At 38.7% G+C, this 72,089-nt stretch overlaps 4 protein-coding genes across 4 annotated transcripts; 2 read left to right on the top strand and 2 right to left on the bottom strand.

Moving 5' to 3' along the window:
- Positions 1-18,788: 18,788 nt before the first annotated feature.
- On the bottom strand, positions 18,789-43,317 carry LOC139734774 (octopamine receptor beta-2R-like). The gene is made up of 3 exons (XM_071645568.1): positions 42,895-43,317; positions 19,631-20,303; positions 18,789-19,072 (listed from the first exon to the last, which is right to left on the bottom strand). Exons 1-3 carry the CDS (start codon positions 43,315-43,317, stop codon positions 18,789-18,791), a joined length of 1,380 nt encoding a protein of 459 aa, XP_071501669.1.
- A 7,931-nt stretch (positions 43,318-51,248) lies between these two features.
- On the bottom strand, positions 51,249-52,580 carry LOC139734775 (uncharacterized protein F54H12.2-like). Its single transcript, XM_071645569.1, has one exon. The coding sequence runs from the start codon at positions 52,578-52,580 to the stop codon at positions 51,249-51,251; it is 1,332 nt and encodes a 443-aa protein (XP_071501670.1).
- Positions 52,581-54,360: 1,780 nt separating this feature from the next.
- On the top strand, positions 54,361-55,692 carry LOC139734776 (uncharacterized protein F54H12.2-like). The gene has a single exon (XM_071645570.1). It carries the CDS (start codon positions 54,361-54,363, stop codon positions 55,690-55,692), a length of 1,332 nt encoding a protein of 443 aa, XP_071501671.1.
- Positions 55,693-64,825: 9,133 nt separating this feature from the next.
- LOC139734777 (protein Njmu-R1-like) lies at positions 64,826-71,100 on the top strand. The gene is made up of 4 exons (XM_071645571.1): positions 64,826-64,938; positions 68,526-68,627; positions 69,991-70,116; positions 70,914-71,100. The coding sequence occupies exons 1-4, from the start codon at positions 64,826-64,828 to the stop codon at positions 71,098-71,100; spliced, it is 528 nt and encodes a 175-aa protein (XP_071501672.1).
- Positions 71,101-72,089: the final 989 nt, after the last annotated feature.

Genomic DNA, 72,089 nt, shown 5'->3' on the forward strand with positions numbered 1-72,089 from the left:
TAAAAGTTTGGCAAAAGGCAACTGTCATGGTCTGTGAAGCGCAGTCACTATTGTGCAGAGCGAAAATAACAATTTACGATGCAACCTCGATTTCTACCGTACTCCACAGCATTGTCACAGCAAATGATGAGATACTTGTTAAATAAACAGCCAACAGCGTTATGTATGATTTGGGTCCTGCACTGTTTGCCTTACCAGACGTGCAGCGGACCACCCCATACCAGATTACTTTTAGACGATTAAACTTACTGATAAACAAAGGCAAAGTTCCAAGGTTCGATTCCAGGCTGTTTTATTTGTCAGCAATTACGTAATTGTAATCATTTTTTTTTCTGCTCTTTAATGTTTGTCAAGGTTATGCAAGGCCCTCTGTCTGACTCCGAATGTTTGTTAAAACAAAGTTGAAGCTTAATTCATTTGCCTAAATTCATGTTCAATGTAATAGGAACTTTACGTTTAACACAAGAACAATAACGTAGTATTCCGTCTTCTTTACAGATTAAAGATATTCATCTTTTATCTTATAACAAGGTGATGAGTATTTTACGGCCACGTTTAAGACAAAATGCTTTCAAGACCTGAAAGATGATATCAAAAATATTGTCTATTGCTGGTCTAAAATCTTTTGTAACCACACGCGCAAGTGTGATCATTAAGTGTCACTAAATGATTGATTAGAGTATTTCTTCTAATTATTTAATCCTGAGATGCTTATTTCTGATTATGCTAAAGCAATTCATATTCATACCCGATACCACAGCGATGGAGTGATTATTATAATTCTGTACCAGAAAAGCATAAGCCATTTTCAAAATCTCACGATGTTAAATCAAGCAATGCTTAAGCTGTTACAGCTTACAGTAGCCCTCCAGCGTTATTCATTGCATCACTGTTCTGTTGGACATTGTGCAGGCAATGAAGAAATGTATTGCTGTATATTCTAAAGGTAATGAAAAAACTCATTTTGTTAGCAACTAATGTTCATGTATATCCATTTATATGCATGGTACCATTAAGGTATATGATATATGTTTATGTATCTGCATGAGCAATGATATAATGCAGGAACCAATAAAAAAAAACCCAATAAAATCAAATTAAATCAAATTAAAGGGCAAGTTTCCCCTGGAAATTTCGCAAATTATTGTGTGAATATTCCTTTGACATTTTGTTAACACAGTGTAAGTAGGCCTACTATGACATCACAACTATTGGGGGCGGCGAAAGGAAGTAACCCATCTTTAAAGTTGTTCTATGTACCTCGGCCACAAAAATGGGTTGCTATCTTCGAGTACATGACGTATTGTGGTTATAATACGCGTCTGCGGTTACTATTCGGCTCCACAATAGTCCTAACTTCTCGTTAGGAATAGAGGGCGCTACTGCTCTAGGAAGCGCCCTTGCTCCTTATATACCTATAATACAATACAGGTCTATATTCCTGACGTGGATAGGATTCACATATCCAAACTAGTGCACTATTTATCTGTCTGTTTGTTTGTTTTTCAATGAGACGGTGTTGCACAGGACATGGTCGAGGCATCTTTCAACCAAGTCCAGTAAATCACACGTTTGTGGGTATAAAGTACTGTTACTTTACAGTGCATTTTACTATTCTTTGTTGGTTTGTTGGTTGAGTAAAGACAAATCCACCATATTTTTATGAGCCTTAAAGAATCAATACGATTATTTGTGTCAGCTGCAGTCTTATCACTGGCTTCTAAATCACTATACATATATCTTTTTCCTATATTTTGTGTGGGGTTTTTTTTCCGGTTTTTCTGCAGCAATAATCCCCCCCCCCCCCCCCGGATTTGTGCACAAGGGTAGCAGGCCTACTTGTATACGCTGAGGGTCACTGATGGGTGAAATGAATGGACAATCGTGAATCTTATTCCACATTCTTCCTTTTGAAAAAAAAAATATATGTATATACATGACTGAAGACTTGTACATGATGATAATCAGATTCCTAAGTTCAAGAGATGGTTACTATAATAATGAACAACGAACTGGACATCAACTAAAATAGGCACACGGGTTATACGGTCCACGAGCTAGACGCCGGGCAAATAGGGCCCATGAGATCGACACTAGGCAAATAAAGCACTCAATATCAATTTCAAAGTTTACAATGAAGCAGTTCCCCGCATTCGATTTATTTTTCAAACTTATGATTGAAATGGAAAATCCATTTGAATATAATACAGGTATAAAAAATAACAATCTGTTCATGTCTACATGAAAAGAGACAGGATAATATATAGTCAGAAACATTTTGTTATATTCTGCGAAAACATGTAAATCTATTCTTAAACGAATTCAATGAAGATGCACTTTTGATGTCTATTCCAAAGGGAGTTCCATTCATAGCAGTAAATGACCCATGGAGTGTGCAATTCGTTGTTGATGTTGTTTTTATCATTTTGTGTGTCGACACCAGGATGTTATTCGGCAGTAGGGGAATTCCACCCCTTTCTCTGCCACTTCTTCGGTGTGGCAGTTGAATCAGGCAGGTGGAACTGGTTGAATGTAAATGTTTGTTCGCAGAGTTGTACAATAGACGGTGGATTCTCAATTCAGTACTCTGCCTTTTATTACGTCACGGGAACCATAATTGTGTTTCAATAGAACCACACACCATTGAAGAGCAGTAAATATCAGTCTCACCTTATTCGTTTTGAAGCAGTGTACTCAGAATAGTGTTAAGTATTACATGCGTATTGTGGTCACCAGATTGCTTCTTCAAATACAAACTTAAAGGTGTGCACATCCCTTGTATAAGCCTGAAGGGTTTGGAGACACACACATTTATGGGCCCATAATGTAATAGTTTTATGTGAGGTAAACTACCAGGTGAACCAAGGCAGTGGAGAAAGTTATAGTAACAAGGCTGAAATTCGTTCCAGCTTTCACCACATTCTACATGTTCTATCCGCTTCTGTATGAAAAGAAACCAATTTGAGGTAAATCTTGCCTGGCTCTGATAACACGATTTAAAGAGGTGGTATATTATTGGTTGAGGTGACAATGGTTGAGGTGACAATCTAGCTTTGAACTTTTGCGATATACTGAGAAACCACTTAATGAAATGCTAAAAAGCATACAATTCTAAGAAGAATTCAAAATTTAATAGATGAAAATTGGTATTGAAATGGTTGAAATATATAAAAAAGTAAAACAAAGCGGTTCTAATAAAAGTGGGTCCCATTTTTTATTTTGACCGCTTCGTTTTGGATATCTCAGTCAAATTTTCATGAAATACACTTTGAATTCCTCTTAGATGATATAATTATGCTCTTTTACATTTCAGAAGTTTGTCATTCCTCAAAAAATAACATCATAAAAAAAACGTTGAAAACTTCAAACCTCATCTCAACGAAACTGTACCACCCTTTCAGCTCAATTTCGAATGGCGTTTACGAACGTGGTTTGACGGGTTCTCGGGGTGCCGCGTTTATCTAAACATCATGAGTATTGTATTCGCGATTCGAGTGCCGTTCGACCCGGAAAGTAGACCACGATCCCGTAGTTTCATAAAAACTTGTTATCAGTTTTATCTGCCACTTTTCAACGACAAATTTGCTCTCAGTCAATCAGGCGCATGGATTTCAGTACCTTATGACAACTATCATTACTTCTCATTGATAGCAAGTTTTATGAAACGGGGCCCAGGTCAACTGAGGCGCGCGCTTTTTTGTCCACGGCCTGATGCGTCGTATAGCCATTCTGTAAACAGGATTTTGCGTCGGGGTTTTCCCAGCCTATTGTCACCTTTATACCTCACCCTATTGGCCTCTTCAACCCACCCACCCCACCACTACCACCTTTAGCACGCTTCGGTAGTCCCATATCAATCCATTGCAAAATAGAGGACTCGACTGGTCTGTTCTAAAAGCAGCACTAAGCTCGCAGAAACCCTTGTCATGCAGCAGCTGCAGAGTCTTTCCATCTTCCTGGTATCACAGACTACCAAAGCTCCGGGACTCTCATCGAATCATTAAACTGAGGTTTGCAAATTTCGTTATTGTCCTAATATCGTGGGGAAGGCTTATTTTGGGTTTATCACAACATAAAGAGTAGTAGACCTCTGCTAGCGCTGCGCTCGCAAGATTCTGAAAACCAGGTCTGCCCCCATTCTACAGCGTTTGCAAAGCATGCACAATAGTTATTTGTGTCAATGGTGTTCAGATTTGTACCATTTGTGCACGTTCATATACTGGTTTCGCTTTTGGTGAGTTAAAGCGCATTCATATACAGGGATCATGGGGTACATTTATGATACGTAGACCTACAGTTGGTTAACTAGTTCACTATTTTGGAAAATGGAGGTAGATGACTTTCACCCACTCTGAGTGAGGTGCGCATCCGTCTTACGTTGCACATATCAAATCTGTTTAGAACGCTTTTGAAGACAAAATGTTAACAGGATTGATATCACAAATTTGGCTCACTGAAGATACCATTCCCTTTAGTCTCTGCATATAATTATTACCACACAGTGCTAGCGTATCCTACTTGATCTACAATCAGCGCTTTTGGTGTGGGGTGTGGGGTGTTTTTGGTCACCTGTCTGAGCAACAGCCAACGTGGGATTTAATCCATGTCCAGTTCAAACTAAGTTTGTGTACGCTAACTCCCAAGGATGATCCCATATTCTGAGCTTTATTAATCATGTCTTTTGAAAGAGAATATTGCTTTGAAATAATAACAACTTGTTGGGACCAAATCGAATAACTACTGCCACCGTCATGAGGAAAAACTATTTCTAAAAGTATTTGCATACAGTATATGCTATGATTTGACTGTACATTATCATCAGACCAGGAAAAGATAGTTTCAAGCACAATTGATTTAGTCCTCAGATCACCCATGCCATTAACGTGCTCGTGAGGACTGTCAGCGTTTTAAAAATCTCAACATTTTAAAGACAAGAAAGGAGTGTTAACTTTGACCATCACCGGGCCCCCAGTCCAACTTGGTTGCGTGTCGCGTACCGATGTAAACCTTCACTGCCTCTGTCATAAGCAATTTTTTATTTTCATTTATTCGGGTTTTTTTTTTATCTGTTTTTGTAAAGTGGGCATGTGTCTCTGATTCTCATGGTTCCCATTGGGGTGTGCTTGTAGAAAGTCGGAAGATCTGGTCTGAATTCATACATTTTTTTTTAAAGTTTGGTTCAATACATGTGCCGTAATTTCTGGATAGGAACACTAGCCTAACACTTTGTGATATCACAGTAGGACAACAATAGAAAGTAAAATATCAAGAGAACGCAACATGTTTAAGTTTTTTCAGAAGCATATTCAGAAGAGTACTTGACCTAGCTACTTCAGAAGGTATGATACTTATATTTTGTCAGTAACAGAGTCAAGGAACTGTGTACGTTTTATCAAAAGATGACTGTGTGGAATTCTCCCTGTATTATTTTTCTACGACAGTTTCCAGTTCTCACTAAGCAACTGAAAATGTATTTCAATAAACTTTATGAGAGCTCAATTTTCATTTCTTTAGTCAAACTCTTTTGACTTTTGTATTGACATGACCTACAATATCTGCCGTTATTTCAAGCCACATTTCGTGTATCACCATATCTGGGTTTTCAAGGTGCAGTTATCAACGTCATAATAACTATTATTTGGTCTTATTTACCCACAGTAGGGTCATCAGGGTTAACACTGATTTCCCAGTGATGTCATTCGCAAAAAAAAAAAGAAAAAAAAAGACGGCGAACGCGTGAAATTCTTAATGAACGTACGAGATTTACCTGCGTCTTTATTACATCTTATTATGTTCATCACATTGTTGTATCAATTTCGTGACATTATTTGTATGTGCGAACATTTATTTGTATTCCTAGTTTGTTGGAAATTAATAAATCAACTTGAACTTGGTTCCTGTATATTGATACGACTTGCAGAGATTGGAGAATATGCGCACTTCGTTCGATAAAATTAATGTCCCGGGCCCCGTTTTATCAAAAGATATAATCGATTATAAATTTCCTTACCACACAGGCTGCCAGAGACTTACCATAGATATCAAGTATAACTCCTCATAAAACAAGGCCATGGAGTACCAGTCCACTATAAGAGATTAATACGATTGGTATTATGGTTTGAGATTACTTATGACTGTCATAAAGCAAAAGATGATAACAAGAAACGCATCCTTTTTCGTTCTAGGGCATCTTTACCATGTCTGGATACACCACCTCACCACCCCCGAGGATCCCCCTACCGATGAGCCCGCTACCGAGGAGCCCGCCAACGAGGAGTCCCCCGCCAAGGAGCCCGTCAAATATCAGCTCACATGGCACCTGCAGAGAAGACGATGGGTAAGAGTGTCATAGCACAACTGCTTTTTAATATCACTTTGGTTTTTTTTTTTCTCTTTCCATTTATTCGTAATTTATATACTTTGTGCTGTTTTGATTATGTTGGAGATGGAGAAAAAAAACACACATAACTGATCTCGACTTTGTTGAACACATAAACTGTTCTCATTTCCTGGATCTTTATTGATTTTATTCTCAAATCATACATAGATATACAATCCGTTCTGGATTCAAAGTAAAACAAACTAAAAGTTGAAGACAAAATCGTCATCATTTTGCGATACATACAGGCATTATTTTCCTCAAACTTTCATTGATGTGTTCTACTAGTATTGCTGCATTCACTCAATCCACATGACTTATGAAGGTGAACTTGTCCATTCACTCAATCCATATGAATAAATATATGAAGTTGAACTTGTCTATTCACTCAATCCACATGAATGAATATATAAAGTTGAATCTGTCCATGCGACAATATCATTAGAACACATCAGAGAAATTTTGAAGAAAATCCGACAATCCGCTCCAGAGTTATGCATGTTTAAAGTTTCGGTGCCACCATCGCCGGATGACAAGACTATTGCTGTTTAAGATGTCATATGCGTATAAGAACAATACATTATAAAGAAATTATGAACATTTATTTAAAAAAAACCACACACACACACATCCACTCCCCCCCCCCCCATACACACACATTGTGGTGAAAATCACATTTTCAAACGATAGGATGAAGTTTAGTCATCTGTACTTGCCTGAATATGGCAATAGATATTTACTTGATAGTGACGTAGTGACACCATCGGAAGCAAAAGAGCTGACAAGATAAGGAGAGACCGGACAAGGAAGAAAGCGGTATAAATGGATAGAAAGTAGGAACTCACTCAACGAGCGTGTATGGTGTCTACAGAAGGTACAAATAAAATTTTGACCATGACATAATTTCTTTCGGGCTATCAAAGTAAAATCTCACACCGTTGCTATCAACAGAAAGGCCCACTGCTATCCCTCGAAGGCCGGCGGAATTCTGGGTTGTTGTCACGTCGTCTGCGCAGTGTTTTCGATAGCTCTCGGTGTGATCGATATCGTCTTCGAAGGCGGGGTTCCCAATGGGATCGGTCTGTACACGGGAATGGTAAGGACAAACGACTCGATGATGCTGCTCTCTCAAACAATATACCCGTAACACTAGATCTAAAAGAAATTAAATAAAGAATGTACAAAAGCAAATGGGACATTATGTGTAAACGATAAATGATATCGAGGGTATTTGTCTTCAGTCTTCTTTAGTGTTTCACCTTTGACATTTTTACCACTGACATTATTCCTCTGTAACCTTTACCCCTAGCTTTTGATCTGCAACCGACGGGGTCACATTAAAGTATCTCCGTTGATCAACTGTGCATGTCGTCTAATCTATTACAGAGAATTAGTAATTTGGCAAATTATGTTTGTTTGTTTTTTCTGTCATTTACTGGAAAGGAGCATCACACATTATTTCATGCGTGCTTTCTTGTTATGTGTTGACTTATTTGCCTTGTTCACAGCGAGCATTAGCATTTGAACCGTCGTCAATTTATTGTTGAATACCAAATTAACTAGAACCGTGCGTATGTTTAATCGAATGATAAAAAAACTTTGGATACTGTTTATGAAGATGTCGCGCTTGGATTTCTATCATATTTCAGATTTTTCTCTTGCCCGGGATATTTGCTGCTGCAGCCTACAAGAAGAACAGATTAATGGTGAGACAAATCTCTCCTGATGTGTTTCATACGAAAATCATTTGTTAGACAGTTCCGCATTTTATGATATGAAGTTTTATTTGGTAATTGTTGTGCACTGTAAGTTCCAGCCAATGTTGAAAATATAGAAAGTACGGACATTGGTTTGTTATCATTACTGCTTCTAGATTGAGGCAGTTCTTCAAGATATATTCATGGGAACAAATCAAGAAAAAAATCAAAAACAAAACTCTGAACAGTAAATTGATATCTCATGAAAGAATGTTTCATCCAAAATCTTTTGGTATCATTTTCGTGTGGTTTGTTTGACGCTTTCATGAAATATCAACATATCATGGTGGGTATAATGGAAGATATATATATATATATATATATATATATATATATATATATATATATATTTGTATATCATATGAAGATCGTATGTATATATATATATATATATATATATATATATATATATATACATATGAAGATATGTGAACTCGATTTTGTGCATACACGTGTTCCATTTGTTCGTTCTGAACAGCGAAATTCTTACCTTAGCATTGCCCGACATAGCAACAGGTATGTACGTAAACTGGATTCCGAGTGTTGAAATTTAGTATAATTTAGGAAATGCAAGTGTTGAAAGTGACTAACTCTTTGGTACTACTAGCTTCCATATAAATCAACTACATGTATCCATTAATCTGAGTATCATCACGTGAGCCACTCGTTATCAATTTACTTTTGACAGGTTTACGCTTACTATGGATTGTCGATCATTGCTCTGGTCTGCTCGGCCGTCATGATATCCTGTCTGGTGATGGCAAAGTTTTACGGACACTCCTGTAGTCCAGATTACAGTCCACATGACAGTCCAGACCACAGTCCAGACCACAGTCCAGACCAGGGTCCAGACCACGGTCCAGACAAATCCAGACCAGACGTGAGTCTCGCCTGATTTACCAATATGATAATATGGTTATGATATAATAAGATAATGATATGGTCTTCTTTATCCGTGGCAGCCCCATCAGTGTTGAAATTGTCCTGCCAAAGGGCCCCGTCATTGTTATAATGTGTTTCATTTAAACAAACAAAAAAATTGAATTAACAAACCCAAAACCAAAAGAAACGAAATATAAAAAGATTGCAAGGAAATGTTATTCATTTGCACCTTTGACTCATACCTAAGGTACTGAAAGGCTTCTTGTAATCATTTGATTTGTTGTCACAATTTTCATCACCATGATCATTATTCCATGAAAGGGTCAAGTCGGGGGGGGGGGGTTGTCTTGAAAGAGCTCTGGAGCCCCACGTCACGTTGCGTGTGCTTGAAATAGATAGAATGATAGAATGATAGAATGAAAATCAAATAAACCTATTAAGCATCATGTACAGAACAGCGAGTCTTTTTTTGTGTATGCTTTAATTTTATCCATTATCATCATTATAATTCCAAAACTATATTGTGAGATTTTCTTTTTTTACTTTCTTTTGGCGGTCTTTTTTGAGTGCAGGTGGTCATGACCACAGCTGGGATTTTTCTCGCCTTCATGGAGCTTTTGGTGGCAATTTTGTCTACAGTCGTCTGCGCACTCACCTTTTGTTCCGCCCCAGTTTTTGTTCCCACCGCATTGGTAAGTAGGCCAGCGTCTGTCACCTATAGTTAGGTGTTTACAAGCTAAATTCTAATACATGCTGAAGACAAACAACATTTAAGCAAAATTCTCTGTGTGCTTTCAAATAAAATTTTACAATTATTGATTTATGATCTTATGCGTGTCAACGATTACGAGCGGATGCATATAACTGTCGCACAAAAATAATTCACAACAACCGTGCAAGTCATAAACCCTGTCTCATTCACGGGTCATGAGCATGTCATCTATATATATATATATATATATATATATATATATATGTTATATATACATATATATATATACATAAGTTTATTCATTATATTTATCTTGTATAAAATGTGTGTGTGTGTTTGTGTTTGCATGTGATGATTATGTTTACCTATTCTATATGATATGTTTTGACCTTGATATATCGACGTAGGACATGATGTACTTGGACGCACTGTGTAACCGAAGTCGTGCACAGTTGGTTAACATTATTCTTTGTTTGTTTGTTTGCTTGTTCTCCCCAGCCAAACTACGAAGCAGAAGTCGGCGTTGTCAATGAGGCCTTCTCTCCCGACCCTTCAATTGGGGAGCACAGAACCGAGCAACAACCTGTGTTCAGTGTCGCAGCTAACACAAGACTAGCATATTCTACACAGCCTTTCAGCGTAATATAATGTTAGTTACGATTTCTCTATTTTGTAAATGGACAGAGCTATTGTGATGTTTGAAATTATGTACATATATTTTGTATAAATCAAATGAATGATACATATATACATATATATAGGCCTATAATGTACATACATATGTATATATATATATGTATATATATATACATATTGTAAACACATATATTATATAACACTTTGTTTTTTGTCACAATTTTTGTATTATGTAATATTGATATTTGTGATTGAAAGCCGAATGAATGAATAATAATAATGATGATAATAATGATAATAATGATAATAATAATAGTGATAATAGTAATAATAATAAAAAGAATAATAATATAATCATATATATACATTATATACATACATCGTGCGTATGTCTGTGTGTGTGTGTGTGTGTTGAAGGTTCCGTTATTCTGATGATATTGTATGTCCAAGTGAGTCTATTTCCTCTGATTTATTTTAAAATGAGGTTTGTTCTCTGTTGGTCAACCACGTTAGACAAGTAATGTATCAGATGCAAGCACGGAAATTCGCTCTTGTAGATGGAGACGACGGGAAATGAGTGCGGACAGCTCCATAAACACAGAGATTCAAGGATATTAGATTGAGAGAGAGAGAGAGAGAGAGTGAAATAAGCATGCATTAAGAAATAAGCATACTTTGTAGAATGAGTGAAAACTATGGAAACGAAGGCGTGGACGACTCTATAAACAGTAACTACTGAGATTTGATAAAATTTGGCTTGACTTTATGTCAAGAGCATTTTAGTTGGACGTGGACACTGGTGTTCAACGTTTTCGTGTTTGCTTATTTGTTTGTTTATTTTGTACTCTATATTTGTTTCGTTTGTCTTTTTTATTCGTTTCACGCTTTGTTTTGTACACATCAGTTGAAGACGTGAATGCTAGCCAGTTACGCACGGCATCAATTACAGTTCGATATGAAGGGAAAATCCCCTTCTCTTCAGACAGATGTCATGATAGGGTCCCTGGTTCTGTTTTTAATGTATTGTAATGTGCAGCCTTTCCAAAAGGTCGTAACCCGGATATGCATTTCTTACAAGGAGCAATGGAAAACATTTAACATCAGAGTGGATAATACAGGTGCGATAAATTCTTTCGCTTTATCCTACCTCATTATTCAACACAAGTAGAAGGCCTATCCCGGACGCCTATACACCTTTCCATTCTTTCTCTTCTTTTGCGGAAGTAAGGAACTTCGAACCGTGAAGTTTGCGGTTTGTTTGCTACAAGGTCTGAATGTTCATCGAGCTTTCCTTATTAAGTTGTAGCGCTCCAGTTTGTTTAATGTATCGCTTCAGCTTATCTCGCAATGTTATTATGCTCACAAGAATGGTATTCGTTGCGGTGAGACTAGTCTCGATGATTTGTGTTTGTATTCGACGTATGTATGTTTGTATTAATAAATCAAATTGCTGGCCAATTACCAAACATTGTAGCAGCAGTTTTATACCTACTATACCTCTGGTCAATATCGGTAGTCAGCAAACGGTATTTCAACCCGGTATGTCCATCCTGTCGTATACATGAATGAATGAGCCATACTTCTGATAAAAATGGGAATAGGAACAAGAATGATTATGTAAACAATTCCACATCTTGGTATCGTCATTGTTACCATCATCATATAAGTCTTTTAAATTGTAATAATAATATAAATAATATATATTCATTAATTAATATAAATTAAATTTATATATTAATATAAATCTTTTAAATTGTAATGACGCTTTATGCAGTCAAGATATTCTTAATTTCATGTTGTCAAAATCCTTCATTCCTCTTATCAGGAAACCTACTCGGATATCTGATGCTACTTCTACTCTCATTGATAATATATTCGTTAATAACGTTTTTACTGATGTTACTTCTGGTATTGTAGTTTCTGATATCACCGATCATTTCCCGATATATGCGCTTGTACCACAGTTTTCTATTAGGAAAATGTCAACCCTTAATTCAGGTTTTCGTGATAAATATGTCCGAATGTAATCTTGAGAGACTCAGAGAGGGATTGAGGTCAGTTGATTGGTCCTCTGTTTATAACCAAAGAAATGTAAATTCGTCCTTTGATGTTTTTAATGAACATCCTTATAAATATGTGTAATGTTTATATACCCTTATTAAGACAATCCAGATTGAATTATAAGAGAGTACCAAAACAGCCATGGATTTCAAAGTCCCTACTTAGGTCTATCAATACGAAGAATAAATTGTTTTGCAGATACCGAAAATCTCCAAATGATGTAACTAAATCCCGTTATATTCGTTACCGCAATGTATATACTTACTTCTTCGTTGCGCTTAGCCAAGCAACTGTATTTTGCAAATCAGTTTGAAAAATGCAAGTTTGACATTAAGAGTACGTGGAGGGTGATAAACACCGCTTTGAAATCCAGCACTGTTACAAACTCCCCTACTCATATTTTGAATGACGGTCATCAAGTTGATGATCCACAGGAAATGGCCGATGTATTTAATGATTACTTTATTAACTTAGGACCTGATCTTGCTAGCAAAATACCAAATACCCAGACAACTTTTCATTCTTTTTTAAAAGACAGGAATGTACAAACCATGTTTTTCATTCCAATTGTTGAAGAAGAAATCAAAGAAATTATTGATAACCTAAATATTAAGAAAAGTATAGGTAATGATGGTATTTCGGGTTTCTTTTGAAGAATATAATAAATGAAATAATTTCTCCACTCACTTATATTTTCAATCAATCTTTATCTAGTGGCAAAGTCCCAGATAATATGAAAATCGCTCGAGTTGCTCCCATATACAAAAAGGGTCCAAAAGAATTTGTGAGTAATTACCGCCCGATATCTCTCTTAACCTCAGTCTCAAAAATTCTCGAAAGGCTTGTTTATAAACGAACTCTTAGATTTCTTGTTAATTGCGATATTCTTTCCAATTTCCAATTTGGATTCAGAAAACAGCATAGCACAACTCACGCATTAGTAGCCTTCATTGATAAAGTAGCTCATGCTTTAGATGATGCTTCCCACACCATCGGTGTTTTTCTCGATTTTTCGAAGGCTTTTGATACCATTGACCATCATATTTTGCATTATAAGTTAAGCCATTACGGTATCCATGGGAGGGCTTTAGAGTGGTTTAAAGACTATCTCACAAACAGAAAACAATTTGTTTACATAAATGGTTATGAGTCAGGTATGACGTCAACTTCTTGCGGTGTCCCCCATGGTTCTCTTCTTGGCCCACTTTTATTCATCCTGTACATCAACGATCTCCAAAATTCGTCACAGATTCTTTCTTTTATTTGTTTCGCTGATGATAAAAATCTATTTCTGTCTCACCGCAATCCCAATACCCTTGTAAGTATAATGAATAATGAATTGAAATCTGTTCAGTCCTGGATTTACGCTAACAAGTTATCATTAAATGTTGATAAAACACATTATATGTTATTTAGCAATTCCTTGCAAGTTATTCCTGATGATGTTAAGATTAATGATATTAACCTAACCCGAGTAGATAGTGCAAAGTTTTTAGGACTTTACATCGATAGCGACCTTTCCTGGAAAACTCACTTTAATTTTTTTAAGCACAATTTTGTCACGAAATACAGGAATCCTAAACAAACTGAAACATTTTTTTGCCCAACCATATTTTGCAGGTTGTTTATTCAACCATGATTTCCCCATATCTTAACTATGGAATTCTTGCGTGGGGTAACGCATCTAAATACTTACTGGATTCACTTTTTCTTCTTCAAAAGCGAGCAATCAGAATTATTAACCATGCTGGGTATTTATCTCACACAAACGCCTTATTTCAGAAAAATAAGATTTTGAAACTGATAGATTTGTTTGGTTATAATTTAGGTATTTTTATGTATAAATTTTCCTCAAAAGATCTTCCTGGTGTTTTTTTACAGATGTTCATAAGAAACAATTCTGTCCACCACTATCCAACTCGCCAGAGTGACACTTATCACCTTCCACGAACTCGAACAGTTTTCGCTAAAAACACAATTATGTATACAGGTCCTAAATATTGGAATGATCTCCCAACAGAGATTAAAAGCTGTTTGTCATTGTCATCCTTTAAGCGTAAACTCAGACAGCATGTATTGAATAGCTGCAACACACAAGTGCACTAAGATTCCTTTTTATTATGCTCATGGCTGCTCTGTTATACTACTACAAATTCCTTCCCATCGGTGTTTTTCCTTCCACTTCTAGTAAGACCTTGGTCGTGTCACATAGTTTCCCCTCCTTTCTTTCTTTCCTTTCTTTTATGCGTCATTGCAGCTGGCTGGTATATCGCATATATAGGAATTGCAATTGAATCATGTTCTCCATTTTTCACATCTTTCCCCGTGTCTATGGAAGCCGGAATGTTTAAACCCTAAAATTATATAGTACTTAAGTATTCACGTCATTATCACTCCCATGTCAAAATTGCTTTTAGAGCAACTGCTATAGTGTGCAGCATGTGGTTACTTGTTCTCATTTTATCACACACATAAATACATGTGAGAAGAATTTTCTGAGCCCCGAGTAATAGTCATTCTCTTTTGTTTATCCTTACTTTTGTTCTTAATTGTACCCGTGCTCCTCATCCTGTTCCCCTCACTAGGCTTTTGTTGGGACCTACACTCAACAAGCTTTGCTTTTTAGTAGGTTCCATCGTATTTCTCTTCGCATCCTTTACTTTGATTGAAAATGACACATCGACCGTTATGTATTACTTTTGTATTCCTATTTCTTTCATGTATATATCCAAGCTGGACATTCTGTATTATATTTTGCTATATACCATGTATTTTCCATCGAGAAATACGAAAATAAATTGAAATTGAAATTGAAAATCATTATCATTATTGTTATCATTATTATCGTTGTTAAGTTTTACTTGTATGTTGGCAATCTCCGGTCGGAAAAAATATCATTGAAAAAGAATGTGTTTGTGTGTGTGTGTGTGTGTGTGTGTGTGTGTGTGTGTGCGTGTGTGCGTGTGTGCAAGCCACACGTTGTGAATGGTCCACACCTTGCGCACTTACCCTAGTATACGTCTTGTTACTTGATTTTACAGATCGTGGCAATCGAGGGGTAACAGAAGAGTGGTGCCGATTCCACTACACAACTATTTCCAGACTGATATAACTCTGATTTCCAAACATGTTTTAATAATGTATTTACCTTTATTGAATCAGTACATGTATCAGCCTTTATATATCGGAAGTTCTAGCTATCGAGGGAAAAAATCTCATATAAAACAGCACAAACTGCACATTAGAAAACATTTTTTTTTCTTCTAAAGGACACGAAGATCACATAAACCTAGTTACTATATGTAACCTTGATGTTCTGTTATCATATTCTATCAGCGAATCAATGCATCAATATCATGGGTGTAAATCAAAATAAAATGTACGTTCTAATTCAATCATCGCACATCTCACACAGTGTAGACAAGGCGTTGAGACAATACGCCAAGTCAATGCCATCTGGCAAAATATGTGCACCTTAAAGGGGAATTAATTCCACAAATGCATGTTGATTGAGTGAATGGAGTAATATTAGTAGAATACATCTGTGAAAGTTTGAGGAAAATCGGAGAATCCGTTCAAAAGTTATACATTTTTGAATTTAAGGTGACGAGACCGCTGGATCCGAAGACTACTACTTAGACTGGTCTTCTGATCCAGTGGTCTCGTCACCAAATTTCAAAAATTCCTAACTTTTCAACAGATTGTCCGATTTCCTCAAACTTTCACGGATGTGTTCTACTAATTTATTGCTGCATTCATTAAATTCACATGTATATTTGGGGCTAATTCCCCTTTTATAAGTTTGGATCATTGTCCCTGATTGTGAATAGCGAACCTAATGAAGAGTCTCAAGTCACACCATATATAAGAGACAATGAGCGAAAATAAATTGTGACCATGCTACCCTATAAAGAAGAGAGATGTGTCAGGATACTAACCAGGGTAGCCTCTTCACTGTATGCAGCAGTCCCCTCCCAAAGAGTTTTTCGATTGTCATTTTGCTACCCCTAACAATCCCATGTAGCCAATTCTGCAACTGTGGCTATGGAATATCGCAGGTATGGCATCTTTTCGCAATCAAGGTGTGAGCACAAGGCCAGATTCGAACTGAGAACCATCTGATTAAGATCGAGCACACGACATCGTCCTAAGTGCACCATGGTTAATCATTTCCTGTTTGTTTGTTTGTTTTTCGAGGACTGGTTTGCTGGCTGACTGGGTAAAGTTTAGGCCTAAAACAACTTCGAGCTGTTTCTATCATGGGACATTGTGGATCGATCCCCTCTCATCTTTCGAAACGAAACAGTTTACCCACATTGATTTCTTTTTTAAGACCCAGATTTAACAAGTAGTAATGGAGTGGTATAGAATGACAAACAGGCCGTTTGGTTAAGGAGTCCTGAAGAAAAAAAAAGATCCTTGGATAGCTCACGGTGACAAGATTATCATCATTAATCAATTTTAGGTGGAGATGTATATGACAGCGTTATACAATTGTTTATACATTTCTCTTTCATACATGACACTACTTGTTTCTTTTTTAGACCCAGATCTAACAAATAGTTACGGAGTGGTATAAAATACTGAACAGACCTTTGTGTAAGGACCGGGCCGGCGCAGCGTTTTCAAAAGTGTGGGGGCCCACTTCCGGGTTTCATGAGCTAACGAGCAAAAAAAAAAAAAAACCAAAAAAAAAAAAAAAACCAAAAACACGTCGGCTCATCTCTTCTCCCCGTCCACTTCCGGGTTTCTTCAGCTGACAAGCAAAAAAAAAAGTCCTCAGCTCATTCTCACCCCTCCCATTTCCGGGTGTTATAAAAAAAAAAAAGTTCTTCAGAGAAAAAAACATAACCTTACCGCCGCCATACTTCAAGGTCTCTATCTATTTCTATTTTAGTGCCACTTACGTACTTCCGGGTTGAAAAAAGTGTGAGGGCCCAAAGTGATGACACCTTATGTATTCCTTTGTATGGTGCACAAAAAGTGTGGGGGCCCGAGCCCTCACGGCCCCCACGGCTGCGCCGGCCATGAAGGAGTCCTCAACGTAAGAAGGTTCTCTGGATAACAAACGGTGACGAGATTATCATTATAATTATTTTAGGTGGATATGACAACATTACAATTTTTCATTCATTTCGCTTTCATACATGAAATTACTTGTTCGTGTCGATTACTTCTCTAAATTTGTAACTGATCCAAATATAAAGATAAAGATAAAAAAATAAAGACATAAAGATATAAAGATAAAAGTTATAAAGATTAGCAATCAAGCGTCTGAAATTGAAACCACGGAAACATGTACAGTGGAGGCGCAGTTCTTATTTTTCTCCTTTTTTTTGGTGGGGGGGGGGAGGGGAGAATTGTCTGTGAATGGTATATCGACATCGTGTCATGTGGTACTGCGAGTATCATTCTCTGAAAAATCAAGGCGACACAAACCACAAATATTGATTTGACTTAAAATCAAATCACGCTGTGAATGAGATGAAACTCTGATAGGTTACGATTAAGATTTTGTTCTTTATCATGGCAGAAGATATTGATTATGATTCGCATAAATGTAGTACAAAATAACAAAATAATGTCTCCTGTGGAGTCTCACGAACTTGTTTCAAATTCAAACTCAAATTCAAGCTTTATTTTCACTTTCTTTTTTGTTCGAGCGATCCGGTTTACCCTCGGGTTAACCAACCGATCTAAATCATAACATTGATCTCTGCTGATCCCCTGCCCAAAGTATACAATCAAGTATACTCAGTAAAATAATATCCATATCTATATCCGACAAATTTAAAGTCACATCACGCATTCTACTACATTTTGTACTATACTATTTCGGTATCCGGTTATCTGTCCAACATATTGAATTACACATTCTTATCACAATCACAGCAGTCTATCAAAATCAGAAGTAACAAACATAAACAGAGGGAAGCTGACCAGAAATGAATATAATTTATTACTGGAAAACGAGCAAAGAAAATGTGATTCCATCGGGATGGAATCCCATTTTCTTTGCTCATTTTTCCACTAGTAAAAACAAAAGTTGTAAGGGTATACTTTACCAGCTTAGAGTCGAAATTTGAACACCAAACAGTGTACTGATTTCAGTATCATCCATGCAATCACAGGTATATAATATTGTTCTTCATTTCTAATTTCCACTACGGTCCCTAATTCTTTATGATGCATTATTCTGATTATGTACAAATACATACCATCTGTCTGCACATCGTGTTTTATGCCTTCATTTCAACTTTGCTTTTTGTCTAAAGCATTTCTAAAAAAAAAAATGTCCATGTCAAAATTAGCCAAGAGCTTGAATTAGTTCAGTAGGCCAGGAGAGAGAATCTTTCATCGCTCAATGCTGTAGGTCGTTAAGCCCTGAAGTGTCGCTTCCTCCACAGCATCGGCAAAGACTCACACATTTCTTCCGGTCGAGGCGCCATCCGAACAGTGCGCGGTAGCGTGCGCGCACGCGTCTGTTCATGAAGGAGTAGATGAGCGGGTCAAGCATGGAGTTGGCGTAACCGAGCCACATGCTCACCACGCCCAGCCAGTGGCTCGGGTTTATTGGGACGAAACACGAATGGATGATGAAGTATGGCGCCCAGCAAACGACTGTCGTCATAACAAGCATGATTCCTGCATTGGAGAGGTAATAGGTTTGTTAAGTTTAGTCATCGGGTTCAAATCTAACCATGTTTAAGGAGCAACGCTGAAACTAAAGGTAGCCTAAGTATATGCATCTACAATACTACTGTACCATAAAGGTTCTTGATCTGTTTCATTTTGCAAATTATGAATTTCTAAATGAAAATATTTCCCCCATTTGTTCTTCTTATTTTCTTTGATTTCATAGTGCTTTCAAATTACTTTTCTCGTGGAGGGGAGCGAAAGGAATTCGTTCGCTATGGCCAATCAAATGTTTCTTTCTGGTCTTTGGTTAATGGGATAAGAGAGAATTCATGATTTCTTGTGCGTGCGTGTGTGTGTGTGTGTGTGTTTAGTCTTTCTTCAACGGCAGCATATGCACATCTCTTTCGCTCGAGAAGGTGCTGACGGGGGTGAGAATGTATAACAACACGGTTGTTCCTGATCCATTCTGATCCTACACTTAATCGCATAAAGTGAATATGGCGAAATTACAAAGAAGAAGAAAAAGAAGAAGAAGAAGAAGAGGAAAGACAAAAGAACCATTACCAGTGAGGGCAACTCTTTTATCTGTGCTAAGTCTCTCCATCTTCGTTCGCCCCTTGCGCTTCTTCGGTTTCTGATCCCCTTTTTTGAAGACGTCTCCCGCCATCTTCTTCATATCATCAGTCAATTCTGCATCTTCTGTCGTCTCCCAGGCATTGAGGTCTCCCTCCTTCAAGCCGTTTGACGCCTTAGTGACACTCTCGGATCCGGATGTATCTCCCTTGGAACGGCTGATGCTGTCCATAGCCACGTTGATGACTCCTTCCTTGGAGGACGAGCGGTTCAAGAGGGCGCTCTTGTTCGTTTTGCCATGTCTCTTCAGGTGCATCTCCTGTCGCCGGATGGTCCTGATGACGGCGATGTAGCAGAACGTCATGATCGGCACGGTGATGCCAAAGACGAAAGTGAACCAGATGATGAAGTACAGACAGTCGTCCCATTTGGGCGAGCAGTGGTGGGTGTCCGGGTGGAACTTGAAGCCGGAGAGGAACTCAAAGGAAGGCGGCAGTACGTTGAGGATCGGGAGAGCCCAGCAGAAGACCAGCAAGCCTATGGTGCGGGCCTTGGTAGGAGGGAACCGAGTCGACCAGACGACAGTCAGGTACCGGTCCACCGAGATGGCGAGGATTGTGGTGAAGTTCCCGAAGGTGAAGAGAACTGCTCCGAAGCCGTTAATCTGCCGGGCGCAATTCATATGAATACAATTAAAACCTGAATTGTCATTTGAATACATTGTTCGATGATTAATGAAGGTAGAGTGCAGTGGGACCTGCTAGAGCGCCACCTACTGTTGATTATGATGTATCGTATAATATCAAGATTGGTTGACGATGGTTGACGTTGACGTTGTTGACGAAGTTGACGGTGGTTGACGAGGAAACGAACCGAAATAACTTATCAAAATAAAACACCAATATTCAATCTATTTGGTCATCTCACTGAGTATGCCATCTCTTGTACAATACCGAAGAACAAACAGCAAATTATCACAGATCTGGTATCCTACGTATTTTAGCCAAGTGCCAAAGTTAAATTATTGACCTGTCAGTGTTTTGCTGTCCACCTATTGTCCATCCTCTCTAGAAGAGATGAAAGTCTGACACTTGTTAACACAAAGATTTCACTGATAATGATAAGATTTTCTTTTAAAAATGCTTTTAAAATGGCCGCCAATAAGCAGAGAAACTCTTCATCCCTCAATCCGTCACGTTTCATATCGTCGCTTGAGAAATATAATGGCGTTAATGTTTCACTTAACATTATGGCGTTAATGTCCTTACGATAATATTCTGCATAGGCCTACTACTTCTATTCAATACACTATTGAAACTCACTATATTGCTTGCTTATCACTACCACGACCACAACCTCTATTAGCCAATATGTAAAACCACAGGTCGACAACGACATATTATGTACCCCATGTTCATATCCCTTGACATTCTTGTCTAACTCTTCAAAGACAGATATGAGGAGAACTTGCAAGGGTCACAAAGCAGTCGGCCTCAAAAAGGGGAAGCGCCTTCACGAAATTAAAAGGGGGCGCACGTGCCCCGCCCCATTTTTCTTTTCATTTCTTTTGTTTTAACAAAAAATAAAGAGGGGATGCGCGCCCAGTGCGCCACCCCCCCCCCCCCCCCCCCCCCTCTGGATCCGCCACTGGGCCTTGTGTTCACTTGGAGTCAATTCTGCAGAGCCAACACGGCCTATTGTGATAGTAAAACACTCCTACCTATCACAATCACGACCACTTTCTCCATTATCCTCAACAAAACCAATGCAGGCTATTATGTACTTGTGTGCCCCATGATCATACCAATAATCATTCTCGTTCAAGTGTGATGGCAAAACATGCCTATACAATACTTAGTCATTAAGGCCAAAACCACTTATAAGAACAAAGGAATCTTATCAAGATTGTGCTGTTATCTACATTGGCTTTTCTAAAGCCTACATAGTCTTAGAAATGCTTAAATATGAATGAAAATCGATTATAACATCCAAATTTCTGTATTCCTTTAATCTTAATCAGATTTTTGAACAAAAATGATGTGTCTAAGAGTTCATGGGAGAGTGACCAGTGTTAGGGAAAGGGAAAATAAATGTCTTACGGCGGATATTCAGGCATCATCAGTATCCATTCTAATCAACCAAATTTGAGCTCATCTCAGTTTTTGTGTAAGGTGTACATTAGATCCCAAACTTCAAGTAATGAATATATGAAACGTGCAATGTTATTTTTAGTTTATATGTGAGGCATGGCATACTTGTCCTCCTACAATTTGCGCCTATATGCCTGACCTTTAATACCTTCAAAGGGACTGTACTACAGTACTGGTTGAGGTAAGGGATTCATTTTTTGAACATTTATAAGTGAGTTAATGAGAAACCTCTGATGAAATATGAAAGAACATGTAATTCTAAGAAGGATTCAACGTTTATTTGATGAAAATTGGTTTTAAAATGGCTGAGATATCCAAAAAAAGTGATAATAATAAAAGGCGACAGGCCGCAACTTTATTAGGATCTCTTTGTTTCACCTTGTTTTGGATATCTCAGTCATTTCAAAACCGATTTTCATCAAATAAACTTTTGATACCCTTTAGAATTGCATGCTCTTTGACATCTAAAAGAGTGGTTTCTGAATATCTCGCGTAACGTTAAAAGCTAAATCCTCACCTCGACCAGAACTGTACATACCCTTTAAACGCGGAGCGAATAAATAAGGGCAGAAAGTCTTGACACCGATACGCTATCCGTATAGAAAAATCCGGCTTGCATTATCCATTGTCTTCTCCTGTCTTTTGAACGTCAATCTTCGACTGGAAGAATACCTTGCGTCAAAGTTCTCTTTTTCAACGGCGGATAAGGTCTACCAACAGGTGTATTGAAAGTGCCATCGATATAATCACAACCTTTTGTATACAAACATAATCACCGGAGCACTGGGATGGTGGTTTTGAGGGGGTTAATGTGTCAAAACTTTCAGCTGCGGATAAGGCCTACCAACAGGTATATTGAAATTGCCATCGATATAATAACAACCTTTTGTATACAAACATAATCACCAGGGCGCTAGGATGGTGGTTTTGAGGGGCTTAATGTGTCAAAACTCCTTTTCAGCAAGAGATAAGGTCTACCAACAGATGTATTGAAACAGCCATCGCTATTCGCAACCTGTTGTATACACAATCACTGTTGCTCTGAAATGGTGGTTTCGAGGGGGCCAAGAGATAGGGTCTACCAACAGATGTATTGAAATTGTCATCGCTATTCACAACCTTTTGTATATATTATCACTGGAGCTCTAGATAGTGGTTTCGATGGGGTCATTTCTTTCTTTTGTTGCTATACCTTGTGGGTACTTTATCCGGAACAATAAAGGGTACAAGTGTATTATCTCCAGGCGCAAGTCTTTTTTTCACATCACCCAAAATGATATAGTTGCGCTGTTTCGGACATTGTCCTATTTAGATTTATAGAGAAAACGGCTGGCAAGAAATGACTTGGCTATACTTGGGGATCATTGATGCAGAACGTCCAGAGTCAAAAAGAGATGCAACCCCCGGATGGTCGGTCCGGAGGTGATATCATAGACCCACAATTGAACTTTGAATTCTCTCAAAAGGAAAAGTCTAAAGGATGGTCGAGCGGAATTCTTCCTGATGGTCGCCATGAGTGGACGTGCAGCACAAGCCCTCCATGGTACTACACATTACGGGAACACACACACACACCACCGCCACACACCACTGCCACCACTTGACAGGTAAGCCAAAACCTAGAACAGAGTGAGCGTGACGTGATCCACCGAACTGAGCTCAGTACGGAGAAGACGTGGCGCAGATAATCAGATTGATTGAAAACCGCCAATAAACACGAACAACAACACGAACACGAACAACAACAACAACCACAGCCATCCACACACACGCCAAGCAACCACACCCCATCATCTCACCAGTCCCGAACAAACCAACAGCGATATCCACCCTTTATGCACTTAGTGTACACCCTTCTGTAAATAGTACAACTTTACTAAAATTTATCAATAATCTTAATACAGCATTTGAAACTGTTCATATATCAGAGATGGATTTTTCTTTTTAGATCTGTCGAAAGCTTTCGTCACTCTAGACCAGTTTACTTTGTTTCGAAATTATGTTTTTATTGAATACTTGGAAATTCTTTGGAATGGATAAAGAGTTATTTAAGTAATAAAAACAATTTGATTTTATTGATGGCAATAGCTCCGTGCACTTTTAAGAATTACTGCAGGTGTCATCCCGGGATCAATCTTAGGTTCCATATTTCTTTTGTTATATACATGGAAGGTGAACTTGCGATACTCCGGTGAGCACGAGTACAGTTGTTGTTGTTGTTTTAAAGAAAAAAGGAAGAAACGAGTACAGCCTCAGAACAGTATTCCTTGCAGTAATACCAATGTATTTAAATCTGGTAGTTAAACCATTTAAACATCATCCATTACGACAACTTAGATACCTAAACTCGAGCAACGGTCCATTTTATTTATTTCATTCGTTCTCTTTTTTTCAGCAAACATAACACAAAATGAATCAGAAGATATAACACAGGCATTTCATGCATGTATTCGACTTCACATGATAGATAATGGTTAACAAATAAAAAAAATATACATGCATACAAGTAAAATACAAAGTTATGTTTGGAGAAAAAAAAAAAACGAATTGAGAGGTCCGCCCACTGAAAAGCATGCTTGTAAATTGTGAACCACTCAAAGGATTCTTGTGAACATATTTGTTTACAAAGACAGGACAGAACAAGACAGGAGAAACACAACGACATTACATGACTTGACAGAAGGGTATACCATGGAAAGTAATAAAGCACAACAGGATAATGGAAAGAAAGGAAAGAAATAAAAAAAAGAAAAAGAAAGGAAAAGCCCACACGCTGAACATTGGAATCGGAAGAGGGTATTGAGGTGCTTCAGAGCTCGAGCAGCTGAGCAAAGTTTGTACAATGTAAAAATTATACAATGAGGAATTCAATGATTGACGATGAACCCTTAGGTTGTAGAGACCAGCTAGCTAATGAATAGTAGTATGAATTTAACAAAAAAAAAAGTTTCAGCTTACACTTAAACGAATTCAAGGATAGGGAATTTTTCATATCACAGCCTAAAGAATTCCGGAATCTAGGGCCGGTGTATATAAATGTGTTTTGAGCCAATAAAGTTCTCAGGAGGGGTAAATGAAACTCATTAGATCGCCTGATAGGATAATCAATTATGGAAAAATTAATTTCGTGGAAACATTGAATTAAAGATGCTGGGAAGTGCATTTGTGTTATAATAAAAGATAAATTGACCCAGCTGAAAGAAAAACAAATCTTTAATTTTCAAAATCTTATATTTAACAAATAATGGATCTGCATGGGAACGTGGGAAACGCCACAATGGTTTTTAGCAAATGTATGTAGTTTGCTGGTTAATACCAAGAAAACAAATTGTAAACAACACACTTAAACAAAAAAGTGAATATCAGAACATAATGTTTTATATTGTTATGAATAACCAAAGGATATTGTGAGTTTTTTGTTACAAATTTCATAGTGTTACATTTAGACGTACATCTTAATGTGGCGCCACATAATTATTATACAATGATGTTCTGCTGAAAACTTCTTGCGCAACAGGTGTAATCTATAGGATAAGGCATTTTGTCACCATTAAGGAGTTTATTCCACATCTATAATGCCACAATAATATATTGCCGCATTTATCATACTCTATAATGATCTCGGGCCAGTGTGCAAAATATCATTGAATTGTGCATACACACGTAAGAAAAGGTCATGCAATAACAAACTCCCACCCTACAACACCTTCTCAACCTCAAGTTGACCTCTTTTTAAAAAGTCTTGCTTCTTACTATATTTGACATAAACTATAAGCCGCTTCATTTATGTATGCAGCATTATAATTTATTACCCCTATTTTGATAGCAAGTTATGATATACGAGAGATGTACATTTATACAATATTAGACAGAATAATGATTTACCTCTCCTTAGATACGCTACCTCGCATACCTTTGTTAAATACCAAGGAGTAGGACCTATACATAAATTTTGTGCCTAATGAAATGAAGTAATGTCCATCCCTTGCCTCTTTTAAACATATTATATTTGATGAATAACTATTATCCGCTGAAATTTAACCAAACTGTTGTTCATTGTCGGGAGTATGTTTCATTTTCAGCCATAATTTTCCTGTTTTTTCTGTCTTAAGCGTAATTTCAAAATGTACAAATTCCAAGTGGCAGCCCAGCCGTAGAAAGGCCAATGGCCCCAGCTGGCTCCTCGATTTTATTCTCTCTTAGAATTCAATTCTTTCTTCTCTCTCCCTCTCTATGTTTAGTATCGTTTTGTTGTTGTTGTTGTTTTTGTTTTTGTTGTATACTTTATTTTGTAATCCAGTGTAATGTCATGGTCTCACTTTCGTTCAGCTTCAATAAATGTTAATGAAAATTTGGAAATAAATGAAATGACATATTTCTTTAATAAATTCTCATTCTAATCATAGGGAAATGAGTGATTATTTGAGTGAGCAAAAACAAGCTTATTATTAATTAATTTAAACAAAAAAGTAAAAAAAAATGAATCGTATTGACTTGATGGAAAAGGTGAAGTGATAAGCAGCAGGTAAATATCAAATGACAGATGTGTAATCATACCTGTCTTATCATCCAAAAATTAATCAATACCACTAACAGGTTCAAGATGAATACCACGCGCACACCAAACTGTCATATCAATTCACGGAAGATGAAGCGATCAGTTATACCTTTCCATGAGCGAGGAGTAAGTGGGCCCTATATAGACCTATAAAAAACCGAAACCGGGAGCCATCGAGCCATGGGGCCATCGATCCATAGAGCCATCGGGTAATGGAAATGATGCATTGATGATGGCACATTCGTGCTCTGCGTTTGATAAACACCAGCTTGTCAAATTGTAATAATATGAGTGATGTCTTCTCGAAACCCACCATGCCCTGCACAACACGACCGCTGCGAGGCGGGCTTCACCGAAGATATAGACCGACAGAGGGACCGAGAACAAAATTAGCGAGCTCGTAAAGAACTCATCCATCTCGATGGAGGCAGGTTGACGTTTGGACACGCTCTTTTTATGACGTATGTCAACATTTCATTCAATTTAGTGACATGACAACATTAAACCAGAGCAAACAGCCCCCGGGTTCGTTCGGTTTGTTTGCTTGTATGTGAATTTAGACAAAGCCAGACTGGGCAGAGAATTAGGTTGAGGGAGGGAGGGAAGGGGGGGGGGTGCTTGAAGGGCAGATAGCAGCTCAAAGATTGCTTATTCATAACAATATGAACACGCTATACTGTCTAAGTTTTAAAGCTAAACGTAGTAAGACGATCGTAATACAACTGAAATAAAAGCTAGCATACGATAATAATCAGATCTCATCATAGTTCTATTTCCCATCATTCGCTTTTGCACAGACTCTTTTATTTCGATCTCACCCGAATGACTGAAACAAGTTTTGACGATAATACAGTGGACTCCCGTTATAACGAAGTCCTCGGGACCGGCTGTTTCCTTTCCATATTATCGACATAATATACCGACATTATAACCGAACAAGTAGACATTAAAAACACATAGAGTGCATGTTGCGCTCTGAATTTTTACTTCGTTGTAACCGGAATTTCGCTATAACGGTGCTGCGTTATAACGGGAGTGCACTGTACCTGGATGCGATCAATGCAATGAGCTGGCCTAATCTTCTGCAGTGCAAACTCAGCCTTCATTAACCGGTGTACATGAATTCAGGGAGGTGATCCACCTTCCCTGATGAGTTAAAGCCATCTAGTGTATGTGACTGTCATGAATATTCATTTCATGGCCACAGTGCATCATTTAGAGATGTATGACAGTTCATTTATTGTTGCTAATGGAGCAGGAGAACCTGATTTTGGAGTATCTGCAAAATGAAATTAGTGATATGCGCGAGGATTTATCAATTCATGCCTGCAACTTCGCTCGATCTTAATCGGAAAGTTAATGCGTGCGTATAATATACTCTTCTCAAATTGATTATACCATCAAAATGATGGATGGGATTTAGTCTGAATTGGAAAGACTTTATAATTCAGAACTGACAGATTTGTTGATTTTTTTTTTTTTTTTTGGGGGGGGGGGGAGCTGGAGCAGAAATAGACTCATATTATCTGATGATCATCTATGACATATTCCTAACAGTTTTAAATGAAAGAGAGAGAGAGAGAGAGAGAGAGAGAGGGAGAGAGAGGGAGGAGGGGGAGCAAAACCATCAACCGGTCTACATCATCACCTCAAGAGTTCAGTTCCCTAACTATAATGAGACTTCATGTGTACAAGGAACACTAACACATTTTATACGAAAACAACTACAGTTCATGAAATTCTTCCGTCGAGATGTTTTCATTGCAACTGATTGACAAATTGCCCTATACGTCGACGCCTGTCCGGAAATCAGGAGGTCGTAGGTTCGAATCCTGCTCGAGTACGTACGCCCATGATTTCTTTTATCATAGCTACTGCTAAAAGCACTGATCAATTCAGTGCTCATTTACGTCGATGTAGGGCAATTTGTCAATTAGTTGCAACAACTATGTTTTGTGTGGCACGTATCAGAGAGTGGGGCTCATCTGGTGTGATAGATGCGATACAAATTCCCTGTCAGTGTGAGCGATTCTCTGTTTGTTTGTATGTTTGCAAGCATTTTATTCCGGTTCTTCAGTCAATAAACAATAGAATTACATAGTTGCAAAGAATAGAATAAAACCAAACAAAATTACAACGAAACATAAGAAAAGTAATACCTAATGCAAGACTATAAACAGCATAATCACCAAACATTTATGGTTGTATAAATCATGAGAGGTAATATATCTGATTGAACGAAGAAGCACGGAGACAGTCAGCATAAGCATTTCTTGACTGAGGGGAGTTCTGCATGGCTTATTGACAAGCATCGACGTCTGTTCCACTTACATGTGCGTTATTACATGTATTTGAGATTTCCAGATGTGACGATGTACCCATTAAAAGTGCATTGTACCCCAAATGTAACCTGGACATCCCAATGACCTTCCCTACTGGAAAGAACACAGTGCACCACAGTGTGTTCACAGTGTCTTCACAGTGTCCTCACAAAGTCGACTATGTGAAAACGTTCGAATTTAACAGTGTGAAGATGATTTCACACTGTGGTTTGGTTTTCACAGAATGTTTACATAGTAATGCATTGTTTCACACTGTTAATTAATGACTGGCATTGTGTTCACATTGTTAAAACGCTCAAATTTAACAGTGTGAAAGAGATTCACACTGTGTTCACAATGTTTTCACACTTTGTTTCTCACACTGCGGGGCACTACAGATAAACAGACAGGAAAACACACACACACACACACACACACACACACACACACATAGTAAAAACGTTCGAAATAACTCTTCCTGAAACCTGTGCCCACCCAGCCAGAGAAAATGAATTAAGATGTTGTACCTGTCAGGGACGGATCCAAGAATTTCGTAAAGGGGGGGGGGGGGGGGGGGGGGAAACACGTTTCTTTGCTACTTCTGTGTCACTTCCGGGTTTAATCAGCGGACAAGAAAAAAAAAGCCACTTCCGGGTTAAATCGGCTGACCCTTCCCCCCCCCCCAAAAAAAAAAAAACAACAACAACAACACAAAAACAAACAAAAAAAGTCTTCAGCTTAAAAATAATTCAAGGGGGAGGGGAGGTGCCCCCCCCCCCTTGGGTCCGGTACTGCATGTCTTTGCTTTTACTTCTCATGGTTATTCACTTTTTCATTTCTCTATAATGATTTCGTTTCCACGCAATATGACATATTATAGCACTTACGCATATTGTCATATATCTTATAGATCTTTCACCTACGACACTTTCGCATTCCATGATGCATTGAAAGCAGTGCTGTACTATCATATCCTGGTAGTATTCACAAACTTGGGTTGTAATCAATATTGCTCCAAATTTGAATTGCACTTCGTCCGTAATACAAATCTTCTTTGATTATTTCGAAAGTGAAGATTTGAATAGCAGTTGTATATAAGGAGCGAAACTTTGTGCATGTTGTGAGAAAATTGATATCACTCGTCTCCTTTGAAGTCATGTCTTTTCCACCATCGCCATGATTTTTTTATTCATTAGATAGCAATATGCCTTTATGAATGCGATGATTAATTTCAGTTTTCCTCCACTTCATCAATGATGTGACTTCTCATAACACATCGGAGCCCAATATGAAGTAGTGAAATGATATAAGCCTTTATGTGATTTGCTTAAATTTGCAGAGCACGCAAATGACCGTCTGCATAGAAAACTCTAAGTTGCAAGGGCTTAGGAGCGAGCGTTCATGTGACAGTCAAGTTACCAAGGCAACATCGTCGAGGCTTCCAATTAAATTACGAATGATATTAAACGTAAAATTTGGAATGTTGGTCAATTTAGATTCCAAACACAATACTATACTCTCCAGTCTGTTTCTGACGTGATATGATTTTTCCTGAAGAGTGATCTATATAGCTCTCTTTCCCTCTGTTTTTTTCCACTTTTTCATTTTTCTTGATCCATTTCACTGATTGATTAATGTTGTAGTTCTCCCAGCTTCCAAAATTCTGTTGACACTTCACATTTACCTGAATCACTCTGCCACTGACATATACGAATACATTTTGTGTCATCCTATTGCACGTAGGAAAATGCGCCTTACGCACGCATAAAATCACGACAAGTATGTATTCTTGTTTTGCTTCTTTGGTGCACGCAAACTTTTTTTAAAATGATATTCTTTATTTGAATTTCATTTGGTATCAGGTTCATGTTGACAATGAATCAATATGAACAAAAATAAGCAGCTGTATTCTTCTCTCTTGTGCAGCTAAATCACACACACACACACACACGCACACACACACACACACACACAATCAATGACATCATTTATGAAATACCTGCCCTTCATGCCTCTGTGCCTCACTTTGTGACTATAAATGGTCGTGATTGTCAGTTGAAGTTAATTTCATGTGATGTCCCACACGGTTCCTTATTAGGCCCACTACTGTTTATTTTGTACATTAACGATCTTCTTAGTTCCTCGCCAATAGTCTTTCCTTTACATGTTTTGCTGATGACTCCAATTTGCTTTTTTTAAACACACGGATATCCTTATACTCTCATTGACATAATGAAGGAGGAACTCAAATCTACAATCTTGGATATACTCCAATCCAGTCCAATAGATTATCACTTAACCTACTTTATGGATGAAACTCATGCTGTTTAGCAACAGTCTTAAAACGCTTCCCCTTCATATGAAGTTTAATGAAATTGAATTAAACCAAGTTAATTGTACAAAAATTTCAGGGCTTTTCATTGATAGTGATTTCTCTTGGAAATCCCACGTTATTTATGTAAACTAAATATTCTTTCTATATAACACGGATGTTCTTAATAAACGTAAGAGTGTTGTTTTTTTTTCTAGTCGAATTTTGTTTATCTTTAATCTTTATTCTATGCTGATTACTCCGTACCTTTATGGGGGAATGCAATTAGAAATTTTTATCTTCTTGATGTACTCTTCCGTATTCAAAAACGTGCCATTAGAAATATCAGCCATATTGGATATTTTGTCCCATATGAACAATTTATTCTTCAAAAAATAAAATACTGAAAACATCAAATCTATTCAATTATAACGTCGGCACACTTATGTATCAATTTCCCGCCAAGGAGTTACCGGGTGTTTTTACGTTTATGTTCAGAAAAAAAAATAATAATTTGAGTCACAGCTATTATATCCTACCCGTCAAAGTGACGCATTCGCCTTCCACGTACTCGAAAATTTTTGCGAAAAAAACAACAACAACATAACGTATACAGGCACAAGATACTGGAATAACCAGTCTACCGAAATAACAAGCTGCTCGACTTTATATCTCTTCGAACGCAAACTAAAAGGGTTTTTATTGAATGCATGTCTTGCAGACAGTGAATAAATTTGCATGTCAATGTTTTATATAACTGTTGTATGTTCTTGTCCGACCAAACATACTTGTCAATACGCTGCAGATTGCAATCTGGGCCTTGTCGTCACGCTCTCTGAATTCATCGTTAGCAATTCCTCCCTCTATTTCGTCTCTTTCTCTCCCTCCTTCTCTCTACCTCTCTCTCTCACTTTCTATACCCAGAGCTCGACGGTAGGCGCCAAAATGATTCAATAACTGTACATGTCACTTTTTTTTGTGCTTTGCTAAATATATGTGATAGTTCTAATGCAGCAACAGTTTAATACCAAAGTAGGCCCTATTAATCATGTTTTACTCTGAAAACAAATAATAGCTCGGTCTAAATTTTCTTGTCTTTTTTTAATCATATGGGCATTCCCCGCTTCCCTTATTTGGCATCATTAAATCATCTGTATTTGCACGTCTATCCGTTCTCCGTTTCTCTTTCACAAACAGTATGATAATTGCAGCCAAACAAGCTTGCTTTCATGTAGGTCCCGTCATACTTCTCTTTGTACAGCCCGATTTCGACCAGCTATCATTATTATTACTGTGTGTATCATGTATGTACAGTGTATATATTTTTAGTTTTGTTTTGTACATTATTGACAAGGTACAAGAACTTGTGCTATTACTTTTGATGTAATATTGATAAATGAGAAGTATTAAATAAATTGTACTTGATCTTGAAATTCTCCTTTGACTTATTATTTACCATGAGTTGCTGCGTTGAAATTCTTTTGTAGCCAATTACTCCTAATGACACGCACTTAAAGCTATATCCAGGCATCCATAACTCATAAAGCTCTTGTATTGCTGTAATGCCAACATACGGTCTTTCAGGCATTTTACCTGTGTATTAATGTCTTGTATGTCAGGTTGCCCTTTGAATGTTCAAACATGTAAGCCTACATCCCTTTATGGATTTCAAAAAAACGGGTACAAAGCCTTATACAACGATATTTGTTATCTGTTACAAATCAACTGATTTGTAACAGTGCTATGCACATGTATGTATTTTATTTTTTTGTCATTAATTCACTCTCGATATTGGTAGTGTATAATATTACCTATAATTGTATTTGGCATTTTCAGGTAGAATGATGCTTGTTATTACTGCAAGGCGCTTTTGGAAAGCAGTTTTACAAAACTGAACAGGCCTACTCTGCAGTATAAAATAAATAAAACAAAATAGATAAATAATCTTACTTCAACGACTTGAAAATGCACACTCGGCTCTATGGTAAAGATTTTGCGAATCACTAACTGAAATTGACCATATTATTCTTTATTGGAACTTCCATTTCAACCATAATACTCAAACGTTTGCACAATAGTAATGCTCTTTCTTTTCTCAGAGGGTCCAAAATGACGAAATTTAGACTTATGAACCACTTCATTGGGGGAAGAGGCACAACTTCAAGGTGTTTAAGGAAGACAAGACACCAGAAATTATGTTCACAAACTCGGAGCGTTTTATGTAAAGGCAGGTAAATCAATGAAAGTTGTTAAATGAGTGTTCTTTACTCCATCAGCTCCGATTACGCAGGATGCTGTACACAGTCAATATAATAGTGGTACTGTTGTTGTCATCATCCAAAGTCACACTTCTTTCTTCATTTCCTAAGAGAGAAAGTTTTATTACTCTTTTCATGACACACACAAAAATGATATGATAATAATTGATGTCATAATCTCTCAAAATAGCGGTGCTCAAAGCAAAACGCATCACTTTGTGATACGCATATATATATTACAGTCACTTTGGCGCATATTACATAGGTGCAGTCACCATGATATATATTGTTTATCAATAATTCAATCAATGCTACCCCCCCCCCCCTCTCTATGGCCGACAACATTATTTTATCGTGTAATGTATTTTATGAATCAGGAAACAGTATGTTCAGATCTCACACTCTATAATATAGCGAAATTTCTATAGGAGGACCATTATAATATATTTAACGCTGAAAAAAAGACCCCAAAAAAAATGTTTGCCGAAGAAGTATTTATAAAATGCATTTGGTTACCAGCGAACATGCTTGGCGCCACTTTACTTTCGTTATCCAAATAATCAGGGTCGTTCTTTTATCCGGTATATATTCTTTAGTATACGTCTATTCACTACAGTCGTTGTTGCAATGTCATGAGCGCAAAATAGATAAATCAGTCCTTCCGTGCGCTGTTCGGCATATGCATGGACGCCTTGGACGGTTTTTTAAACTCTGCAACCGCCGTCTCGTTGGCACTTTGAAATATCAATGGCATTGTTAAGAGATGGTCCAGAAAGGGCTGAATCTAATAAATTAAAAAGTTGTTGTTCGCCAAGGCCTTTTGGCTATGTTTGCATACCTGAAAGGTGGTCTGTGAAGAATGGTGAAGGGCTTTGTTTAAGTGCAGACTCTTAACCATTATTTGCACTTGAAAAAAAAAAAACCGACAGCTTTAGTACTTCAAAATAGTTCTAAAATGTGAGTTAGAGATAGAAACGATCAATGTAAAAATGTTAGTCAGTATAATCAATGGTGAGTATTGTTATATATACAAAATGTGAACAATAGTTATAATAGAATTCTTTCTAAAAATAAACTGTTTACAGTTATCTTTATTGAGAAAAATAGTGATATATCCTTGTATAAAATAGGTATTTTAGGCTTTCTTGCAAAATTTGTATATGTTAGGAAGTTTTGTGATAAATATGACTTACACATACGTATTGAATGTGATAAATAAAATATATTATAAATCACTACTCATAATGGCAAACAATACGTTTAAATTGTATTACCGTTGTCGGAAGAACTAAGTCTGGTCATCCATATACTCCCTACTTCCGACATGCATGAATGGGGCTCGCTATTCTTGTGGGGGTGGGAGTGTTGCAATGATGTTTGGGTGTAATTGTCCGTTCAATGTCGATTCCAATCTTTGTAATTGCAAAACGAAAGCAAAAACATACAAACAAACCAACAAACAAACCCCAGACAATTACAAAACAACCCATGACACATTCGTGGCTCGTTTCATCAAAATTGGACCTAGATTATGAAGGCCATGGAATTTTGTAGTTCTATATACAGTGCCATTAGTAGCTAACCTGTGGAGGTGATGACGTCATCCCTTCTCTTGTGTCCCGCAGAACCATATCCAAATCTTTACTGAAGTAAATTTTCTTTCACATACAACATAAAAGATATATGCTGTATATCATTAGCTTGCATCCTTTTCAAACAAAACCTATTTAAACAACTATCATTTTCTTTAGGGAAAGCAGTTGAAGTCGCTCATCACCAAAACTGTGTGTGTGTGTGTGTGTGTGTGTGTGTGTGTGTGTGTGTGTGTGTGTGTGTGTGTGTGTGTGTGTGTGTGTGTGAGAGCTGTGAGGCTGCACCCACCGCCTTGCTAATTTGCTTGTTAGGTAGCAAGATGTGAATCTGTAGAATTTGATTACTTTCTTAGCGTATCTCATGTCCAACTTAGTTCATTGAAACATTCTGCTTTGCTTTATTTCTCTTTCATTAAAGCCAATTTGACCATGGTTTGGAATCGCACCTTCAAAATCGAAGTGCATGTTGTATTCTCGTATAATATCGTGTGGCATGTATTTTCAATGACAACGTCCAAAAATCTAGACGTTTAAATCACCAACAAACAAGGATACGAAATCAGGGCAGAAATTGCTGTCTACTTATGAAAAGCAAGTATGGAAGTTTTGGTGTGTTTTTTTCCTCTTTCAGAGAGAAAAATATGGTTAAGAATCAACTTTTTTTTTCTTTGTAGTGTAGATGTAGCACTCAATCAGACGTCTGCCTATAATGTAAGGTATAAAAAGCTGCCCGTTTGTGATAGATGGAAATCAGAGATGACTTAATCATGGCGTTTTAATTAATCTGCCATGGCATGCAATTTATAGGCACTGATAAGAGCGCGGGAATGAATAGGCTGGATCGTGAAATAAATTGTACAGAAAAGTGGAAACACGAGTTATTGTAATTTGAGCTGCACTGCCTATCTGCTACGCTCTCTATTATCAGGAGAGATTTCATTTTAAAAGGAATGAGTATGTACCAGTGTTTCCCTCGGACTGGTTGAGAATGATTTCTTTTTTTTTTTCCATACAACCGCTTTGTTGATGGAGATAGGTAAGAATGGAACAATGTACGAAATGATGATAACGACAAGAGTGGTAGAAGGACATAGGTACAGCAATAAAAGAAGAATGATGATTGACATGGCGTAAGGATGAAATGTCCTGGGGAAATGAAAACAAGCATGCTCCATATTGTGAAATGTAGAAACCGCAATTTCAACTTTCTCTATATCTCTCTGCTTTTGTTGTTATTACTGTTGTTTTACATTAGCGTTTACGGAGGTAGGTTATCAATGACTGAGGACATTGCTATCAATTTCACAGCAGCAAAAACACTCATCCACTTGCAAACATGATGTGTAGGTATAACATGTATTTGCCATCTCATGATTCTAATAGAATTGTGTCTTATTCTGTTTTTATTTCAGCTTCATTTCCTTCTTGATAAGGTTTTTTCTTGCTGACACTATTTGCATAATCCATAATAACCAATCTCTTTTTTTCCCCTCCAGCTTACCGATTTATGATTTTCATTGCACAGTATACGATGTGGGTGTAACGTAATTTAATAATAATGGTAGATCTTAAAATGAAAAGATAGTATGTAGATGATGGGAAGAGAGGTTAAAGTTCAACACAGACCTTATCATCATTACCTTACTTCCTTTTGAGGACCATTATGCTCTAATTTTTAAGGTCTTTCTCAACCAGCAGTGAACACGATGAATGAAAGAAAATTGCTCTCTTGGCTACCCTACTAATTACGATTCCTTTAATGGGGGAGGTAGTAAGCATCTCTTGGTTTGACAGGAGATTCAGATCAGGGTTTTTTTCCGAAAAAAGAAGAAAATTGGCCTCCCTTGAGCTTTGAATGGGTGCGGAAGCTTCATGAACGGAATGTAACCTTATTTACTGTCCTGACTACAAAACGAGATCAACTACCTTGTTATCTCAGTAGCATTCAGTGGTCAACACAGCCCAATGAAACGTCTGCTTTCTACATGCGCACACGGAGCCTACACTATCTGCGCTTGAATACTTTTTTTTTTAATGTCTGCAGGTGGTTATGCATAAGTCACTCTGCTTTTAATTGTAATGCATGCATGATTTCAGCTATACTCTGACAATTTGTTTGTCGCATTTTGTTATGTTACACACCCTTTCAAACCTATCACTTTAATAGTTTCCCTTTTCTCTCGAAATGCCTTCTTATCTTTCAGCAGGTTGTTTCCTATTCATTCATCTATCTTTTATAAATCATTTTTTTTTGTCTACTATTCTATCTAGAGAATATAGTCCTCCCATCTATGTTTCATTCGTGCAATTATGCATAATCTTCGTTTCTCTTGCTTTCATGAAAACCCTTTACATTGAGTAACTAACAATAACTAACAGCTCTGTGTCTTCATCATACAATTTTGGAGTTTTAGCGCACTATACTGTATATACTTTCATTGAGAGCAATCCACATACAGCACGTATGTATATATGCGTGCATTTGTAATTTTAGGAATGCGTACCTAAGTATGTGTGGGTGAGCGTGTGTGTGTGTGTGTGTGTGTGTGTGTGTGTGTGTGTGTGTGTGTGTGTTCGTGCAATTTTTTTGTATAAATTTAAGGTGTATGTTGTGATCTTTCGGTTACCCCATGCACTGATTATGCTTTAAAATATATGTCACGTATATTGAGATATTCATTTGTCCACATAAGTGATAGTTAAATCAGCATGTATTTGCATTATACAGAGCGTATCAAAAAAAAAAGGTAATCCAACTTTGGAGGGCTGCCATTTCTTAATTGTCAGTTATGAAGAGCACAATGTTGGTTTAAAAAAAAGAGGAACTCTTCTTTTTTCAATTGATACTTAAACATGTTGACAAAAATTTAATGTCATGCATGACCGAGCACATGGACTTTAAAGACAACAATGTCAAATTGCACTTTTTCCAAGTTTGCGTGTTATTGTGAAGGAACAATGCATGTCTCACTGCATGGATGAGATCTGTTAATGAAAGTGGTCAAATCATCAGGCCAGCCTGCACAACTGCAGATTCGTGTTTTAGGGTTTCTTCTAACGTTTTATGGTTCATAACCTTCAACATGGCCACGCTGTCGATTTGGTCCTTCCCATTAAGGCGAAACCATTATCCATTTTACTCTCTTCATATTCAAGACATGGTTTGCCACTGGGAGCTATGTGTTGAATATAAACAGAGAAAATGGATTGTGTGGGTTGGCCTCTGTGTGAGCGACCAAGTTTTCAGACAAAAGGCCATGTTGAAGGCCATGGACCATCAAATGTTAGGAGAAAACCTAAACACAAACCCTAAACACAAAACCTAAACACAAACCTACACTCATACAGGCTGGCCTATTTGGCAACTTTCTTTGACAGATCTCATCCATGCAGTGAGACATGCATTGTTCCTTCACAATAACACGCAAACTTGGAAAAAGTGCAATTTGTCATTGTTGTCTTTAAAGTTCATGTGCTCAGTCATGCATGACAATTGTCAACATAATTAGGTATCGATGGAAAGAGAGAGAGTTCTTCTTTTCTTACAATCAACATTGTGCTCTTCATAACTGACAATTAAGAAATGGCAGCCCTCCAAAGTTGGATTACCTTTTTTTTTGATACGCTCTGTATATTACAATTATCTTAGTTGCTGAAATCGTGACTTATTCTTAAATCAGATTTTTTCGCATATTTACACCAGAGCGATGATACCATGATGCTAGGGGAGTGAATATTATTTTAATCATAAAGAAGTTCAGATTAACCATTGATAACTATTATTTCTCAACAAGAGGATGGGGCAAAAACAGCGTAAAAAAGATGCAAACTGCATTTGAAAACAAATTTGGTCGAAATAATTGCATCGCACTGCATTACATTAAGTGCCCATTGCGCTGGTCTCAACGACTATCAAACAACAGCTTGAGACGTGTCCACGCACTCTTTTTTTTTTTCAAAGCGGTCCTCCCTTCGGACGGCAGAACATTGTTTATTGCAGAAAATCATTTTGAGCTAAATTCATCCTTCACTTTCAACTATCTCTTTCTTTTCCATAAATGCAGTCCCCTGGAAAATTATCATGAGCTAAATGTATGCCTTACTTTCAATTCAGTATTTCTCCTTTTCCTTCGTATGCATTCCCTATGCAGCCTTTTTCTCTTCTAAACAGTGTGTTACTCTCCTCTGTTATATTCTTGTATACAATGCAGCTTTCCTTTTTACTCACCACTTTGAATTAGATTTCATGGGTAGAATAAGAGTATCATATTTCTTATTTCATATTGATTAAAGTTTGCGGAAAAGACGTACACTGTAAAAACATCGGTGTTAGATTTAACACCACGGGTGTTAAATCTAACACCGATCAAACTTCAATAAAGGACCACACCCACAGGTGTTAAAAATGCACTGTGATGGTGTTGAAAAGTGTTCACCTGACACTTCGTGGTGTTAATTTGACACTGTACCTGGTGTTATTTTGACACTGTACTGGTGTTAATTAAAAAATGACACCACATGGTGTTGATTTGATATTTGCTGGTGTTAATATCAATGGTTTAACACCCGTCCAGCTTCAATAAGGGACCACACCAGCTGGTGTTACTTTGGTGTAAATTTATTTTCACATTTTTTTCAAAAATGTAGTATTTTGATGTAATATTCTTGATCGTCTTGTTTAAATCAAAAATCAACAAGAAGTGCAGTTACTAAGAAACTCTTCAAAAAACAGTTTAAAATTTGGAAATGACACCCGTAGGTGTTAATTTAACACCATAAATGAGCACCGAAAATTTAACACCAGCTTGGTGTTCACTATTTAACACCGGACTTTTTGCAGTGTAGGAAGTGGTGTATAACAGCAACAAAATGTAAAACCATTCTCTGAAACATTTTGTTTCTAAAAGCACCAGGATATGAAAAGACCTTGATTACAAAGTATTTCCTTCTAAAGATTTTCTTTCTTTTTGAATTTCAGCAACGTATACATGCTTCCGGGGTAAAATTATCATTACTATTATTATCATTTTGTGTTACTTTCCAACTGGAAAAAGAACAATTAATTCCAGCTGAAGTGAAGGTATCGCGTTTTCGTTTTCGTGTAGGGTACTCAGTATGTGTGTTGCATGTCACTGTGTGTACGTGTGTAAATATACAAGTTCAACTGAAAATCAAGGTGTATACAGTTAGTAACAACATAGAGCCTGCATTCTTTTGTCATAATTCTGCACATGGTTATAATACATCCACCGCCATGTTCTATTTTAATGATTTTTTTTTTTTTACTTTATCCAACATGTCAAAACTGGATATTATGTATTGTCATACATGACTGTGTGTGGCATTTTTCACGCATTTAATACATATTGAATACGAAAATGAAAAGAAATTGAATGTAAAGCAATAGTCTATGTTTAATGTGAATATGTGTGCGTGTGTATGTGGTTTTGTGTTTATTTACTGAGTGTGTGTGTGTGTGTATGTGTGCACACGGTACCTGTAGCGTGTATAGTTATGGATCTGTGTCAGAGACTGTGGTGCAATTTTACACCCCTTGCGTCTTTCCCGAAGTGTGCATGAAGAGAATATTACATGGTAAAGTAGTTTTCTTTTAGTGCATTTATGGTCATTTCAACCGATCTAAGGCATCATACGGGCTGGGACATTTTAACAAACCACAGAAAGAGAGAATGAGAGTAGTCTAGTAAAAAAAAAAAGAATACCGTACGAGATTAAAGAATTAAGAAAGGAGAGCTAAAAACACCTTCGTTTGCTCATTTCTACAGTTTATGAAGATAATCATAATTGACACATAGATACACATACTTAAACACGGCGTGTATAGAACACTTTTTTTTAGCAGCTGATGGAGACCAAGGAAATGATACTTCTTCCTACCAATTAATCTTAGGATATAGCGTGTCTTCCACCTCAGAATACAACAGCAAAATCCTTGATAACCTTACCTGTGAGCCCAAGGGAAATTTGACAATGAGAAATATTTAAAAGGGAAATCCAGTCCAAATATAACTTAGTCTGATAAGGAAGAGTAAAATATTACGAGTTCAACAGTATAATTTTGATCGAAATCGGATGAAAAAATTAAGAAGTTATGATATTTTGAAGTTTCACTATTTTTTCGGGAAACAGTCCTTGAACGGTCAATTTGAATATGCAAGTAGCAAAGTGAGCGTGTCATCCCCTCACGATACTTGCCATCTATAGTTTGTACATAAAATGTTGAAATTTTCAGTTTTTCATTCAAACGCAATTATGCCTGAGGCTCAAATCCTCGTATATCAAACTGATCACTATTCTGAAGTTATTTAACTAGGAATAGCATCAAGTTTCAGACTTCAATGACAGAAACATTGAATTTCCGTTATATTTTTGTACACGATCAATGGAAAATTGTGAGGCTATGACATGGTTAGCTTACTCATTTGCATATTCATATCCACTGTACAAACACTGTTTTGCAGAAATTAGCAAAACTTCAAATGGTATAACTTCCTTATTTTTCATCCGATTTTAGTCAAATTTTTTTTGCCATTGAACTCGTAAGATTTTATTCTTTTTTTTAAAGACTACCTTATATTTTGACTGGATATTCCCCTTTAAGACTTCAATCAGGGCATGCCAAGCTAAAGATTTTACAATTCTGACCAATACAGAACAGTATTTAATTGCAGTTTATTGTCCTTTGAAGGCAAATAAGATCCAGACAACCTACTTGTATTCTCTTTCGAGATGAATAAACTATTGATACACTCATGGAAGCACTTCCATGGGAGAGCAGTAAGTCTAATCATTTTAGTTTCGTTTTGTTCTTAAGTGAATGAAGGTCACTTTCAGTTAATATCAACTCGTCTAAGCTACTCTCTCTTCCTTCAACGCTTCTAGACTTTTTACCACATCAGTTTCCATTCATCTTTATTATGTATAAATACTTATAGTCTTTTCAGTTTCATCTTTCCCAACAAACACTGTTGAACGCCCACGCGTCCGGGAAATATATGTTTGCTTTGGATGCAACAAGTCATGTGGTCATGTTGTATATGGTTTTAAATATATATATAATGGTAAAGAAATACCTTTTGCCATGTTTGCTACATAAAGTGCAGTCACCTTCAGTCATTGTCAACACTATAACAAGACTCTCATTTAGGCAATAACAAAACAGGACCAAACTTGATATCACTTTCAAAGTGTACCATTTATAGTACATCCACATTTTATCTGAATGAATTCATTGGTCAATATTCCGAAACCATACGATGCTGCTTGGGCATTGACTGTTCCTTGGACTATGACGCTACTTCCTTTCGTTCAGTTTGAGTTATTGTCTAAGCTGTAATGAATCACCTCCATTTCATTTTACTTCATTTCCGACGAAAGTATACAATATTCATTTCCTACAAAAGTATACAATATGAACGGAAATCGATATCCTCCACAGTCTCATTTCTTTACTTTCCCTTCTTTTATGCTTTCATTTGTGGCAAAATTTAGCTTTTAAGTATTTTTGTCTGTATACGAGTCGTATACAGTGGGTGAGTCCCATATCTAAATGATCTTAAAGCTGAAATAGGATCTGCCCAAGTCACTTGTAAATCATCGACATACAGAGAAAACACAACAATAACAAAAAAAGATTCCACATGGAAAGATCACAGACAAAAGAAAAAGGACAACCGGAAAGAAAAAAAGATGTTAAAAACAGAAGTAACTTAAGGCCTGAACACATGATATGTTGATGTTTCTCTGTGATCTAGTCTGAGTAGTTTTATTCCAATTCTATTTCAAACAGAAGGTTTGCGAGGTGAAATATGAATTCTCATAAAATATGTTTTTGCTGTACTACATGCTTTTTCCAATATGATGTGTGATTTTTTCTCCTTTTTTGTGTGAAGCACGACATATTTCTGACGTTCGAGGAAGACGAAATTGGTTAGAAGTGGGCAAGAGCGATAAAGTATAATGACAAACATGATATACTGCAATGAAACCATACAATAGCAAGAGTCGATGGAATCTAGGAGTGAAAAAAAATATTTAAACTTACGGCACACAGGATGTGGTTGTCGAGGAGGAGGCGGCCGTGGTCGTAGATGGACCAGATAGTGAACGTCATACTCGTGAGCGTAACGCCCAAGTCCATGATCGTCAGGTTGAGAATGAGGAGATTATGAGGGTTCGACCTTAGGGTCTTGTCCCGCAGTATGGTGGTCATCGCCATCAAGTTTGCGAACAAGGCCACGAGGAAGATTATCGACATCGTTACGCCTTCCACGACGGCGACTACCGAGGTCGGTTCGTGGTCGATCTGCAAGGCGCTACTCGAGGACATGGTCGCTGATGCCAGTTTTGCCATCGTCGTGTTTTCCACAGCCATTTGCTGACTTGAGGTGTCCTCAACGGTGTCGACGTCGAATGTAAGAGACATCGTCGACATGGTGCCGAGATTCAGCATTGAATCCGTGGTCATTTTGCGCAAACGTGAGTCTATCTTTCTCTGCTTGCTGTCTAGGCTTGGAAGTGATTCTCGGACATCAGTTGTAAGCGCCTTTCCGTGATAGCTGACGGAAACTGAATCTCACGCCCGCTATAAATATCTGTTTTTTCCCGTTATTAGTTTTTATTTCCCATCTGCTTCTGGGAATCACCTGGCCTTCTGAACAGTAAACACACTTTGAATATGAAACAATAAAGTGGAACTCAGTTTTAATCGTTGAGTATAGAAAGCGAATCCAGTCAATGTATGAAGATAACAAAGGTTAGCTCCTAACAGCAAGACATGGCTTATTTGATTTGAGTTTCCATTAAGAACGTCGCTTCGCACACTCCAATTCTATGCAGCAAAAAGGGGAATTTTAATGGCTTGTACTGTATTAATGGAGACTCTTAGCAAGATCGATATACCGAATTTGATTAAGGTGCGGCTTTATGCATAATCCCTTCTCCAATGCAGTCATGTATTGTTTACTCTGCTGGTCTTTTCGTAGATGCTTCGAAGTTCAAAATGCGTTGGAATATAGACGGATGGAAATTAGGCATAAGACATCAAGCAAATTAATCTCTGCCCGGCGATTACATAACCATGCAGTCCATTCAAATCATTGGACGTTCGACAGATGGAATAAAATAGCAGAACGAATATCGCTTTCGCGCATCTACGGAGAGAAATGAACTCTATCGCCGAAATTCTTTAATGTCGTTCTCCAACAGCTGTAATGGATCCCGAGTTGACACAGCTAGTTGAACCGCCAAGTGGAAAGTAGTTCCCATGGTAACGCAGATAATGGGTGGTAATCATATCGACGGTCGTTTGGGTTGGGCGCGCAGCCAAAGCAGGCAAATCAAATCGTTGGTGTCATATGTTGGATGGCCAGGAGTATAGAGTAGATGAAATTACCATACCATCACTGAAAATATCACGCTGTATAAAGCATTATAATTTGTGCTTGTTATACATTTTTAAAAAGTGATATAGGGCCTATCTTTATTTTCGGCTTCTCCATCAACGTCTTCGTGATGGTATACCAATGAATGATGGTAGAATTGAGGGGATCAACGCTTTTGTAACCTTCTGCTCTCAGACATAGCAGCCTTTTCACAAACACGCTCACATACACTCACGAACAAAATGTTATCTAACCATTTCTGCACTATATCTGGTCACTTTGAATTACGTCGACACAGGCATGACAGGATACTTTTGTGTATGACTTTGAGTTTGAATTATGTTTTATTCTTGATTGACCAGTAAAGAGCTAATCAAATCAATGCTCCGTGAGGAAGCAAGCATGACCTCCATTTGATTACCAGCTTTCATGCCCCCTTCGAAGGAACTAAAGTGCCGTACGTACCCGAGAGCACAACTGATGCTGCTGACACAAGGGACTCAAACCACGAAACTCAGGATTGAAAGTCGCTGGATTTACTCACTGAGCCACAACCACCCCACCCCTCCCCCCCCCCCCTCCAAAAAAAAAAGTTGATGAAAAAAAAAAAGAACCGCGAAAAAAAAGTTCCGATATTCCGAAGGTTCATTATTGAAAAACGGAAAAAAGTCCGCTAATCCGAAAGTCGTTGATCCGAAAACGGAATTAAGTTCGTTGTTCCGATGGTTAGCTATTCCGCAAGTTCGCGTATCCGAAAACGAAATATCGTATTTCCGAAGGCTCGTTAGTCACTGTTAGGACGCACTGCCTTTTTTATTTTCGGCCTAACAAACTTGATTTCAATTTCGGATTAACGAACGTTCGCAATTGATCAGCAAATTCGGAATAACATCACTCAGACAGCGTCGCTAAACATGATCGCCAAGTGAAAAGGATGATCATTGTGCAGCAGACTGTAATTTACTGTAGTTCATTACTCAGATCAGTCATTACTCAGTTCCCTGTGATTGCTAGGCCAAGGATTATGAGTTCGCTACGTTGTGTATGAATGTTTTTTTTTAATAAATACAATGGCTGACTGCATTAATTGGAGATGCACAACTTGTACGGGACTGCAGTATAGTATTACCAGTATTCTTGTAGTTTGAGAGAGGTTTGAAGATTTTGAAATTGGAATCGATTGCAATTGAGATGCTTCGGGCTTTTCTTTTACTTTGCTTTGGGTTTGTTTTTGTTTGTTGGTGTTTCTTTCATTCTATGACTCAGCCAATAAGTCGTAGATGGACTATAAATCCCGGGGGATGGGGGATATATCCCCCCCCCCCCTGAAATGGAGGAGGGGTGATGGCCTGTACAATCATCCCCCTGAAATTTGAGAAAAAATGGAGGAAGAAGAAATGTGATTGTATCAAATTTGGCATATTGAATGGCGTTCGTACGCCCGCCTTCAGCACAGACAGGTAACAGAGCTGAACAGTATTCTGTCTTGTAGGATAATGTATGCTTAATTTTTGTCAAGCGCTCGATCGCGAAGAAAGTAATATCGACATAAGGTATGGTCCAGAGTAGTATAGGTGTACGTATAGCGTCATAAAAATATGATTCATATTTCTATTGTTCTAGAACAAAAGAAATATGAAAAGACAAAAGAATTATGAATTATGAAATATGGATTATGATATGATTTATGATAAAAAGATGGATTATGATATGATTTATGATAAAAATATGGATTATGATATGATTTATGATAAAAAGATGGATTACGATATGAATTATGATAAATCGATGAATTATGATAATAGATATGAATTATGGATATTTGCATAACAATAGAAATAGGAAAGAACAAAAGAATGTATGAAATATGAAAAATGAAAGATGAATATTCATGAGATATGAATTATAGATATGAACGATGAATGATGATTATGAAATATGAATATTTATGGATCGATATGAAATATGAAGAATGAATTATGAAAAATATGCTATTGTTTTAAGAATCCGCGTCATTGTTTCATCATATTCTTTTGTTCTCACATCGAGAGATATTTTCGAAGGCAATGGTCGAAATGGTCATAATGACGATTGCAATCGTATTCATGACATTTGTTTGTTTGATGACGTCACTCCGACAAGTTCGGACCTGTCCTCTGACCGACGCTCGCCCGATCGAAAACAAAAGAACTTTAAAAAACAAAGAAATACATAAAAATGGGGGCGTGTCCTCTGACCGACGCTTGCGCAATGCTTGCGCAATCGAAGACAAAAGTCAGGGCGTGTCCACTGACCAACGCTCGGGGACTTAAAGACAAAAGACTGGAAAAACAAAGAAATACATAAGACTGGACCTCAAGTTCACGATAAGTTCGGACTTGTCCTCAGACCGACGCTCGCACACTCAAAGACAAAAGACTAGAAAAACAAAGAAATACATAAGACTGGACCTCAAGTTCACGATAAGTTCGGACTTGTCCTCTGACCCACGCTTGTACGCGAGCGAAGACAAAAGAATTTTTAAATAAAGAAATACATAAACTGGACCTGGAGCCAGTGACGGGTTCGGACTCGTCCTGCATAAAACAATAAATGCCTCATACATATTCAAAGAGATGGTGGCGTCCTTTGGAAAGCAAAAGAATAAAAACTCGAAGAACATGCGAGAGGGACACATTTCAATTTGAAACCTTCCGAGAACATCACATGGTGGTCGGACCGAGTTTTTCAGGGAAAACCGAATTCGTGAAAAGATTACTGAAAAATGCCTCGGAAATGATCGATCAACCTCCTCGCAAAATTATATGGTTTTACGGGGAGTATCAACCGTGTTACGCGGCAATGACACGATCCTTTCCGAATATTGAATTTCATGAAAATTTACCGGCAGATTTCAATGATTTGACCGACCCCTCCCGACCAGTGTTATTTGTCATCGATGATTTAATGGATGTGGCTGGTGATGACAAGAGAGTAGCCGCCTTGTTTACTAAAGGTTGTCATCATAGAAACGCGAGCGTTATTTATATCACTCAAAATCTCTTTCATCGTGGAAAGGAGTCTAGGACTATTTCATTAAACACGCAGTACTACGCCTTATTCAAAAATTGTAGAGACAAACAACAAATTGCTTGTTTAGCTAAACAGATGTATCCCTCGAAAACAAAGTTTTTTCAAGAGGCATTTATGGACGCCACAGCCGATAAATGGGGTTATTTATTCGTAGACCTTAAGCCAGACACGCCGGAAGAATTTCGTCTCAGAACGAAAATATTTCCCGGTGAAGTTCAATATGTATATGTTCCTAAGATATAAATTGTCGCGTTCGTGTATTAAGTCATTTATTAGTTAAAAATGTCGCGCCGAGTGAAGACCCACGCAGTCCTGCTCAAGACCCTCGCACACTGCTCTCCTGATCAACGGAAACTTCTCATCAAGACAGCTAACAAGAACTTCATTGACGCCATCTGTGAATGTGTTTTGAACGTGATCTGCGGTAATGTCAAGCTGTCGCAATCCCACAAGAAAACTTTGACTAAGCACAAGCGAAAACTCCGTAAATTAACGGATCGTCGTACATCTCTGGCAGAGAGAAAACGAATCTTAAACCAACGCGGAGGATTCATTGGTCTCATTGCCAGGTTGATCACGCCTGTACTCGGAACTCTCGCTTCTAACCTCTTTGCATCGGCAAAGTAGACGCTGTATAGAGGTACCGCGTTGATAATGGAGAATGCGCGCAAGATGGTGCTTGTGCCACAAACTATGCTTCATTCTCTCAAAAGTCAATCTTCAACACCTACAGAGCAGCGAATCAACGAATTGGATGATCAGATTCGTTCGGTGTTGGACAGGCCCGATCTACCAGAGTATGACAAGGCGTTGTTGTATTCGCAATACTTACAGCGGTTTTTGAAAGCGACGGACAGCGTTAAGAAGCCATTGTCTATTGAAGTCGTTAGCGACAGCTCAAGAGACAATGACAGCACGCATCTAGTAACTCATGGACAGAGGGGCGCGCCAAAATCTGAGGACGCAGTGGAGCGTGACATCTTGCAGCACGTGCCTAAGAATTTTGTGAAAAGAGCTTCGCAGTTGCTGGAAAAGATGAAAAGGTGCGACGATGTGGGATGGACGGACAAAGGGGAGCTGATTGTGAGCGGGGAAAGTGTGCCTGGCAGTAACATTTGCGACTTAATGTACGACATTTTCAGAGAGCGAAGTGGTTATATTCCTACTGGTAGTGAACATTTTATTCGTGCGCTGGCTCGTTTGAACATTCCAGAGACTGCGTTGACCAATCTCAGCCGACGTGACCAACTTCAACGTGTTAAGAGGGGGAAAGATTTGGAGACCCCGATTCATCGTCGTTTAGATTCTCCAGACCCCAAAATGTACACAACCCCTACTACAACTAAAAGTTATACACGTACAAGGCGTACAAGAGCTAGTGATGCTAATGGTTCTCAAACCCCAAAGTGGCAATCTTTTTAAAATACGGCTTAAACGGTATGACCACAATCCTCGTTAACCCGAGCTGTTCTCGTTAATTCGTGTAATGATTTTATTGTATGTTAATTTACTACTCTTCTATTTCAAACAGTTATGTACAATTTTAAATAGTAGCCCTTACCATTATGATCTGCGTGTTGATCTAGGTGGGTGTTGAAGTACGCCATCGATGTTGCGTATGGGGTGATATGAAAGTGTGTACACAAGCATTTACATACTTAATATGTATCATTATATTTTACGAATGATGATTTTTTGATTGTATTAACGTTAACATCGTTACATATCCCCAACCAATTATTTCATCAGGTGACCCGCAATGTGTATATAAGATTGTACGGTCTATGTTCAGATGTGAAGGAGTGTATACATAATATTCTGTTTGAATGTATTTGAAATTTTGATGCTAGCTGTTCTTTTGAATTTGTCCGCATGATATAGCGATTGACTATACTATCTTAACGTTTCTCCACTTCAACATTTCATCGTCTGAACATTTCGACTAGTTGCTATGTAAATATTGTAAATATAAGTTCGCGTGACGTTTGATTTTATCTGTGGTGTTTACCGAATGTGTCATACATTTTATCTCCTGGCGTAGTTGTACATAATATGTCTTACTTCATGAAACGATGTAAATAGTCAAATCCTGCCTGGTTTATGCATTATTACATTCAGTGGTGAAAGTAGTTGTTTTTATTATTATTCGTAGTTCATTCCATAAAGACCGTCATATTGTACATATATCCACCACTTCGACGTTTCGTCGATTCGTCATTTTGTCATTTCGTCATTTCGTCATTTCGTCATTTCGTCATTTCGTCATTTCGCTGTTTTAAATCTGTGCATGTAACGCATGCAAATTTCTTTTTTTTAATGTCTGTTTACCTAGAATTAATAACTTTGACGAAACGGAAATACACTGTAAAATGTCTCACGCAGATTCTGCAGATTGATGACTACATCACCTCAATGGTTTATAAGTTGTTAATTATTCTTTCATCACCATGTATGATTTAAGCCATGCTTGAACATCGAAACATAATTGAATAATGTAATCGTATTTTTTATATGAGGAATAGTTCTTTACGTATCCAGTGGAAATGTATATAGTTTGTTCGTTGCACGGTGTAATGATTTTTTTCTCACAATCACAAAATGTAGAAGGAAGCAAAGAAAAACAAGTACAACAAGGAGAAATTTATTTACATATTTATAGTCTGTTGTTTTATTGGAGAAAATAAAACGGGTACCACGTACAATATTCTTACGATACAAAACGCACTCGTTACATCTTATTTTTGTTTTGTCCTGTGTGATATGTGTTATACAGCGTGACTGAGGAAAAGAGAAGCGAGAAAGAAAACGAAGAGCGAAAGAGAAAATGAGACATATACTCGTAACGAAAATAACAAAGTGTGTATTACTATGAAGAACGAAACCCAGCCCAAGTTTAATCTAATATATATATATATATATATATATATAGGTTACCTAATTTTACAAAGTATTCAAGCGGTTGTTACGCTAGGTACGCTAACCTAAGTAATTATGGTCTATGAATTGTAAATGATAATATATTCCATTGGTAACAAACTGTCACAATCACTCAACGTTTCAACATAAAGGTACAAACTTAATTCTCTTATTTTCAAACTAGCTTTCCCAGACATGAAAGAACATATATTCATGATTTGGAGTTATATGATATATATATATATATATATATATATATATATATATATATATAATAAAAGAGAGAGAGAGAGTGAGGGAGTGAGAGAGAGAGAGAGAGTGAGTGAGAGAAAAAAGGTAATAGTACAGGCTTGCACATACGATATATACAAATTACTACTAAGTTAAATACTGTTAGATATCTAGCAATCCACATCAAGAGAGAAGTTTACACTACGTTATACACGCTATTACAATATCTTCTTACAAACTATCGAAGCTACGTGCGATTTGTAATAGAGTAAAAGATGTATCATGAACACGATGGGAAACATCAGAACGTCGATTAAACCAATCATTCACTCTCTTATCATTTCTCGTATAATCCTTGCCAAACACATTTAATACACTTCGAGTTGTTTGACCCCCTACTCGTTTCGTCACGTAATAGATACAATATTGTCCGCAAACTGTGGATACAGTTCCTTGTAGCCGTTTGGAATTAGAGGACCATGCCGAGGCATTATTGTCCAAAAACTTTACAAAGTCAAGACTGTAAGTTAAGGGTTCATATCCGTAAGAGTCAAAGAATTCGCCTTTTCCGTTGCAAAAGTAGAAAGCCACCCAGTGTGTTCCTGGTTTATCGCTAGGATCGGTATTCGCGATGAAGCACTGCTTCGCCCCACTAATTGATCGCGGTAGACAATTTGACGCATATACTCCTTTGAAATAGGGCTTGACAATAGGATCGTTCTCTAAGAAACGTTGAATCTGCGATGTATCCATAGTCGATTAGAATATTTCGGCAGTCGGTTGTCCGGAAGAGGTTTTATTGGTAATCGTAGATGATGTTTCTGCTTTTATCAATCTGAATCAGTCCCTGTCCTTCCGAGTAGACGATACAGTTGACGGTGTTTGGAATGGCCACGTCGAATTGTAGCTCTAAGCGCAGATTTCCTTGCTTGATGAGATTCAAGTGACATCCGTCAGATAGGTCGGGCGTGAGGTCGAATGCAAAAAGGGTATAACCTTCGCAGTATTCTTCTCGATTGATGTTAATTCCCTTGTCTACAAACAGTCGGTTGGTTCCCATGAATAGTGAATTGTAAGCGTGAATGTAACTTTGTCCAGCTCCCGCTGCAAAGCTAGGACGTAATGGTCTCATCGGCACCGTTTCTCCGTCAATAGTGAGGGAGATGAAGTTGAGGCGTAAATGTTTAAAGTTGAAGGGGTTCTTGCCAAAAGTACCGTTAAAGGCGTCTGTGTCAACGAATCCTACGACCACCCGATTTGGTAACTGTCCGTGAAATAGATTGTCTTTATTAATCGACATGCTTCCTGCAGGAATGGAAAAGGACTTCACGTCTACTTTGTTGACGGGGTATTTCGCGGTTGTCTTCTCCAAGGCCTTGGCGTGGTTTAACATGATGGTAGGACTGGTCTTTACTCTGCGAACGTAGAGGGCAGCAGATTCTATTTTAATTTTATATCGGGCATTCTCCGTCGAAGACAGAAGACAAAATGCGTCTTTGCTACGATTTAACTTGATTTTCAAATCAACCCCCGGGAGTAACAGTCTTTCTTGAAAAAAAATGTCGGCGTAAATCGGACCAAGTAGAGAAAGTAATTTACTCTCGACGATGAATCCATGTCTTTTCGCCAGACCGGGATTAGCTTCTGCAGAGCTTGCCAGCGGGTTAACGACATCCACTTTCCCCGCTTTGTCCTTGTAATATAGCTGTTGAGTGAGTTGAGACTCTTTGGTCTCTCCTCCATAGTGCAGCAGAGATTCGATGTACGCTCTGTAAGGGTATGTATTCGACGGCTGAGACACTAGTTTTTCATTGAGCATGATATCAACTTGTGCAAAGAGAGATGGGAGAAACAGGTTTACGGGACCAACTGGGGCATCAGCTGGTAAAGCCGTGTTATCATTGTTCGTAACTTTGACTGTCACTTGAAGCATGGTCTGAGAGAGGTCCAAGTATTCTTCCGACGTGCCGGACACGTTGAATTCAATGGGCCCTTCATCGGTGATGCTGCTAACGGGGTGATATTCTACCCATGGTCCTTTGACGATGCTCATTTGAGTGTGTGGTACCGTGAACAAATCCAATTCGGACTTGCAGCAGACATCGCTCTTGTCGTGTAGAAGCGCCATGTTCAGCAAAGACAGCAAGGAGTGTATGAGACTGGTAAACGAATAGTCCGAATTAATCGAAGATGTCGCGCAAGCGAGCTCTTTTCGCTGGAGAATTTCGAGACCGAATGATACGCTTCCTTCCTCGCCTCCTTCTTTTAACTCTTCCTACAACTACTAATCGCGCTCCTCCAGTCTGATTCCCAATTTTTTTCTTTACTGCTCGAACAGTCTTTGAGGCCAGGTGTTTTCCCGCCCGAGCCACATTGTTTCTAGTTGCGCTTTTAAAAGATTGTCCGTTGATGGTGTCCTGAACAATGTTCATGCCTGTATGCATAGCTTCTTTTCCCAAAGCAACAGCCCCTCTTTTTAAGAGAGGAGTTGCGACTTTGAAGAGCCCCTTCACCAGACTACCCAGCCCGTGTCCTCTCTGCATGGATGCCCCGTGGAAGACGGGTAATCCCGAGCCATATTGGTCGTGAAAAATCCTTGCCGGTGCGCGAAATACCACCATAGTTGGACGTATCGCTGTGTAAATTTAGCGTCCAGCTAGTTCGTAGAGCGCTCTCTAAAGTGTAACTTCACGATCACTTTCCCGCGTTCAAATGGTACCACTTCACCCGATTCGGTTGTTAATATAATCTCTATCGTTTCAAAATTGTAAAGCTTAAGAGGGACGTAATGCGGAGTGATATAGGTATTGACGATATTATCGCGATCCTTGTCCGGAATGACTGCTATCGTCCTCAGTAAAGGTACAGCAGCGTCACCTACGTGTTGAAACTGAACGATATCAGAATAGACATAAAATGTATGAAATTTCATGTGTACATCCATTGGCATGGGACTCAGTGTTGATTCCGTGAGATGGCATTCCCCTTCAAACCCGAGCATCATAGCCAAACCACAGGGAATGAGGAGCGCCGTATTTCCTTCTAATCGGATGAAACATTTTCGTTGGGTCCTCTTGTAATAAAATGTGATGCTTTTACGTAATTTTCTCCGGAACTGTTCGTTGATCGAGTCAATGAGTTCCTCTCCAGAATTATAATATCCCGCAGGAATCTCAATTTTTTTCATCAATGGAACAGCGTCGTACAAGGATCGCGATAATATCGTCAATACCTATATCACTCCGCATTACGTCCCTCTTAAGCTTTACAATTTTGAAACGATAGAGATTATATTAACAACCGAATCGGGTGAAGTGGTACCATTTGAACGCGGGAAAGTGATCGTGAAGTTACACTTTAGAGAGCGCTCTACGAACTAGCTGGACGCTAAATTTACACAGCGATACGTCCAACTATGGTGGTATTTCGCGCACCGGCAAGGATTTTTCACGACCAATATGGCTCGGGATTACCCGTCTTCCACGGGGCATCCATGCAGAGAGGACACGGGCTGGGTAGTCTGGTGAAGGGGCTCTTCAAAGTCGCAACTCCTCTCTTAAAAAGAGGGGCTGTTGCTTTGGGAAAAGAAGCTATGCATACAGGCATGAACATTGTTCAGGACACCATCAACGGACAATCTTTTAAAAGCGCAACTAGAAACAATGTGGCTCGGGCGGGAAAACACCTGGCCTCAAAGACTGTTCGAGCAGTAAAGAAAAAAATTGGGAATCAGACTGGAGGAGCGCGATTAGTAGTTGTAGGAAGAGTTAAAAGAAGGAGGCGAGGAAGGAAGCGTATCATTCGGTCTCGAAATTCTCCAGCGAAAAGAGCTCGCTTGCGCGACATCTTCGATTAATTCGGACTATTCGTTTACCAGTCTCATACACTCCTTGCTGTCTTTGCTGAACATGGCGCTTCTACACGACAAGAGCGATGTCTGCTGCAAGTCCGAATTGGATTTGTTCACGGTACCACACACTCAAATGAGCATCGTCAAAGGACCATGGGTAGAATATCACCCCGTTAGCAGCATCACCGATGAAGGGCCCATTGAATTCAACGTGTCCGGCACGTCGGAAGAATACTTGGACCTCTCTCAGACCATGCTTCAAGTGACAGTCAAAGTTACGAACAATGATAACACGGCTTTACCAGCTGATGCCCCAGTTGGTCCCGTAAACCTGTTTCTCCCATCTCTCTTTGCACAAGTTGATATCATGCTCAATGAAAAACTAGTGTCTCAGCCGTCGAATACATACCCTTACAGAGCGTACATCGAATCTCTGCTGCACTATGGAGGAGAGACCAAAGAGTCTCAACTCACTCAACAGCTATATTACAAGGACAAAGCGGGGAAAGTGGATGTCGTTAACCCGCTGGCAAGCTCTGCAGAAGCTAATCCCGGTCTGGCGAAAAGACATGGATTCATCGTCGAGAGTAAATTACTTTCTCTACTTGGTCCGATTTACGCCGACATTTTTTTTCAAGAAAGACTGTTACTCCCGGGGGTTGATTTGAAAATCAAGTTAAATCGTAGCAAAGACGCATTTTGTCTTCTGTCTTCGACGGAGAATGCCCGATATAAAATTAAAATAGAATCTGCTGCCCTCTACGTTCGCAGAGTAAAGACCAGTCCTACCATCATGTTAAACCACGCCAAGGCCTTGGAGAAGACAACCGCGAAATACCCCGTCAACAAAGTAGACGTGAAGTCCTTTTCCATTCCTGCAGGAAGCATGTCGATTAATAAAGACAATCTATTTCACGGACAGTTACCAAATCGGGTGGTCGTAGGATTCGTTGACACAGACGCCTTTAACGGTACTTTTGGCAAGAACCCCTTCAACTTTAAACATTTACGCCTCAACTTCATCTCCCTCACTATTGACGGAGAAACGGTGCCGATGAGACCATTACGTCCTAGCTTTGCAGCGGGAGCTGGACAAAGTTACATTCACGCTTACAATTCACTATTCATGGGAACCAACCGACTGTTTGTAGACAAGGGAATTAACATCAATCGAGAAGAATACTGCGAAGGTTATACCCTTTTTGCATTCGACCTCACGCCCGACCTATCTGACGGATGTCACTTGAATCTCATCAAGCAAGGAAATCTGCGCTTAGAGCTACAATTCGACGTGGCCATTCCAAACACCGTCAACTGTATCGTCTACTCGGAAGGACAGGGACTGATTCAGATTGATAAAAGCAGAAACATCATCTACGATTACCAATAAAACCTCTTCCGGACAACCGACTGCCGAAATATTCTAATCGACTATGGATACATCGCAGATTCAACGTTTCTTAGAGAACGATCCTATTGTCAAGCCCTATTTCAAAGGAGTATATGCGTCAAATTGTCTACCGCGATCAATTAGTGGGGCGAAGCAGTGCTTCATCGCGAATACCGATCCTAGCGATAAACCAGGAACACACTGGGTGGCTTTCTACTTTTGCAACGGAAAAGGCGAATTCTTTGACTCTTACGGATATGAACCCTTAACTTACAGTCTTGACTTTGTAAAGTTTTTGGACAATAATGCCTCGGCATGGTCCTCTAATTCCAAACGGCTACAAGGAACTGTATCCACAGTTTGCGGACAATATTGTATCTATTACGTGACGAAACGAGTAGGGGGTCAAACAACTCGAAGTGTATTAAATGTGTTTGGCAAGGATTATACGAGAAATGATAAGAGAGTGAATGATTGGTTTAATCGACGTTCTGATGTTTCCCATCGTGTTCATGATACATCTTTTACTCTATTACAAATCGCACGTAGCTTCGATAGTTTGTAAGAAGATATTGTAATAGCGTGTATAACGTAGTGTAAACTTCTCTCTTGATGTGGATTGCTAGATATCTAACAGTATTTAACTTAGTAGTAATTTGTATATATCGTATGTGCAAGCCTGTACTATTACCTTTTTTCTCTCACTCACTCTCTCTCTCTCTCTCACTCCCTCACTCTCTCTCTCTCTTTTATTATATATATATATATATATATATATATATATATATATCATATAACTCCAAATCATGAATATATGTTCTTTCATGTCTGGGAAAGCTAGTTTGAAAATAAGAGAATTAAGTTTGTACCTTTATGTTGAAACGTTGAGTGATTGTGACAGTTTGTTACCAATGGAATATATTATCATTTACAATTCATAGACCATAATTACTTAGGTTAGCGTACCTAGCGTAACAACCGCTTGAATACTTTGTAAAATTAGGTAACCTATATATATATATATATATATATATATATATTAGATTAAACTTGGGCTGGGTTTCGTTCTTCATAGTAATACACACTTTGTTATTTTCGTTACGAGTATATGTCTCATTTTCTCTTTCGCTCTTCGTTTTCTTTCTCGCTTCTCTTTTCCTCAGTCACGCTGTATAACACATATCACACAGGACAAAACAAAAATAAGATGTAACGAGTGCGTTTTGTATCGTAAGAATATTGTACGTGGTACCCGTTTTATTTTCTCCAATAAAACAACAGACTATAAATATGTAAATAAATTTCTCCTTGTTGTACTTGTTTTTCTTTGCTTCCTTCTACATTTTGTGATTGTGAGAAAAAAATCATTACACCGTGCAACGAACAAACTATATACATTTCCACTGGATACGTAAAGAACTATTCCTCATATAAAAAATACGATTACATTATTCAATTATGTTTCGATGTTCAAGCATGGCTTAAATCATACATGGTGATGAAAGAATAATTAACAACTTATAAACCATTGAGGTGATGTAGTCATCAATCTGCAGAATCTGCGTGAGACATTTTACAGTGTATTTCCGTTTCGTCAAAGTTATTAATTCTAGGTAAACAGACATTAAAAAAAAGAAATTTGCATGCGTTACATGCACAGATTTAAAACAGCGAAATGACGAAATGACGAAATGACGAAATGACGAAATGACAAAATGACGAATCGACGAAACGTCGAAGTGGTGGATATATGTACAATATGACGGTCTTTATGGAATGAACTACGAATAATAATAAAAACAACTACTTTCACCACTGAATGTAATAATGCATAAACCAGGCAGGATTTGACTATTTACATCGTTTCATGAAGTAAGACATATTATGTACAACTACGCCAGGAGATAAAATGTATGACACATTCGGTAAACACCACAGATAAAATCAAACGTCACGCGAACTTATATTTACAATATTTACATAGCAACTAGTCGAAATGTTCAGACGATGAAATGTTGAAGTGGAGAAACGTTAAGATAGTATAGTCAATCGCTATATCATGCGGACAAATTCAAAAGAACAGCTAGCATCAAAATTTCAAATACATTCAAACAGAATATTATGTATACACTCCTTCACATCTGAACATAGACCGTACAATCTTATATACACATTGCGGGTCACCTGATGAAATAATTGGTTGGGGATATGTAACGATGTTAACGTTAATACAATCAAAAAATCATCATTCGTAAAATATAATGATACATATTAAGTATGTAAATGCTTGTGTACACACTTTCATATCACCCCATACGCAACATCGATGGCGTACTTCAACACCCACCTAGATCAACACGCAGATCATAATGGTAAGGGCTACTATTTAAAATTGTACATAACTGTTTGAAATAGAAGAGTAGTAAATTAACATACAATAAAATCATTACACGAATTAACGAGAACAGCTCGGGTTAACGAGGATTGTGGTCATACCGTTTAAGCCGTATTTTAAAAAGATTGCCACTTTGGGGTTTGAGAACCATTAGCATCACTAGCTCTTGTACGCCTTGTACGTGTATAACTTTTAGTTGTAGTAGGGGTTGTGTACATTTTGGGGTCTGGAGAATCTAAACGACGATGAATCGGGGTCTCCAAATCTTTCCCCCTCTTAACACGTTGAAGTTGGTCACGTCGGCTGAGATTGGTCAACGCAGTCTCTGGAATGTTCAAACGAGCCAGCGCACGAATAAAATGTTCACTACCAGTAGGAATATAACCACTTCGCTCTCTGAAAATGTCGTACATTAAGTCGCAAATGTTACTGCCAGGCACACTTTCCCCGCTCACAATCAGCTCCCCTTTGTCCGTCCATCCCACATCGTCGCACCTTTTCATCTTTTCCAGCAACTGCGAAGCTCTTTTCACAAAATTCTTAGGCACGTGCTGCAAGATGTCACGCTCCACTGCGTCCTCAGATTTTGGCGCGCCCCTCTGTCCATGAGTTACTAGATGCGTGCTGTCATTGTCTCTTGAGCTGTCGCTAACGACTTCAATAGACAATGGCTTCTTAACGCTGTCCGTCGCTTTCAAAAACCGCTGTAAGTATTGCGAATACAACAACGCCTTGTCATACTCTGGTAGATCGGGCCTGTCCAACACCGAACGAATCTGATCGTCCAATTCGTTGATTCGCTGCTCTGTAGGTGTTGAAGATTGACTTTTGAGAGAATGAAGCATAGTTTGTGGCACAAGCACCATCTTGCGCGCATTCTCCATTATCAACGCGGTACCTCTATACAGCGTCTACTTTGCCGATGCAAAGAGGTTAGAAGCGAGAGTTCCGAGTACAGGCGTGATCAACCTGGCAATGAGACCAATGAATCCTCCGCGTTGGTTTAAGATTCGTTTTCTCTCTGCCAGAGATGTACGACGATCCGTTAATTTACGGAGTTTTCGCTTGTGCTTAGTCAAAGTTTTCTTGTGGGATTGCGACAGCTTGACATTACCGCAGATCACGTTCAAAACACATTCACAGATGGCGTCAATGAAGTTCTTGTTAGCTGTCTTGATGAGAAGTTTCCGTTGATCAGGAGAGCAGTGTGCGAGGGTCTTGAGCAGGACTGCGTGGGTCTTCACTCGGCGCGACATTTTTAACTAATAAATGACTTAATACACGAACGCGACAATTTATATCTTAGGAACATATACATATTGAACTTCACCGGGAAATATTTTCGTTCTGAGACGAAATTCTTCCGGCGTGTCTGGCTTAAGGTCTACGAATAAATAACCCCATTTATCGGCTGTGGCGTCCATAAATGCCTCTTGAAAAAACTTTGTTTTCGAGGGATACATCTGTTTAGCTAAACAAGCAATTTGTTGTTTGTCTCTACAATTTTTGAATAAGGCGTAGTACTGCGTGTTTAATGAAATAGTCCTAGACTCCTTTCCACGATGAAAGAGATTTTGAGTGATATAAATAACGCTCGCGTTTCTATGATGACAACCTTTAGTAAACAAGGCGGCTACTCTCTTGTCATCACCAGCCACATCCATTAAATCATCGATGACAAATAACACTGGTCGGGAGGGGTCGGTCAAATCATTGAAATCTGCCGGTAAATTTTCATGAAATTCAATATTCGGAAAGGATCGTGTCATTGCCGCGTAACACGGTTGATACTCCCCGTAAAACCATATAATTTTGCGAGGAGGTTGATCGATCATTTCCGAGGCATTTTTCAGTAATCTTTTCACGAATTCGGTTTTCCCTGAAAAACTCGGTCCGACCACCATGTGATGTTCTCGGAAGGTTTCAAATTGAAATGTGTCCCTCTCGCATGTTCTTCGAGTTTTTATTCTTTTGCTTTCCAAAGGACGCCACCATCTCTTTGAATATGTATGAGGCATTTATTGTTTTATGCAGGACGAGTCCGAACCCGTCACTGGCTCCAGGTCCAGTTTATGTATTTCTTTATTTAAAAATTCTTTTGTCTTCGCTCGCGTACAAGCGTGGGTCAGAGGACAAGTCCGAACTTATCGTGAACTTGAGGTCCAGTCTTATGTATTTCTTTGTTTTTCTAGTCTTTTGTCTTTGAGTGTGCGAGCGTCGGTCTGAGGACAAGTCCGAACTTATCGTGAACTTGAGGTCCAGTCTTATGTATTTCTTTGTTTTTCCAGTCTTTTGTCTTTAAGTCCCCGAGCGTTGGTCAGTGGACACGCCCTGACTTTTGTCTTCGATTGCGCAAGCATTGCGCAAGCGTCGGTCAGAGGACACGCCCCCATTTTTATGTATTTCTTTGTTTTTTAAAGTTCTTTTGTTTTCGATCGGGCGAGCGTCGGTCAGAGGACAGGTCCGAACTTGTCGGAGTGACGTCATCAAACAAACAAATGTCATGAATACGATTGCAATCGTCATTATGACCATTTCGACCATTGCCTTCGAAAATATCTCTCGATGTGAGAACAAAAGAATATGATGAAACAATGACGCGGATTCTTAAAACAATAGCATATTTTTCATAATTCATTCTTCATATTTCATATCGATCCATAAATATTCATATTTCATAATCATCATTCATCGTTCATATCTATAATTCATATCTCATGAATATTCATCTTTCATTTTTCATATTTCATACATTCTTTTGTTCTTTCCTATTTCTATTGTTATGCAAATATCCATAATTCATATCTATTATCATAATTCATCGATTTATCATAATTCATATCGTAATCCATCTTTTTATCATAAATCATATCATAGCTTAATCCATATTTTTATCATAAATCATATCATAATCCATCTTTTTATCATAAATCATATCATAATCCATATTTCATAATTCATAATTCTTTTGTCTTTTCATATTTCTTTTGTTCTAGAACAATAGAAATATGAATCATATTTTTATGACGCTATACGTACACCTATACTACTGTCCAGACGTTGACAACGTCAAATAGCATAGGCTTACATGTAAACATGCTATGACGCGAGCAACTCGGGACCATCTGCAAAATTATGTACGAAAACAAACAAGGACAAAAACTATAACGCCATAATTGAACCCCCCTCCATTTCCTGAATCATTCCTGAAACGATGATGACTCTGTTACATCTATGGGCATACCCAGGGATGATCAGGGGCGTTGAATCTATCTCGGGGGGGGGGGGCGCAAAGGGGCATTTTCCCCGCCCCTACGGAAATGTTGGGGGCAGACAAATCATTTGTCCCCCAAGCTATTCCCTAGATGAGGACAAATCTCGAACTTTCTTTATGGAATTGTCCAACATACCGCCAGAACTATGCACTGGATCGTTGAATTGCAATCATAAATATGCAAAAGCTCCGCCATCTGGGTCCCTTTCGATAGTCTTTGTACACTTATTAGATGGACGTATTTCCTTATAACCAAAGAGTGTGCAGCAGATCTTTCACTTACAAAAGCTCCCTCATGTGCAGAGGCGTCGATGGAGGGGGAGGGGATGGTCACCCATAAGTATTGGGGACAAACATATAATTTTGCTCCTCCTCGTAACTCCCGAGATGTGGAAATGTTTTTACTTTTTTTAAATAGAAAGCTGTCTAAATATGTCACCCAAAGATGGCTGAATTTCAATTCTGAAAATACAAAATCTCCCTCGCGTAAAAGGGGGATAGACCTAACACCTTCCGTACCCTCCCCGTTCAGTCCTTTCCACTTAATACACTTTACATTGACATATTTTATAATATTTTGTCCAAAGTGTGCACTAGGTCTGTTACTTCAGTTAAAAAAAATGCAAATGTTACGTGGGTGGGAGGAAATATCTAGATACTTTCAATTAGCGGAGGGTCCCCCCCCCCCCAAAAAAAAAAAAATAGTATACACTTCTGGGATTGAAATTTTCCCAGACTACACCATAAAAACATTTATGTAATACATTTATATACACAGGCCCTAGATTCTGGAATTGGATTCTGGAAAGTCCCAACAACCACAGGGTTCTTCATCCAACCATCAATCAATTAATCTCTGAATTCATTATAATGAAATAGCCATCATAATCTCTGCACGGCTGTATGCAGCCACCAGCTGTTTGAAGCACCTCTTCAATTCCCTCTTCAATTCCCTCTTTCGTTTCCTTGATCAGCGTGTAGGTATTCTCTTTCTTTCTTCCTTCCTTCCTTCCTTCCATTTTTCCATCTATTCTGTCGAGTCGTGTCATGTCACTGTGTGTCTCCTATTTTGTTCCGTCTTGTCTTAAATTATACTTGTGCTAAGCATATGCAAATAAGTATAAGTATTTTATTAGATTTTTCTTGAGTGGTTCAAAATCTACAAGCTTGCTTTTTAGTGGACCTCTCAGTTCCTTTTTTTCCAACTGAAACATAACCTTGTATTATTTTGCGTACAATGCATATATATATATGTAATTTTATTATTGTATCATTTGATATCATTTGCAAGTTGTATGTATACGATTGTGATATGATTCCTAATTTATACTGTGTTATGTTCTGTTGGAAAAAGGAGAAGAATGAAATAAAATAAAATAAAATAAAATAAATGTGTTTACGAGATATTTTCATCTGAATTCTAAAAGTGCAAGAATACCCTCGTATGCAGGAGGACGGGGAGCGCGGACGGGGGAAGAGGGGAGGGGCAAACATACCATTATGATCCCCAATGATTCCCGAAATGAGGAAAATTTTCTTGCGTTTTTTGATATAAAACTGGACTGGTGGTGTTAGCACTCGCTCACTTCGACGCACCCTCGCTGGTCATACCTCCTCCAATCATGAACATAAACCGACACTCTTAACTACCAGTGGCGAATCCAGGGGGGCGCATCGGGAGCAAGGGTGTCGGATCCGGGGGGGGGGGGGGGGTCAGTAGTTGCGCCCGATTCGCCCCCCCCCCCCCCCCCCCAGCGAAAAAATATAGCTACAAACGGCAGTTTTTGGACTGTAAAATATCACAATTTTCAAGCTCGCTCGCTCCGTTCTCTCGCATTTAATCGTTATGCCATTCTCCTGATGTCACTGCAAGTGATTGCCAGCAGTTGCGCCCGATGCGCCCCCTCTTAATTTCCAAAGCGAAACATATAGCTATAATACATAGTTATATGAAAGGTACTTTAACCTGAAACACAAAAAAAGACAAGGAAATTCAGGGAAACTTTTGAGGTACCAAAACTTTATATTATCTTTAATGCAAGAAGTTTATTTATATGATACTATTGCATGGCCAAATTGTTTAACAATAATCAACATCAAAATATATTGCTGTTTCAAGTCGACAAAACGCGCAAAAACATGCACCGCTCCCTCGCACAGGTATTCCAACAACAACAACAAAAATCTTCGTACTTTAAGGTCTGATTTTCCACCGAAAGTCGGCTGACAAGCAAAGAAAAAAAAGTGTGTGAGTGTGTGTGTGTGTGTGTGTGGGGGGGGGGGGGGGGACACCAAGCTTCACCAAGCCCCCCCCCCCCCCCCCCCCCCCCTCCCAAAGGCTGCGCCGGTCCGCTTATGGGCTTGTAATCATAGTGATGGTGACTATCCGATCATCCCCCCACTCCTCAGTATCATACGGATTTATGCCGTTGGTATGTATGGTATAGATAAAAATATGATGGAGTCAAAAGGGGCTTGAGTATAGCAGAATCTCCGTCAGAGGCAAAATGATGAAAAGCAATCACACTAAAACAAGAACAGTCAGGGGAGGGCTAGGGACATAGAACAAAGAAAACAAAAGAAATGGTGGGAAGTCACGGGCAAGGAGTTCAACAAGTAAAGGGAGGGGATTAAAGCAGGAGGGTGAACAGACGAAAGGCAAAGGAGGGTCAGCTCTTGCTTTTCCACTACTCCTTTCTTCATAACTCTGTTGTTCGATTTTGTTTGAGTCCCTATCCTTCACATCAGGCTGTTCCCATGGTCCTTACATTACTGGCCCTCAATGTAAAAATATCAATCTAAAAATGATCAGCCAATCGGGGGGGGGGGGGGGTGTTTCATCAACGTTTGTCAACGCGCTGACAATTTCAGCAAAATCCTTGGTTTTGACTGGATGAGATGCACTGATCACTGACTGTTCAATGGTGATTGTCAGCGACTACAACTTTTTGCGCTGACAAGTAACGTTGATGAAACACCCCCAGGTCAGGTAAAGTTATGCAGAAAAACCTTTAAATGATGACTCGGCCTAATCAACAGAGATACCTGACTTTTGGGTAGATTTTAGGAAACGGGGGGGGGGGGGGGTTGTCACTGGTAGGACGGACCGCATACCGATCCGACCGTCCGTACCGTACCGGCATCTGGGAGGGGGCCGGGGGGCGTGTTTTTTTTAGACGGCGCAGATTGGGGAAACTAAAAATCTATCAGGGACCCTATCCCTAAACCTAACCCTAATCCTAACCCTAACCATCAAACCCTAACCCTAACCCTAACCTTAACCCTAACCCTAACCCTAACCCTAACCCTAACCAAAAACCCTAACCCAACGTTTTTCCCATAGGTTTAACACGCGCCATGCCCCAATCTGTGCCGTCTTTAAAAAAAACGCGGCCGGGGGGGGGGGGGGGGGGGGTGGAGGGGCTGACGGCCGCGATGAATTGAAATGATATCAAAAATTCAGAATGGCAACCGCAGTGAAGCCGACGTCGGGGGAACCGAGCAAAACCGAGGAGAAAGCGCAAAATGATGGCGAGCTGAAGAAATATTTCGCCATGTACACGTATCATGCCAACAGGTATAGCTTTCGTATTTTTATGTGTTGAAATCTTCGTGGACTTATTGCCAATTGATTGCACTCTACTGAACTGCTTGTACGGAGCCCTGTGTTGTAAATTATGCTGGGTTATATCGAAGTCCCATGTGTTGATTTTCATGTGGTGCCTGTAGGGCAATTCGTGGGCACCATGTCGACCACACGCAGAGCTGAGAGCGCAGAGTTTGTCTAAATAGCGTTAGATTTTAATTTTTGTACCATATCCGAGTCAATGGCTTTCCGACATCTACGATTTTGGGTGCCGATTGCTAATGTAATTTCGGGAAAGAGTTTCTTATTTCCCTCCCCCCACTATTTAAATTTGCACAAAATAGATTCTAAATAAATTAAATTATTAAATTTACTAATGCCAGTCGTAGTAATAATAAACTAAATAAAGGTTATGCTAGGGTTATGTCTCAAAAGGAAGTCTTCCCATAAATGGCATAACCTTTATTTAGTTTATTATTAGTAAAAAAAAAAATAGCAATTTAGTGGGGGGGGGGGGGCATAAGGAACTCTTTCTTTCTTCACTACCAAGTGCAAGTCCTTTTCCAGAGGTTAAAGCTTTCAGTTCTCCAGTTTTTTAGTCATAAGCTCTGACACACTTCCCTGGCGTGGTCCTGACAGCCATGTAAGGTGCATCCCAACTCGACCAAAGAGACCTCGAATTTAAAAATTAAAAAAAAGTAAATTACTGTTGTAAAAAAGGCATTGCTGATGCGTGCTGTTCACACTTGCAAGTGTTGTAGTATCTAGAACATAGACTTATACATTGTACTTTTGATTGTTGTCAGTTCATCCTGCGCCTTTCCTTTTTCAGTCATTAATGTCATCCATCCATCATTTGTATTCATAAGAATACCATATGCACACACATGATAAAATACAACATTATTTTGTCACTTAGTTTGGACAGAACCAGTATTTAGTAATCTCATGGCCTCCATTTCATTCATTGCCATTCTCCCCCCCCCTTTTTTTTTTCCTAAACTGACCTGTGCACTTGTCATAATAAAAATCAATTATACCTGAACACTGCACCCTTTGCACATTTCTTGACTGTGTGAAAGCCATCTACAGTATAATACGATTTCATTTGAGTAGTGATGAAAATGTAATGTAGTACTAGTACGGTAGCCAGTAAGGTGTGTTTGCAGATTTTATAAAATGGGTTCAAGAATGTAGCCAATTGGAAGCGCTGAAATGAGTCACGTGTGCGTGCATTATTTTCTTCAGGTAAGCACTAAGAAGAGTCTCTCTTCCACCTCCCTGGCCTGACGTACGTCACAATGTTTTACACTAGCAGTGCGCACTCAATCAGTTGTTACAAGTGCGTCACGCGCTACTATACGCGCTGTCAATCCTGTAAACAACTTCTAGTTCGGGCCGCGGGCTGCCACAACAGCCGGCGGCCTTTCTTGTGCATAACAGTACGTGGCGTACGTATACTCTTATACGTACGTACAGTACTAGGTGAGTGTGCGGGATTTCCGAGTGCGACGTGCGTAAATGTTTGGGACGAACATCTTCGGACATCTTGATTTTTGAGCGAGTGCTACATGTAGCTGACTGGTATTGACCCACAAAGGTACGTGAATAATGCTGTTAGTTTTCGACCCATTTTATAATTGCGCCGAGTGCATGTTTGCAACCGTTGTCAATACTCGAGAGTGAGCCGCACCTTCACTAACGCCACGAAATAATCCTGTGCATCATTAGTATAATATTGCATTCTCAGAGTGTACCTGATCATGGTTGCTACATAATGTTTTTCTATAGATTACAAATTGGGCCTAGCAGTATATCCTCCACTCTTCCTTGCGAAACCGAATCGCATGCAGTTCAGGGAAATAATACGGCTAGGGCGCGCTCCATCATCACAAAATGTTTTACCTACCCACTACTGAATGGGAGGATGCTACAGATCATTCATTCAAGGCTAAAAGTTGTGTCCTGTGATCATAGCTGTTTCACAGTAGTTTAATCTCAAAATGATGACATAAATGGTATCTCAGAGTACCAAATAAAAATCAGCCATTTTGTTGAATTATTTATTTCTTTAAAAAGGTTGTACCCTGGGTTGCCAAAAAGTGGAATTTATTTTGGTGCTGGAGCTAGCGCACGCTAGGCACTGCACTGCAGTCACTGCAGGCTATTGCTAGCACAGCGTGCCATGCATGCATAGTATAACATGCAGTGGCATGGGAATGACTACCGGTAGTTACACACACACAGTGCATGCATTTCTCTGTGGCTGTCCTCAAGTGGACGTGAGGTGGTGCTACACAACGTGGTACCCCGGGGTACTACAGTACCCCGGGGTAACGCGTGATGCATCAAATACTGCAAAACAGCTCATTATCCTTGAAAATCATGTGAGCCAGACAAGTTTCGGAGTAGAGCCTTTCCATATATTGCCAGCAAATTCCAAATGGTGGAATATAAATCTTGAGCCCTTCCCAGGAACACTATTTTACCTCTTAAAGCAGTTTATTCCTTACAGCATCAAATAAAAATCTTAGTCATTTACCATCAGTAGCTGCAAGGCTAAATTCACCTACTATGTACATGAATTGAAAGCTACATTCTGATCCATTATCTTGGCATTTCCACACTGGCAAACATGTACTTTGTTCTCATCAACCATGATAGGTGTGTCTGTGTTACGTAAGCATTGATTACCTTTAAAAAAAACAAACAAACAAACAAACAAACAAACAAACTCCCCCTCAATGTTCCTCTTTCAAAAAAGAAGAGAAATGCCATTTTGTGTGGAGAAAATAGAAAGATTCTTGATGAATACTTGTAGTTCCCTATTAACTCTTTATAAACAAGGTAATGCATGCTGCCACTTTCTTGGCATTCTGACACAAATCTGGTACAGTTACAATGTAGTTGCTAATTTGTCATAAATTTCCTCCACTTCAGTGCATATTCACCTTGACTTATGTGTGTCCATGAAGTATATCAATGTGGTAGTCTTCCATGAGGAGACTCATATTACTCTGAAGAAATGTCAGCTTTATTTTTTTTTTTATGTATGAATGGAAATCACCTCAAGGAAAGTAGTGCTAAGCTTATCTCAGAAAGCAAAATATAGAGGTAATAAGTAAAGCCATAACGATCATTCGTGAGAATTTGACACTTTGAAGAGCAACAATAGATTCTCTTTTCTTGCCTTGTCAAATGTAGGTCAATTGTACATGGTCCATGGTCTTTTCATTTACCTTTCATGGGTTTTGTTTTTTTCCACACACACACACACACACACACACACACACACACACACAAATTGTTTGTCTATGATAAAAGCATGTAATAGACATATGGGTAGTTAGGAATCAAGCATTCAGATCATTATGTAGACATTGCTGTTCGGAGTAAGAGTTTAGACACTTCCTGGCTGGAGTATTTCACTCGACAAAATGATGACATAACAGCAAAGTCCGCATCTGTGACCTCATAAGTGTACTGTGTCTATCTGGTGGCCTTTACTTCTGTGGGTTTTGTTTTTTTCGTTCTTCTCTACTTCTCATCGCTCATCTCTTCTCTGCATTTCATCCCAGACCCACTAACCAGGAGCTAGGACCGGATGGTGACAAAGACGCCAGGAAAGCCTCGGTGCCAGACTTCCTTCAGAGAGAAGCGACCTCCAACAGAGATTTCAGGTCTTGCCCTGCCCCGCCCTGCCCTTACCCCCTGTTCCTTCCTCCTCCTCAACCACTACCAACCCTCACCCCCCTTCTTCTCCCAGGAAAAGAAAAAGACAACCCCCTCCCATTATGGCACTGTTTTCCATTTCAGCATGAATGCAATGTTTCATCTGTTTCCACACCATTTCCACACCGTTTCCACACCTGCACAAACCATTTTTGATCCATGCAAGCATGCTCAAATGAAATAGAACTTTTTCCTCACTTCTTCATTCATTCTTTGGTAATACTGCAACAGTAATCATATGCACCTTTTTGTCAAAATGTATTTGGAAGCACCTTCTTATTCAACAGCCTGACAATGTTGTTGAAAACATCTTCAATCAAAAAAAAAAACAAAAAACCCAGAGCAAAGCATCTTTAGAAAGCATATTCAATATCATCTTTCCTTTCACAGTTTAATAATAAATAGATGTATTTCTCATCAAAAGCACATATTTTCTTGTCACTGACACTTCTGCAAGTGAACATGCAGAATTCCAAACGAGGTGTGAGCAAATTCTGTGCAATGTACCAACCTTGCAGGATGTTTGAATATCCAGGCTGTTAAAACAGACTGCGATGTATGCACACTCTTCTTTTCCCACCCATTGTCCTCTTTTTGTGTTCCAATGAGGTTACCTGTTAGGATCGAGACACGTTCTGTCTAGATTTTGTGTCTGCAGAATTATCATGTGATTTCAGTATAAGTTATACTCAGTACGTAAGTAATGCTTGACTCTCAAATCTGTGTAAAACATGTTTGTTTCTGTCACAATTTGTTTGACTTCTGCATGTGTAAGAAGTTTGATTTTTTAAGAAAACAGGATTATGCATCTTATGGATGTTGAAAAGTTCATTAACCACCAACAGCTCTTATTATTGTTGTCTTCAACTGTAGGCTCTTCAACTACTGATAATAGCCATGTCCCATGGTCGTTACTGATTTTCTTATCTGACATGACTGCGTACTCATCCAGCCAAGCAGCATCCTCTCACTTTTATTCTCTCTCCCCCTCTCTTTATATTTCTCTCTCTTTCTTCCTGTGCATCTGTCTGCCTACTGATCTATCCATCTACATGTATCTATCTATCTATCTATCTATCTATCTATCTATCTATCTATCTATCTATCTATCTATCTATCTATCTATCTATCTGTCTATCTGATCTATCTATATATCTATCCATCCATGCATCTATTTGTCTACCTACCTATCCATGGAATTTTTCTGCCTGTTTTTCTATATTCTTCTCTTTGTTTCTCCCTCACTCAAACAGAGATCATCTTGTGATGTCTGATCATTCATCTCTCCATGTTTGCCCTCTTGTTCAATAGCTTGTCTGTCATTGCGACGGACCTGACTGCAGAAGACGAAACCGACCTGCGAGAATTCATCGCCAGGAGACTGTCCCGGGGCACGGTGTACGGCGGAGTCGGCAACGTCAATACAGTGGACATTGGGTCAGTTGCGTAGTGCTAAGACAATTTTGCAGTGAAGTGCGAATGCTGCATTATGAAATCGTAGTTACATATGATCGCTTGAACAATAAAGTTGATGTCATATGGGCATCATAGTATCATCAATAGAAATTCCCCAAGGTAGAGAAGAGCTCAGACTGGCAATGAGTTAGACATAAAGTACCATTCAACAGTAACTTTGGAGAAAAGAAACACAAGGCCTTTAATGCTGCATACCAAAATACACAAAGAGTAAATACACATGCTTGCCCACTAGCACTACATGCAATAGCTGGTCAGCAGAATTGGTAGGATTGCCTTTTTTTAAGCAGGTAAACATTTTCTAAAGTATGACATTTAAAGTTTTCATTTTCTGTACTCCATGTAGATGCCTTGAGCTAATTCAGTTCCTATTTAAAATTAATGTATTATTCAAGTTTTTGAAATGTAGTGTGGAGATGATGCGATTTTCAGTTGCCTTTGCAACATGTAAGTCAATGCTCTTCTAAAAGTGGATGTGTATTAGTACAGGGCCCTGTTTTATGAAGAGTTAAAATTGATTATATAGTTGATTTCAACTGTAAGTCTATGGCAGCCTGTGTGGTTAGGAAATTTAAAATCTTTTGATCAAGCGGGGCCCAGGTATATCATTCTCGTTTTTGCCTTTGGCAAAGGCTTTGCTCTCCAACTGTCTCAAGGTGACATTGTTCTCAGTGTATTTTCAGCAGCAATAGATCAAATTGACGTCTCTCTAATCAAGTCAAATGAACTGACTCTGCCTTTATATCTTGTGTGCCCAGGAGCCGTGTGATGGCGTGCTACTACTGTCTGCTGCGGCAGGGGGCGCACCCGGACATAGAGCGGGAGCTGGAGAGCACCATGGACCCAAACTCCTTCTACACCTCACAGGAGTGTGTCATGTGCTTCCTGAGCTCTCCCACCAGTGCACTGGAGCTATATCCTTTCCTTTCTTCTCCTCCTCCCTAGAGGAGCTGGGTTACCATGCCGACCCATCTCAGAATATGATGGGGGATTGGGGGGGGGGGGGGGATCTATTGCAAGTTTGTGTGGTTGTTGATGGGGGTCTAGGGCAATTACCCCCTAGGCAATTACCCTGGACCCTTCCCCTGGCCCTAACCCTAATCGCAATCCTGAACCTAATCCTAACCCGAACCCAAATTCTGAACCCCAAAACCTCATCCTAACCCTAATCTTTACTCTAACCTTGTCACTAACCAGTATTTAGCTGGGGGGAGGGGGGGGGGGGGGGAGGGGAAATTGCCCTCATAGGGTAATTGCCCTGATACGGTTGCTGGATCACACAGTGAAGATCTGTCTCAATGCCCTCTATGGCTGGAAATGATTATGTGTGCGCGTGCACGTGCGTGTGTGTGTGTGATGTATAAGTTTGCTGTATTGTATGAATTAACTACTACTAGCTACATTTGTGGTTGAATCTCATGGATCAGAGTATGGTAAGCCAGCATGTGCAGTGGATGAGGTAAATTTCTTGTATTTCAAAGTCACATTATGTCTCTTTCCCTCGTATCTGGAACTGTGAAGTTCATAGTAACATTTTTTGATAGTTGCTAAACAAGTTTGTCATAATATCATTTTAGTGTTCATAACGTGGTGAATATCTCTGTCTCAGATTGTGTATATGAAATGAGATGAAATGTCAATGGTGATTTTGAACCATCTTTTTCCCCTTTACATGTCAGAAATTATTGTATTGTGTTGGAAGGGAAAAGAAGCAATGGCTGCTTTAGCCTCAAATATGTCAACAAATTGGATAAGATAAGAGTGTGTTGTGTGATAGGCTTACAGGTGGTGCCACATGGAGAAATCTCTGCACATGAATGCATGCTTCTTTGATTTCGGCTGTGCCATAATATGATATGGATTTGTTGTTGAAAGTGAGAAAAAAAGTAAAGGCCTTGTAAAAGACAGAAGGCGTGATAGTATGAAGCCAGTGC

Source organism: Diadema antillarum, unplaced genomic scaffold (assembly GCF_040938485.1).
Source record: "Diadema antillarum isolate AM-2024a unplaced genomic scaffold, OU_Dant_1.0 seq00000546_RagTag, whole genome shotgun sequence".
Taxonomy (NCBI): Eukaryota; Metazoa; Echinodermata; class Echinoidea; order Diadematoida; family Diadematidae; genus Diadema; species Diadema antillarum.

Bases quoted from the DNA above. Each gene is read 5' to 3' on its own strand.
- LOC139734777 (XM_071645571.1), top strand. From the start codon at position 64,826: ATGGCAACCGCAGTGAAGCCGACGTCGGGGGAACCGAGCAAAACCGAG. The intron at 64,939-68,525 runs GTATAGCTTTCG...ATTTCATCCCAG, and splicing joins TACACGTATCATGCCAACAG to ACCCACTAACCAGGAGCTAG. The intron at 70,117-70,913 runs GTCAGTTGCGTA...TTGTGTGCCCAG, and splicing joins GTCAATACAGTGGACATTGG to GAGCCGTGTGATGGCGTGCT.
- LOC139734774 (XM_071645568.1), bottom strand. From the start codon at position 43,317: ATGACCACGGATTCAATGCTGAATCTCGGCACCATGTCGACGATGTCT. The intron at 20,304-42,894 runs GTAAGTTTAAAT...TGCGCCCGGCAG, and splicing joins ACAACCACATCCTGTGTGCC to ATTAACGGCTTCGGAGCAGT. The intron at 19,073-19,630 runs GTAATGGTTCTT...TCTCCAATGCAG, and splicing joins TAAAAGAGTTGCCCTCACTG to GAATCATGCTTGTTATGACG.
- LOC139734775 (XM_071645569.1), bottom strand. From the start codon at position 52,580: ATGGCGCTTCTACACGACAAGAGCGATGTCTGCTGCAAGTCCGAATTG.
- LOC139734776 (XM_071645570.1), top strand. From the start codon at position 54,361: ATGGCGCTTCTACACGACAAGAGCGATGTCTGCTGCAAGTCCGAATTG.